Source organism: Lissotriton vulgaris, chromosome 3_1 (assembly GCF_964263255.1).
Source record: "Lissotriton vulgaris chromosome 3_1, aLisVul1.2, whole genome shotgun sequence".
Classification (NCBI taxonomy): domain Eukaryota; kingdom Metazoa; phylum Chordata; class Amphibia; order Caudata; family Salamandridae; genus Lissotriton; species Lissotriton vulgaris.
In genome coordinates, this window is record NC_141689.1 from 1,469,792,847 (window position 1) to 1,469,864,935 (window position 72,089).

Sequence of the window (72,089 nt, forward strand, 5' to 3'; positions counted from 1 at the left end):
GGTCTTGATTGGTCATGGTGTTGCTCAAAAGGAATTTTTGGTGTGTGGATTAGCCTTCTGTCATAAGCCACATACCTGGATCCCAAATGATTCTAATGAGGCAGTGACACTAGTTCCCAATTCTTCTGAGATTTGCTCTCGGTTCACAGTAGGAGACACTGCTCCAGTAGTAAATTCCAGGGGAAAGAGGTTGGGATGGAGATAGGGTGTAGAGTCAAAGATGCTGTGACTCGTCTACTCAACAGCAACACTGCAGCACACAATAACACCTGTCTGATGAATAGTACTGGCAGTTATGGTATGTATAAACAAACAAATACTAAGGCTTTAGTCTAGTATTAACTCTATCTCTTAAAGCATCACCTCAAAAACTTTTTTCAAATCTCAACCAACCTTTACTTTTGGGTTTGTTTTGTTTCCATTTAGATTGTCCGTCCAGGCTCCTTTATAAAAAATGTTGAAACTGTAGTGAGAATGATTTCAGCATCAAAACCCACAAGCAAATTTAGATGGGGTTAGCTTCGCCCAAGTCTTCTCTGGCTAAGCCCTGTGAAGAGTATTTACAAGTTAAACAAAATGCTGGTTACCTTTGTTTACAGAACGGTGTTGCGACTGAGCTCTGCATGTAGTAAAATCAAGTCTGCTAATGCATCTCTCCTTTTCTTCTTCTTCTTCTTTTTTCCATCCAGGTGCAAGTCTGATGTGCGACATTCTTTGCGGTGAGGTCGAAGTGGGAGGATCACAGGAGCTGGCAAGACAGAGTCCTGAAGCCAGGGAACAGGAAAGTTAGCAGGCGAAGAGGCTAAGTGAAGGGTATGAGTGTGGGTGGTCTTTAAATAATACTGCTTTAGAATGTTCATAAAGGTTAAATTCTAATTCTTTGTAACAAGAAATAGGTGCAAATATTTAACTTGATAAAGCTGCTTTTTAGAAGGTACTTTGGAATATTCACAAAGGTCGGGATCTAATTGCTTATAGCAAGGAACACATGCAAATGACTAATGTAATGAGGCTGTCTTCTGGAAGGTGTTTTATATTGTAACCAAAGGTTGCATTCTATTTGCTTGTGGGGTTTAATTTAATGAGGGCTGTCTTCTAAAAGGTTGATGTTAAGGTAATCTTTGCTATTTGTTTGATGCTTATTCTGGTGGATTTTCTGAATGTTTCTATAGCACCTTAAACCTGGCAGTGCACATGCATGGTAAAACATTTGTAAAAGCTATTAAGCCTTTTCTAATAAACCAGGGAACACCAGATGCAATTAGCTATTACCAACAGCAGGTACTATGGTCAATAGTCAGGGTACAAGACATTTGTCTGTATGGGAAGAGCGTTGACGTTTCGACTCAACTTATGGCAAAGAGGGGTGATTGTGGCCTCCGCTGCGAGTCTTCATCAGGACAATATGTGGCAACCTAAACCAGGTGCCTGGCCTTGCTACACTGGTGATGAATCAGTGAATGGGAATGGCCCAAAATCACCAAGATTTCCAATCTCTGTAGTTGTGCCGCTAGTTCACAACTTCCAACCTCCTATTCTGCCACTGGTGAAGAAGGGAGGGGGGCCCACTTCCTTCAAAGAGGAACATGGTTCAGTCCATCCTGCTCGGTGTGCGGGTTAGCTTGCAGAATAGGAGGTTGGAAGTTGTGAACTAACTACACAACTAAGGAGATCAGAAATCTTGGCGCTTTTGGGCCATTTTATTCACAGATTCATCACCAGTGTAGCCAAGTCAGGCACCTGCTTTAGGTTGCCACATATTGTCCTGATGAAGACTCGCTGCGGAGGCCACAATCTCCCCTCTTTGCCATAAGTCGAGTCAAAACGTTGACGCTCTTCCCATACAAACCTGTACCAATTGTTAAAAAAGCATTATGTGCCCATAATAATTTACAGATTACATGTAAATTTGAGTTCACAAGTGGACAGGTCAATTGTGTCTGGCCTGGAGTTGCCAGTGTACCTAAAATATTCATTTGTTTTCCCTTTTACTCTATGATTTACACTTTTCACTACTCACTACCACTACTTTACTATCCCCCCTTTTTTTCCCCTTCTGTGCGCAACCTTTGTTCATTGAAAATAATTGGCTGTATATTCAAAATAAATGTGGATATATCATTTGAATGGAATTGGACTGAAATCATTTTTGTAGTCTGTGTGTTCCGTTCTGGTCACTATGTTTGATGAAACATACATGCATAAAGAGAGATTTAAGATGCTCAAAATGGTACCGCGGTTTGCGTTCCCTGCTGTTGCACTGCTGCGAATAGGAATTGCTCCATTATAGATCAAGTTATCCAAAGTTAACCAGGTTATCTGAAATGCTCCAATTTGTTAATGACACTTTTACTCGTATTCTTCGTTTATTTGTTTGTTTGTAGAAGCTTTTATTCAACAATTTGTCATAAAGCCAACACATAAAATACATACATAATCATAATTTTAAAAAGTAAATTACATTTGACAAAACATTCATAGTACAATAAAGTGCAATATTTGCAGGTCCCAGACCATTATCACAAATTATTTGCTGTTTTAGGGTGATGCATTACTAGTTCACTATTTATAAACATACAATCGAGCTTTCTTCCATTTAATTACACGACCAGATATTAAAAAACAGCTAAATACAGTTTATAAATAATTAAAAATGCAAGCAGTTAAAACACACTTATATTCTATATTTTCAGTCCACATTTCTTTCTAATCAAGCAGACACTATGGAGATACCTGCTCACTCCAAATGTTATCAACCTGGTGGTTGAAGATCTAAGTAACCTTTCTGCCTCTTTATACGAACGTGTGCCCAGATTTTTACAAAGGGGTCTAATCCATTTCGTACGTTGTAATTTGTATAACAGGCAAAAAAAGAGCATATGGGCCTCGTCTTCTTTTTGTTTCAAATCACACAATTTGCAAAAAGGGTCATTTCCTTTGGAGTTTCCCCACCGACAAGTGTTTGCGTTTATCTGTAAAACCCCATATCTATATTGTAGATATACGGTTTTAGCCAAGGGTGGTTCAACTTCATCCATAAATTGTTCAAATATGGGGGTGTCCTTAAATTGCAAAAACTTGTGTGTTAAAGAACCAGTGGCACGTTCATATGCGTTGATATTCACGTAATTCCAGTAAGCAGATTTTACTTGTTCTTTGCAGATAGTTAGCGAGGTGATTGACGTGATTGGGGTTTCCAGAAGTGTGAAAGACCTATTTTTATAAGCCAAATGGATATATGTCTCAGCCACTTGATTGAATTAAAAGTGTCCAGTTCCCTAATTTCCAACAACCCCGCTCTATAGTCAGCGAGTTCCGGGGTAGACCATAATCTTACCCAATAAAGCAATGGCCTCAACCAACACAAATAATCCTTACGTTTTAGACTAATATCTAAATAAACAGGCACTATAGGCGTTCTTACTGGTAATTTTAGTAGGCGTCTAAGGAACGCATTCTCGTCAGTATCAAATGTTTTATTTTAATAAGGCCCCCAAATCTCGGCCCCATACAAGGCGGCAGATTGCGCTTTGGCTTTAAACACTTCAATCGCGGGAGTTATAGCTTTTGTGGTACTCCCTCCATGGATTTTTAAGATGGGGAGAGAGTTGTGTTTAAGTGCTAGCCTACTTTTTCTAATTGATTTATCCAAGACATTTTGCTGTCAAGCCTGATACCCAGATAGTCAAAAAATTCCACGTACTCTAATTTAGTGTTATTTAGGGCCAGGTTCTTCTTAAAAGTTTTAGGGGGATTAATGGCCATGTACTTGGTTTTAGATGAATTAATTTCTAACCCCTTTAGCTCGCAGTAACTATGGAATTGGTTTATTAAATATTGCAAACCTTTAGGTGTTTGTGATATTAAAATGGTGTCATCCGCAAATAACAATGCTGTAATTGCCTCATACACAGTTTGGGGGAATCATGATTACATTGTGCCAGATAAAGGGGGATATCATTTACAAATAGGGAGAAAAGGGTTGGGGCCAACACGCACCCTTGCCGTACCCCCCTTTTTACTGGTATGGCTTGGGTGAGTTCGCCATTTCTTCCCCACCTTACTTTAGCAAAATTATCAGTATGAAGCTTTATAAGATTAACCAGCAATTCATCTGGGACACCCATCTTCCTTAAAGTATCCCATAATATCCCACTGCAAGGGAGGTGTATTGTGGGATTTTGAGGAGTTAGAATTCTCGAAGGGGTTGGGCTTTATTTATTATCACGTCACTTTATTGGGAACACGTGCGAGTGAAGCATTTAAGCACGGCTTGTGCAGGAGATCACATGGTGAAGACTTTCTAACATTTGTTTGAGGCATTAAGAGGTTTATAATGCCGGTTACAGCTTGCACAAGGTAAATGGGCATAACCAGATTCTGTAAAAATGAAAGGGGAGGTTTTATGTTTCAATCTTTACTGTTTAGCAGAAGCTATGTTAAAAATGGGTGTATTATTTTTAAGAGTTCTATTTCTCGAGTGGCTGGCTAAAGCTGTTGTTTTTTAATCTTTCGCAGTGACCCCTGACGAAGAACCTACTGGTTCGAAATGCATTGGGTTTTGAACAAGCGTTTGCTATGAAATGTGGATTACTGCACGTGCCAATGTAAAAGCCTGGATTGGTGACAAAAGGCACTTGAAAATGCGAAAATTGAATATTTTGGTCCTAACTGACATCTCCGGAGTGATTCTATAAATAAACGAAGAATACGAGTAAAAGTGTCATTAACAAATTGGAGCATTTCAGATAACCTGGTTAACTTTGGATAACTTGATCTATAATGGAACAATTCCTATTCGCAGCAGTGCAACAGCAGGGAACGCAAACCGCAGTACCATTTTGAGCATCTTATGATAGCTGTGCGTGGACGACGCAGCGCTGTTCTGCACGCATTCTTTTGGCAATTTCAGAAATAGGTTTAATAAGAGAAGGGAAGGTGTGCATCCGCTATACTCACTTTTGTTCAGCAAATCACTAAAGAGGGATTTAATGCATGCATTTGGCAAATATAAGAGTATTGGATACTTGTGTTTTTTAATTGGATACAACACACATTGTGAAATTGAATAAGTTTCTTGATCAAGCATTGCTCACGGACCATTTATGTATTCCCGCACTATACCCAGGTCCGGTTGACTTTTGGTTTGACCCATTATCTAAGAATGCGTGGACATAGCAGCAAAATCACTGGACCACTTTTGCATCATTGGGAAAACCTGCTATTTCCTGCAAGAACAACAGCTAGAGCCTCATTAAGGGCCATATGTATCAACATTCTGTTTTGCGATTCCTAAATAGCGATTTTTAAGGAATCGCTATTTAGAAATCGCAAAATGGTATGTATGTAGAATTTAGCTTCTTTTTAGCGATTTCTTAAAATTCCTTAATTGCGATTAGCAAAGTACTAATCGCAATTAAGGAATAATTTCCCATTCATTTCTATGGGCCAGGAGGCCCATAGGAATGAAGGAGAAATTTGCGAATCGCAATTTGCTAATCGCAAATTGTGAATATTTTCAAGGGTGCAGGGGTGTCCAAAGGACACCCTGTTGCACCCCTGAAATCGGCATGGGTGGACATGTGGCGCACATACATGCCATAAGGGCATGTATGTGCGTCACATGGCACTTAGAAAATAGAAAAAATATGCATTTTGAAAGGAATTCGCAACTTACCACCAACTAGAAGTTGGTGGTAAATTGTGGTTCCTTAAGGCCACTTTGCTATTTTTTTTGGCTTCTTACATTGCATTTAAGGAATCGCAACATTTGCGATTCCTTAAATGCAATTGCAAGATAAGGAATCGCATATTTTGCGATTCCTAATTTTAAAAGATTTCCTTGATGCATACCAGTCGTCCAAATTGCATTCGCAAACGCCGAAATTCTGCGAATTTCGGCGTTTGCGAATTCAATTTGGCTTGATACATATGGCCCTAAGAGTGGCCTGATAATTACAGATACGTGTGGTACGTCTTGTTGCCGTATATCTTGGAATTCTATTATTGCTATTATTATTGTACAGCAAATAGTGCATCCTGGGAGCAATAAACCTGCATCCGCAGTTACATTTTGGCAAATCAATTTTCCCAGAACTTAAAGGGAAAAGGCCTAGAAAGTACTGGACGTGTGGATTTGGTGGCATCATTAGCAGAATGTTTTGTTGCATTTTGTTGGCAAACTCATGATTGGTAATATGTATCACACCAAATAAAAAAAGTAACCATGGTATATAATATGGGACCGAGTGTTGCGCATTTGGTCCAATGTAATCCGAGAAAGTTGGGCAACAGATTTTGCTTAATTTTCCCGGTATTTCGGGTGTTTTTAACAAAGGAAGTTACTCACGTTACACCCAGGGTCAGAGCGGTGAGACTTTCGGTGGAAAAATGTGGGACAAAAAAGCACAGATACTAAATTCAAAGAGAAAAGAAAATAAAGTTTAGCTTAAAGCAATTAAAAATGCAAATTTGAGATTATATACGACACATATGTTGAGTATTGAAGAACGTTTGTGGTGTTGTATATTTGCTCCCAGCGGAAACAGGTCTGCTTCAAGACAATACGCAGCCTTTTGGCATATTGTACCGTATTTTGCCACAGTAAATTAATTAGAGACAAAAAAAATCACAGCTCCCTTCGCTCTGTACAAAGGATACGCACAGGGGACACATCCATTTCACACCTGGCAGAGCAATACCTTGACTCAGCAGCACCATCGGTCCACACGACTCAGTTAATTTTCACTGTAAGGAAAAATGTTAAACTCTGAAACCAGACTCCTTCCCCCATACTGTGCACTTGGCTCTTTCCCCTATACTATGCACAGTTTCCGTGTCTTTAACTAAACGCAGTTTAGCTCAGTGATGCCCTTAAGTGACCTCGCATAATCATAAATACTAATTGTATCTGTCATGGTGATACAATTCGACACACTGCTAAGAAGTTGACAGAATGTCACATCTGCAATGTGAACAGAGGAGAGCAAAATATAATACATTAACTGGAAACAAGCGTGTCTCATAAATGATTGCATACGGGCTGTACACAGGAGATATGCGCCCCAGTGCGAGCACTGAGAGAGCACAAAAAGCGATGGGTGTAATTTTTGCAATCACCTCATTAACTAGTAATCACTCTGGGCCACATTGTAGTCCATCGATTTTCATTTGTTCTAGCACAGATAGCGACCAGCATATGCAAATCAGGCTCACCTCTGCCCATTCAATAGGTGACCAAACTGCCTTAGGGACTTAGAGTAGCAGTTTGAGCACTAAGGAACAACGAGGGTAGGGCCAACATCTGACCATACACCTCCTACTTCGGGCGACCCACTTTAACAGCACAAAAAGGGAAGGGCAGAATGCTTGAATTAATCTCAGCCAATTGTAATCAATATGGACTGCATTCCATTCCATTGCACTTGTATGCTATTACAGAGAAAGCCTTCTGCAAATCTGCCTTTGCCCTGCCCTACCAATATTGGTCATGATAAACGTTGGGGCCAGGGCTCCTCTGAATAGGAAAACAAGCAATGCTCAAACCCCTAGAGTGACATAATGGGCAAAAGCTTAAGGCATGGAAGGTGGCAGTAGTAATTACCAGTGGCTAAGATTCATTCAATGATTTCACCTAATCCTGTTCTGTTTTTCCCAATGCAGGCAAACATGTGTGTTGTAGGACGCATACCTACATGGACTACACATGTAAGATTCATTTGTTGTCTTAATAAATGAAGCCCTGGGCCTAAATATCCTCAGAATGTCAATATATTGTGGTAGTTGCAGAGAGTGGGGCTATACAAGACAAATGGACTAACAACATACATCACTATGCTCATTTGTGAACACTTGACACACATGTCAGCATTGACACTAACACAGGCCCTTACAGTACTTACAAAGTTTCATAATTCCATTGCTCATAGGCGTTATGACATACTACTCCACTTGAGGAAGTAGAGAGTGTTGAGGTCAACTAGCAACAGGTTCACATTTTTACCACATGTGGACTGTGGTTTTGGAGGATTATGAATTCAAAAGATCTCCAGTTACACGAAGAGCTTCCCAGGGTGTTATCTTTCTCCTCAACAGTTTATGAGCCTCCCCTTCACGAACTGTTTTGTTAACAATTTGTGAAATGTAAAATATATGCCTAAAATAGGCAGGTCTTTTCTACACTTGCCAGCTCCTATAATATATAGTTTCAGTCAGTAAGAAAAGATCCCTGGGGTATCCTGGTCTGTAGGAAAAACAATTGTGTGAGCCACAACAATGTCAAAACAGAGGATCTGTCCTGTCCTACCTTTTGGGGAGGCTTGTTACTTTTGAATTTTCTAACCCCCAAAATTTGACATTCCTACTTTGGTCAAAGTGAATGTCTTTATTGGGTCATTTATAGATGGGTAGATGAGTGGCGTATACCAAAAGGCTGCAGCTTCTCCATTTTTTGTTCTAACCCCATTTATATGGCTGCAATGTAACATGTTTCTGACAGGTAGCCTCAACTGGATACACTGTTGAAAACCTCATCACAGCATATTATATCATTCAATCAAAGTTAATCGCAGCAGATTTGCCTACAGGGACTCTGACTGAGGATTAGTGAGGAGGTTTTATTACCTCAAATTGGCATGAGGTTAACCACAGTCAAGTGGTTCTAGTGTAGTGTAGTTCCTATATTCCCAAGATGCTCTGCGCATTGGAATAACATATCCTATGAATTTGACGTAGGAATTATGTCGACTAGGTCTCTATCGAATATATTAGACTTAATTGTGAGTGCCAGCTAGCTCAGAGGTCACTAGAAACTTTCTCGAATAAATAAGAAGGGATTAGTTTCTGACAATCTCATAAACATGACAATTTTGTTTCCCAAGATAAAACGTATCTTTAGAATCGTGGAAACAGCAGATAGATATTTTACTCAGTCAATCGTGCATGCTTCATTTCATCAGAGGTGCAGAGAAATATAGAGATGGGCGGTTTCTTGTTTTTTTTTTTATTTTTTTTTTTTAATTTTATTATTTTATTGCAAGGAAATACAGCGATACATAACAAATGCCATATACTAGCAAACAAGAGAAAAAAAAAGCGATCTTCATAGAATACATGGCATCTTATAGTAAAGAAATGAGAATAAATCAGACAGACAGATAACTTAAATCCATTCGGCAATTGGTGCCCAAATTTTCTCCCCCCGAAGTTCTTTTTTTTACACCCTTCAACTTATATATGGCGGATTCAATGTTATACATAAACAATAATTTTTCACACCACATAGAAAAAAACGGCGGAACTGAGTTAATCCATTCTTTAGTAATACAAGACCTGGCTGCAGCCATGCAAATAAATAAGAAATATGAGGGTTTCAATAAAAGGATTTATTGAACAGTCTTCTTTCTCATGCAAAATTTTCTGAGCTATCCAGAATGGAATTTGTTCCTTTTTTGCGGGCAATTTACCAATGACTGATTGTATAGTCTGTGGTGTAATTTTATTTGTGTTCCCCTGGTGAGGTGTTTGTTGTGGAATCCTTATAGGAGGTTGGACTGTTAGAGTCCGCATGACAAATTGAACCAATTGTCTATGTATTTTGATTAATTGTTTTAGATGAACTAATAGTTCTGCACCTGTCATTTCTTCAATGGCAGGGTGTGGTGTATAGCTGGCTAAAACAGGCCATGTTGCTCCTGGTCTACCTAGTGGACCGAGCCTTGTTGTGTGATTTTGATGTTGTGGGGCACCTTTAAACCAGAGTGCATGCTCTTGGTATGTTAATGGAATTTCAGCATCCTCGAAAGGAGTGTATTCCGCTGGAGGTTCCTCTACTTTGTAGAAGTGGAACACATGCATTACTGGATTTGCTTCAGGGAAGACAATCCATGAATAGAACACCTCTGTCTGCCGATATTTATGTGCCTCTATGACAAAAATTACCCTACCACCTCTAGGTGATAAGCCATTTGTTATAAGCTTTATAGGGATGGTTTTCCTTAAGTTTTCCAGGATGATTGTAGCATCCGGGTCGGTTTCTTGGAAACCTGTAACGTTTAATCCCGCTGCAGCTCCAACAGTTTCGTTATTGTCGCCGTTATTCGACATTGTTTAATGAAAGTTTGCAGAGCAAGTTTCAAGGAAAAAAAGATAAGGTGCACAATATTTTGAAACACTGTATCCTTCAACGTTGAACAAACCAAAAACTAATACATAGGATTTTCGTCCTACTCGGTTATGGCGGATATTTTATCCTTTTACCCACTCCAGACATCTATTGGAGTATTTTACGTAAAAAGGGGTCTCTGTGAAAAGCACGACTGAGTTACTCTAGTATCTAGCGTTAAATTAGTGCCTTACCAAATGTTGGGCGCCATGTAGTGTAGTTCCTATATTCCCAATAGGCTCTGTGCATTGGAATAACATATCCTATAGATTTGATGTAGGACTTACGTCGACTAGGTCTCTATCGAATATATTAGACTTAATTGTGAGTGCCAGCTAGCTCAGAGGTCACTAGAAACTTTCTCGAATAAACAAGAAGGGATTCATTTCTGACAACCACATAAACATGAGAACTTTGTTTCCTCAGATAAAATGTATCTTCAGAGTCGTGAAAACAATAGATAGATATTTTACTCAGTCAATCGTGCATGCTTAGTTTCATCAGAGTCGCAGAGAAATAGAGAGACAGGTGTTTTCAATAAAATGATTTATTGAACAGTCTTCTTTCTCATGCACTCATGCAAAAAAAATGAACTGCTACAATCATAATACTGGCTGTAAAGTATAATGCGTACAGCAAAAAGAGTATTATAAAATAATACTGTAAAAGCATGGCACGGTTTCTAAGACAAAAAATACATACATAACTAATAAAGCTAAAGGAACTCAACTGGTGCCTCTAAAATACGCCTACCCCAATGTACCTAACCTAATTCTAGTATGAGGGAAGAAGTAAGCATAGGTTTAGTTTCTTTCCCAAGAATCTATCCAAGGTTTCTCTTAGGGTCTAATCTGCTCTGTACCTTGGTTTAGAACGAAGATGGTCTGGTAGCTCTGTCTCGGACTCGATTTCCCAACACCGCACAAGGGAAGCTTGGAAACACTGGAGCTTGATTCTCAGCAAGAGAAAGGCTTCCTCTATGTCACTGCATCAGCTGGATGGTCGGCTTCCTTCGGCACTTGCTGTAGTGAGTTGCATCGGGCAAGTAGATAGTCGAGCTGCTCCGAACCACCATGTGTTTACTAGGCCAAGTGTAGGCATATTTATACCCTGAAGGTACCTAGTTTGACATAAAGGCGGATATAATAACATCACCAAAGAAGCCCAAGGGAATAGTCGTTCTTTGAAAACTCCATGATTTCTAGGACAAATCAATATTCAAGTAAAGGGATGTCTCTGACTGCTGAAGCCGAGTTTTCCAAGAAACTGCGGTGGCTTTTTGGAACTAGTGGAAGTAGCCATGCCTGTATTTGGACTGGAAGGGTTATGTCGAAATATGGTTATGGTTTCTATGCCTATATAAGGGCAAGGTGAATTATACCTATATAAGGGCATGAATCGGTAACTTACGCCTGGATCCTAAAACGCCACACATCACTATGATATGCCTAAACCTAACTAAAAAACAGTACATCATGTGGCACAACTTTAGGGCTTATTATGATTCTGTCATAAAAGGCTCAGACTGTTGGTCAGAGCCTTTATAACAGCATAGTAATGTGCCAGTCGGATTCCTTTCCACCCGCCTCACTACAATAAACGCGGGCGTACAGGAATCCAACCACACATTCCGACTGGCTTCTGACAGGCTTTTCCCATCGAAATGCTGTCAGTAATCCTAAGGGTGGCTCTTTCTGCCCAAGGGATTATGATGTTGGATTTTGACAGCCTTTCTGTGCTGGCCTTTCTGACACATAAAGGCTGTCAGAACTCAACTTTGGGGTCCCTAGCAGGTCCCCCATGGGTACACTGCCTCCAGTTGTCATCCAAGGGGACACCTATGGTTCCCCCTTGATGATCCCTACATCCTGTGGCCAGCACCTTGAGGTGCCTGCCATGGAGTGCAGGGATCAACTGTACCTCCTATTTTACAATGGGAGCATGAATTCTGGCTGAAGTATATGCTCCCATTGTAAAGTATAGGCATGCGACCGAAAAGTGTTCGGTCGAATCCTAATTGGTCTGTCGGGACTGCCAACCGGGTTTTGGGCGCTCTCATGACCGAGTCGATTCTGCCCTTAGTGTCCACCTCATAACCTTTCAAGATATGCAGCATGGGAAACCACAAAGTGAAAAACATATGCTTATAGTGTCCAACCATTGTGTGCATTACTTAGAAGATGAAGTTAATTTTATAGGCCCAACACATAAGATGCTTGACACCACATGCCCTGCAGGACTTCCAGAATTAACAACATAGTACCAAAACAACTAAGACTTTCTTCATGCTAGGGGTACTACTTAACTGCTAAACACCAATACCGATACCAATACCATCACTACCCCCTTTTGTACCGCTTTGTTCGCCATAAGTTGGCAGGGAATGCTCAGGCGTGAGTCCCTTGCTCACTTTGCCACTGGATTCAAGCAAGCCTGGCTGAAGACAGCTGTAATGCGGGAAACTAGTCTTAGGAAGCTTGAAACCGGTCCAGGGAAGGCATGGCTTGGCAGTTCGGGATGGACTGTTCCCATGAGGCACAGGGTCAGACTGATTTGCATATGACCATGTCTGAACTGGGGTGGCAGAGTGGGCCAAAGAACGGTGATGGATTAAACCCAGATCTGTTGACTGGGTGTGAGTGTTTGATTGATTCAGATGCTCCGTCCATCACCACCCCCTTTTGTACCGCTTTGTTTGCCATCAGTTGGCAGGGTATCCTCAGGCGTGAGTCCCTTGCTCACTTTGCCACTGGATTCAAGAAAGCCTGGCTGAATACAGCAGTAATGCCAGAAACTGGTCCTAGGAAGCTTGAATCCGGTCCAGGGAAGGCAAGGCTTGGCAGTTCGGGCTGGACTGTTCCCATGAGGCACAGGGTCAGACTGATTTGCATATGACCATGTCTGAACTGGGATGGCAGAGTGAGCTAAAGAACGGTGATGGATTAAACCCAGATATGTTGACTGGGTGTGAGTATTTGATTGGTTCAGATGCTCCGTCCATCACCACCCCCTTTTGTACCGCTTTGTTTGCTATAAGTTGGTAGGGTATGCTCAGACGTGAGTCCCTTGCTCACTTTGCCACTGGATTCAAGAAAGCCTGGCTGAAGACGGTTCTAATTCCAGAACCCGGTCCTAGGAAGCTTGAATCCGGTCCAAGAAAGGCATGACTTGGCAGTTCGGGCTGGACTGTTACCATGAGGCACAGGGTCAGACTGATCTGCATATGGTCATGTCTGAACTGGGGTGGCAGAGTGGGCTAAAGAACGGCGATGGATTAAACCCAGATCTGTTGACTGGGTGTGAGTGTTTGATTGGTTCAGATGCTCCGTCCATCACCACCCTCTTTTCTAAACACTAATATATAAACATGAGCTGCTACACCTAAGATGGAACCCAAGGTACTATCTAAGATTTTTAAGCCACCAAATGGGCCTGAACATGTGCTCAACCTCTCTTAATCTTGCGATAGCACCGCCCAGTGATGTAACCGGGTGTGTTAGTGCATCTTGATGTCTTGTTGATGTTTCTTAAATCATCTGGTCTGTTACAGCCCCTCTCACATAAGGGGATTTGGAGACCGATGTGGGTACCCCAGAGCTCGATGTAACAAGCTAGCTGAATACTTTCATCAAAAAGTTTAATTGATTGCCCAATCCTTTTCTCCCTCGCAGAACACCCTCACTGAGCCTGACTCAAGGTGTCTCCATACCAACTTCATCCCCCCCTAACAGAGTTCCCCCTGTTAGATGAGACTGCATTAAAAGTACTTATGAATAAAGTTACTTTGGGCTCCCCATTGGACCCCGCCACCCCACGATACCTCTCCCTAGTCTCAGACACCACATGCTCAGGCATTGTGGATATTGCCAATGCCTCCATCTCATCGGGTATAGTCCCCCTGTCTGGAAATGTGCCCAGGTAAGGGTCCTCTTCAAGAAACCCAACCTGGATCCCTCTAACATGGCCAACTATCGGCCCATATCCCTCCTCCCTTGGCTCAGCAAACTGACTGAGCGATATATAAACTCCAAGTTATTGCTGCACTTAGAGTCCAACAAGCTGCTTCATGATTCCCAAACAGGCTTTCGTCCGTGCATGGGGACGGAGACAGCACTGCTGGCAGTAACGGAAGGTGCTCAGCGGCTCTTAGACCAGGGCGATGCAGCAGTTATTGTCCTCCTTGATCTCAGTGCCACCTTTGACACTGTTGATCACAACATCCTGCTGACCAATCTCACAAACCTGGGGATTGCCTGTTCGGCTCTCACCTGGCTAAAGTAGTTCCTTAGAGACAGGTTTTTCCAGGTCTTCGAAGGGAAGGCCTCCTCCAACCCCTGGCCGCTTAGTTGTGGTGTTCCCCAGGGCTATTTCCCTTTGCTTCACACTTTTTAATGCCTATATTGTTCCATTAGCCGAGGTAGTCCTCCCGTTCGGTATTCAGATTCTAACATACGCTGATGACACGCAGCTAGTGGTGTCCTTGAACAACCCAGAGGGCTCTTCTAGCCCCCTTGCTAAATGTCTGACAGCAGTAGCAGACTGGATGAAATCGTCTCACCTTAAACTAAACGGTGACAAAACCGAATTGATGTTTTTAGGCAAACTACCATCTCCCCTGCCTGTCAACATATGGCCTACCTGCCTGAACCCTATGCCTGCTCCAAAACAGCAGTTAAAAAGCCTCGGCATATGGCTCGACAACTCTCTGAGCTTCAGCCACCAGGCTAAAAAACGAGCGGCCACTTGCTTTGGCCTGATGAGGATGCTAAGAAAGGTCCTTCCGCTGCTCCCCTTCAACGCTAGGAGAATCATGGTGCAGGCCCTGATACTCTCCCGCCTGGATTACGGAAATGCGCTATATCTGGGTGTGCCACAGGCAACCCTGCAAAGACTTCAAGTCATTCAGAATAGCGCAGCCCGCCTTCTCCTTCAAATCCCCCGAAGACAATCTGAAAAACCCGCCCTCAGGTTGCTCCACTGGCTCCCCATTAAGGCCAGAATTCAATTCAAGTCCATGTGCCTGACTGACAAAGCAATTTGGAAAACCGGTCAGGCCATTGTTCATTCGTTGATTACCCCCCACCAGCCTTCTAGAAATCTTCGCTATAGTTCAGCCTTCATTGCCACCACCAGGAAAGTCCGTCGGGTCAAATGGGGTGGACGTACATTCTCTCTGAATGCCTCCAACCTATGGAACAAACTCCCTCTCTTGCTTCGTGCTGAGCCAAATATGTTGTGCTTTCGCAAGCTCCTTAAAACCCACCTCTTCCACATTACGATCTAACTGTCTGTCTCCTTCACACGATCAGAAAGCGCTACGAGGCCTCAGGGTAGCAACGCGCTCTACAAAACTATTTCATTCATTCATTCATTCATTCATTCATTCATTCATTCATTCATTCATTCATTCATTCAGCTCTGCTTCAAGGTAAGCACTAGGCAGTCTTTACTCTGAATGTTTTGCTGATTCCTTTTAAAAGTCTCTCACTTAATACATGGATTAGTAACTAAACTATGTGAATGTGTGCATCATGTAGTTGGTCACTAACTACATGAGTGTGTATATTAGGTATTGATTAGTTGTGTGAGTATTTGTATGGGACACTGAGTTTGTGTGTGGTTCGACCGGGTGTGTGTAACTATGCATAGATGTGTGAATGGTTGATTGACTCGGTGTATAGGTTTAAGAGTGCATGCGGAAACAGTTGTTTGGGTGACTGAGTGTATTTGTTTGTGTGTTGGTGAGCGAATATATGTTTTAGTTGTACATCTTCAACAAAGTAAAAAAATAAAAGGCATTGTATGTGAGAGTTGGTGTATATGAATACGTATATGTAAGAGTCAGTGATTGTGAGTAACTATGAGTTACTATGTGTTTGAATAAATGAGGTGTTGTGTGTATAATTGTGAAAGTGAGTAAATGTAAGTGTGATTCATTTGTTTCATGAGTGAGTAGGATGACTGCATAACCGATTAAGATGACTGCTGATGTGTCAATGTCTATATATGTGTATAAATGCATTTGATAGTGTTCTATTAATTAGTGACTGCATTAATTATTGATTCTGTTGCTGAATGGGTAGTTGGGTGTGTAGACTTAGGAATCAGTGAGTGGGTATGTAGTAACTGGTATTGGTGTGTCAATGGTTTCAAATATGGTACTCTGTATTTTACAGTGAGTGATGAAAGGTTATACTAGTGTATGATGAGGTGTATCAGATTGTCACGTGGATGATGTCATCAGTGATGTAATTTGAGATGTCATCAGTGATGTCACTGACCATGTCATGAATGATGAAATATGTGACATCATCAGCAGTGCATTGCGGGTGCACGAGTTATAGTTAGCAGAACTAACTATAACGGAGGAATTTCTATGGTTTTGTACGAGTAAAATGTCCAGCTAACTATAACACCCCTGAAACTATGTTTTTTTCTGTGAATTTGTCAATCTTGCTCGGGAGGAAATGAGGTGAGCTGCTTCGAAACCGCACCTGCTGTGGCACGTACGTCTGGAGCGTCCTCAGGAACACCTGCAATGGACATTAGGCCAGAATTCGCCTTTCTCGAGCATCACTGAGTGAAGTGTAAGAAACTTATATGCTTCGGTGAGCAGTTGGTGGATACAGTTTGTGCTGTGCAACACAACCATCGTTGTTTTTGGAATGATCAGTAATTCCAAAAGTTTCCTGTTTTATTCATTCATTTTTTTGTTCATTTTTGGAAAAATCGCCCAAGTGGCACTTCTGAAGCACAGGGATGTGACATAAGTACATGAATATGTTGCAACTCTTGGCTTCCCTCTGCACTGCTGCACAAACTGCAGCCATGCAGTAACACAGGCACCCTTGCACCATGGTGCAAGGGTGTCTGTGTTGTGCAGATTTTGTTTTTGTGCAGGAAGGGAAACCTTCCTGCACAAAAACAATCAGTAAAGGCATTTTCCTCTTTCAATGTATGCTGTGGAATGCAGCATGCATTGAAAGAGGAAAAAATGAGGAGAAATGAGAACAATTGTCTTTGTTGCACCTTGCTACACCAACTCTAGGATGGCGCAGCATTCACACACATCTCGAGATTTACGATTTCTCATAAATCTGGAGATGTATCTTGTTCTATGGGTCGTGAGTATTTAACAAGGACCCCCTGAGGATTCGGATACAGAAAAGTTCCTAGGCCAGGGAAAAAGAACCAATTGACAAAAAACAACCTAGGCAACCTATACAATATATTCACAGACAAATGGCTACAAAGGGTTAAGAAAATATATGTTGTTTTATTCTCAAGTTATATTTAAAAAGAGCATAACATATAATACAATTGACAATAGACATGAATTAAAATTTAATATCACATAAGTGAAAATTAAACAAGTTTATACATTGGTAACAAAATACACAAAGGTTGGGTTAAAAGAGAGAACATAGAAAGTGGCCGATAGGATCTCTACGCGCGTTTCGGCGAACCAGCGCCTTCTTCTGGAGTAGCCACACAAAGCTCTAAAACAAAATATTTTTTAAAAAAACATTGCATTAATAATACATCCTTGAAGCAATATGTATAAAAACACATAACAATTCATGTCTTAACATTGTAGCCAATAAGTCTTATATGTAGATAATTCAATGTATATCTTTTCATTTCCTAGTGTATATCATGAGTCCAATCAGACACAGATCTTTATTCTGAGCAGTACCCAATTGAGCCGACTAATGATATGTTCCGAGATGGATTAGTATATGGGCATTGAGATATTTGCGGAAGATAATACTTTCACATTACTAACTGGTAAAAAAAGTTTCAAACTAGAAGGTCACCTAGATATTATTAGTATTTTAACAAAGTAACTTTATTATCAGAGGACACGATGTTATATACTAGGTATTCAATAGGTTGACAATAGGTTGACCATAGATAGTTGGTACTCACAGGTAATTTTCAGGTTTTACATCAATGGTCAGTGAGACGTACAACTGATGTTTTTAGATATTTTCTGACTTAGTAGATCTGTTCTTGATGCTTTTATTTGTAAAAGGAAAGACAAAGATAGCATTCTTTTTTAATTTATTTTGCCATTATCAATAAATTGAGTATGATAGGAAACTATTCATAAAATTACCTTGTATGAGATGACCAGAATCTTTTATTCCCGCCTGCCAGATAGGTATTAAGGATGTGTTTCTAAAATCTAGTATGTTCCAATTCTCGAGTTAATTAAAAGATCTCCCTGCCTGTTCAATGTTATGAAAAGAAGAGAGAAATTAGAACAATTAGCCCAACTACATTATTGATCTCAATCGTGTCGAATTAAATGTAAAAACAAGGTTTCACATCTTACCCGAGCTTTTTCGGCAGAGCTCTTTAAAATTGAGGATATGTTTGTAAAGAACGGAGGATCTTCCTGTCAATATAAATCATTACCCACTATAAATATTTAAATGGTTTAACGGATTACAAATAGCGCATTCTATTATTTTAATCCTACAGTGGCTTACCTTGTAGTGTAACAAGAATTATTCCTGAATGTTCAGAATTTTGTAAAACACCTTGGATATGGGTTGTTTTTTGATTAAAAGATCTCCCTGCCTAAAACGGGAAATGATTCAAGGAAGATATATCAGTTTCCTGTTCTGTTGACATTTTAATACATCAATGATGAACAATGATTGGGAAGTCTTACCCGAATGATTCGGCAAGGCTCTTTACGGTATACCAGGGATTATTCTCGCATGTGCAGAGGTTTGTAAAACACCTAAGATATGAGGTGGTTTTTGGTTAAAAGATCTCCCTGCCTGAAACGGGAAGTAATTCAAGGAAGATATATCAATTTTCTGTCTTTTTGACTTTTGAATACATCATTATTTAGCATATAATTGGGAAGTCTTACCCGAATGAATCGGCAAGGCTCTTTGAAGATAGTGGAGGGAAGCGCCCTTTCTATAAAGCAAAGTAACGTATAGGTACAAGTTAGTTATGCTTAAATTGGGAATTTGTTTTAAACTAGGGGTTGCGTGAAGGAATACATCCTAAAAAGTATTCCCGATGGCGGCATTCTTTACCTGTGATTATCAGCAGGGCAGCAACGGGTCTGGCGGCGGGATTGCCGAGTATTCGGCCGTGACGGATAGCGTCCTAGTTTCGCGGAATAGATTGGTGAAAATGATTGGTTTCCGCTCGATATATAAGGGCAGATTTGATTGGTTTAAAGTCGGCTCACCTGTGAGAGCCATCTTTTTGTGGGAAAATAGACATAGGACTATTCGTTGAATGGACATAGAAGACCTATTCAACATGGGGCAATCATTTTTCGGATTTCTGCCAATACCTATATATTTGAAGGTTGCGTTTTGCCTGAAGACAATTATGTTATATTTTAGATGTGTATTCCAAGTGTTAAGAGATGGAATGGTTTATTAAATATCAGTTTACTTAGAATTATAGGGAACTCAGTTTATACTAAAGATAGGACTATTTACGCATAAATGGACATAAACAATAAACAATACGATTTATGGAGGCCGATTTTTTTATGTCTGGTATTTTTTAATCATTAATAAAAATGCGTCAAGATTAACCTGTTCTGACAGTATTTTTATTTCTTATCTGTACGGCAGTTAGGGTTATTATTGAAAATCATCTCGGATCTATGTGATCTTATCCTTATATTATTTGCTTGTTACTGGGTATAGGGGAAAAAATTGTCATAAAATAAGATGTCTCCTATATTCAATTTGTTCTTTGTTACCGGGTTTTAAGTAGAAATCTTTATATCGGGTTAAACAGAGATTCTATAAAATTGCATGCTCCCAAGGGATTTCACTGTTGAGTCCTTGGTTAAATGTATTAAAGACAAAAATCCAAAAGACTTCTCTTTTTTTACGAATTGCTGTTCCTCCTTTAGAATCGGGGGTATGGATTTTCTCAAGGATTCTCCAAGTGAAATCGTTTTCGCTGTGGTTTTTCTCTATGAAGTGCTTCACCATTGGGGAAGCTAACTTCTTTGTCCTGATTGCCGAGCGATGTTCACTGAGACGTGTCTGTATCATGCGAGATGTTTCTCCCACGTACCCTAACGGACATGGGCATTGTATGTAGTAGATCACATTAGATGATCTACAATTACACATCTCTTGGGCTCTAGTTTTGTGATCATTGTGAGAAAATTCTTCTCCTCCTATAATATTATTGCAAGAAGAGCAAGAGGAACAGGGAAAAGTGCCTTTAAGAGGCTTGTTTGTCAGTATAGACCTCTGTGATAAACGTTCTGAATTAAGGTTGTTGAATCTGGAATGAACTATATACTCCTTAATGTTTTTATTTCGTTTATGGGCGAACAGGGGTTTGATTAGTTTCTGTTCAGTGGTACAGTTACTGTTCAAGATATGCCAATTGGAGTTGATAATTTGTTTAACCTTATTGTTTAATGTCGAATGTTTTGTAATGCATACTAATTGATTGTTAGACTTGGGGGGTTTTGTTCTTAGTAGGCTGTCACGGTCATAATATCTAGCTCGTTTGTAGGAGCTCCTGATTAGTCTATGAGGGTAGCCTCTTTCTAAGAATTTACCTCTCATTATTAGGGCCTGTTTATCGAAGTCTGCTAAATCTGTGCAGTTTCTTCTTACTCTCAAGAATTGTGAGAAAGGAATACTATCTTTTTGTGTTGTTGGGTGGAAGCTATGATAATGTAAAAGGGTATTCCTTGCGGTGGGTTTTACGTGAAGGTCTACTTTCAGGACGCCTGTATCATTCCTTATATCGATATCAAGGAATTCCACGTGTTCACTGCTAATGTTAGAAGTGAAGCGTAGATTCGTATTGGCTTCATTGATCCATTTGATAAATTCATCTAGGGATTCCCTCCCATCGGTCCAGATAAAGAAGATGTCATCAATATATCTGGACCAATGGGAGACAGATTCGAAAAAGGGAGCGATCTCATTATGGATAAATTCATCTTCAAAGGCAGCCATTAAGATATTGGCTATAGATGGCGCCACAGAAGCACCCATGCTCACGCCTTTAATCTGACGGTATGGAACACCCACAGTAACACCTATGGAACGCCCCTTCATCGCAAAGTTCTGTGTATGAAGGGTTCGTATTTACGAAGAGAGGAAAAACCATGCAGGGTAGCTTTTCCTTTCCTTGTAAATATGAAGGAGTGCCTGGCGCCATCACTATGTTACAAAAAGTGACGTACTGGTGGCGCAGGGTGCTTGTAAATCTTCTCCATAAGTGCTTAGGTATTGGCAGACTGATACAATAAGAACATAGTGCTGGATGGGTGATTGAAGAATTGCAGGAGACTGACAGGAGGTATCCTACGCTGCAAGGGTACTACTTCATTATTTAATGGGGTGGACCAATAGTATGTATCTGCTTGGAGATTTGTAGGGATTATGCACAGAATATTTTATGTGTACTTGTGTTGGTGCCTAGGTCATTTTATAAGAATACCACTAGTAACTGGAATGATGACAGTGCTGCAAACAGAGGGAACACTTAATTTATAAGTGCTTACGTAATGGTTGAATGGTAGGATAAGTAGATAGTGGTAGATAAGTGATTACAAGCTTGCATGGGACATATTAGATGATTCCTACACTGCATGAGTACTAACTGGGTATTTAGAAGAGTGAATCAATAGTATGTAGCTAGTTGGAGATCTGCCTGGATAGTGCACAATATATTATAGCTGTACTTGTGTTAGTAGCTAGGCCATTCCATAGGTTCATGGCTAGTAACTAGAATAATTACAGTATTACAAACTGAGTGTATAGTGAGTTTATTAGTGCTTAGGTATTGGTGGAGTGATATTATAAGTGGATAGTGCTGGATGGGTGATTGGAGAAATGCATAGGACAGAAAGGAGAATTCCTACACTGCATAGGTAGTAACTGGTTATTTAGAAGAGCATATCAATAGTTTGTAGCTGGTTAGAGTTGTGCATGCAAAGTGTACAAAATATTATACCTGCGCTTGTGTTAGTGACTACGCCATTCCTTAAGTATACAACTGATAACTGGAGTAATTTCAGTGTAGCTAAGAAAGTGCGTGCTGAATTTATAAGTGCTTAGGTATTGGTGGAGTGAAAGGATACATAGATAGTGCTGGATGGGTGAATGGAGAAGTGCATGGGACAGACAGAAGGATTCCTAGACTGCATAGGTACTAACTGGGTATTTAGAAGAGCGTATCAATAGTATGTAGCTGGTTAGAGGTGTGCATGCATAGTGCACAGAATATTGTAGCTGTACTAGTATTGGTGTGTCTATGGTTTCGAGAATGGTAGTCTTTATTTTAGGTTGTGAGGAGGTGCATCAGATGATCACGTGGATGATGCCATGAGGGATGTCATTTGAGATGTCATCAGTGATGTCACTGACCATGTCATGAGTGATGTAATATGTGACGTCACCAGCAATGCATTGCAGGCGCGCAAGTTATAGTTAGCTCAACTAACTATAACGGCTGAATTTCTCTTGTTTTGTAAGAGTGAAATGTCAAACTAACTATGACGTCCATGAAACCTGTAATTTTTTCAGTGAATTGCTTGTGTTTTTAAAATGCTAATTCCTAACTATAATGTCCCTGAAACTTGTGTTTTTTTCAGTGAATTTTATATATATGTATTTAATCTCCTCTCACTCTTACAAGGAAGGAATCAGCACTCAGGTTGTAGTTTCAAAGTATTTAATCTGCAAAGGACATAATCCACGAGTTTCAGCTCGTCCAAACCTTGATAACGATACAAGACGTCATTGTAGCATCCTTATTCAAATGTACAAATGCCTAAAGTTGCCAACATTAACAAAGGACTACATATTACTTTATTTCAAAAAGCTGGCGGCCATATTGGCCTGGTCACGATGTGAAAATTCAGGACTTGGTACAACAAAAAAAAGAAAACAAGTGTAAATATGTACGCAATGTCATTTCAGCATATCTCGCCCCGTGACCGCGATACCTGTATGTTCGTCAACGTGACTTATTCATAATAAACATACTTAGAATTGCAAACATAAACATAAACAATGGCCTACACATTACTTTAAAGTGAACGGCTATCTGCCAAATTAATCTCGGCACGTTGTGTATTATAATGGGTCTTACACGTAAGAAAAGAAATAAAGGGGTGTTAATATACATACACTATCCCTAAATAAAGTTCTAACGATTATAGTTCCATTCCATTCACAGCTCATTTAAGATGTCATGAGTGATGTCATGAGTGATCTAACTGACCTTGTCATGAATGATGTGATGTCTGAAGTCATTAGCAGTACATTGGGGGGGCATAAGTTAAAGTTAGCTCAGATAACTATAACGGCTGACTTTCACTGGTATTGTATGAGTGAAATCTGAGTCTAACTATACCGTCCTGTAATCTTTGTTTTTTACAGCAAATTTCTAGGTTTTTTAAAAACTTTAAGTAAGATGCATATCACAATGGATGGTGGGGGTTGGAAGCAGGGCCTGCATTGTGCTGCCCCAACACAAGCTTGCTGCTCCTGCCGTCCCTCATCCTAGCCATCCATTGTCCAAGTCCATGTCCCTGCTTCCTTATTACAGCCCTGTGTGGCCGTTGTTCTGGCACTGGCCTTCCCGCCTTTGTTGAACAGTTAGCTTGCTGCCCCATCCACCTCCTCCCTATCCTCTGTTGTCTGAATCCATGGACTAGCCTCCTCCCTCCTGCTATGCATGGTCTGATGTGCTGCCACCGCCCTCCATTTAGCGTGATGTACAAGTCCACTCCTCCTGCCCTCCATTGCCCAATTCTACGCCCCATCATTGACCTCCTGCTTAGCCTCTGTGCTTAGCTTGCTGCCCCTATTCTCTTTCCCCCTGCTCTCCGATGTCTGTGGGCATGCCCCTGCTCCATCCTTTTTGCCAGCCATGTTCCATGTACCTGCCACTCCTATCTACTGTGATTGTTCTGTTGAGCTGCCACTCCCCTCCCACCTGCCTAACATTGTCAGATGACTGTAACCTGTCCCTGCCATCTTATTTTTATTTTTTATTTTAGGTTTTTATAGAGCGCGTAGTCACCCTCGAGTATCCCAGCGCTGAAACCTCGGACTCCTAAGGGGGGGGGCACAGGGAAGCTTCGAATGAATCAGGGAAAAAGGAGGGTTTTGAGGGACTTCCTAAATCGTAGGAGGTTTGGTTCAGCTCTGAGGTTAGAATGTGGACCCTGCTTGTCCACATTCTATCCCCCTATCCCCTTTCTCCTACCCTTCATGGTCCATTTTACTGCCACACCCTTCTCCCCTCCCTGGTCTGTTGTATTGCAACTGCTCCTCCTGCCTGCCTGGTGTGGTCTAATGTGAGGCCCCTTTCCATGAACTCTCTTGTCTGTGCCCAGGTCCTGACCCTCCCTTTTATCCTCCATGGCCCTTTGTGCATGCCCCTGCACCCTCCTTCTTGCCCATCATAGCCATTGTGCTGCCACTAACACTCCTGCTTCCCATGCAAGGTCTTCTGTGCTGCCACAGTGTTGTAATTTGGCAGCAATTGGGTTAGCATTAGCTGAAGCCTTCCTTTATTTAAAGGCTATCTTGTCCGTTTTGTGGAATCCTTTTTGTATTTCTAGCAGCCGTTTTGTTTGCCATGTGCTACCACATGTCTGCCATGTGCTCTGTCCTACCTTGCTGTTGTGTGCACTTGAAATCTACCTAGAGACAGGTTATATTTAGCCTCTTCCACTTTGCACATGCTCATTTGAGCTTGCAGCTGTCCATACAGCTGCTGTTTGTCTGTAAATGTCAGGATGTGTTCACCAGAAATAGTAACGGTTAGCTCCTCCCACTTGTTGACTGTGCATTTTCTGTATTTAATTTTAATTTAAAATTTAATTTAATTTAATTTAAAAAACATTTGTAAAGCGCAGCGTTCACCCTACGGTTTCTTGGCGCTATAGTGGTAGGTCCAGCAACTGAGGGCGGAGTGAACCTGGTGCAGGGAAAGGAGGGACAAATTACAAGGAAAAGGCCTGTTTGAACAAAAACGTTTTTAGGTCTTTGCGGAAGGAGGAATATTGCGTAGCAAATCTTAGGTGGTCGGGTAGGGAGTTCCAAAAGGTGGGAGCCAAAGTTGAAAAATTGGCTCCTCCCCACTTTGTATGATCTCATATGTGCCTAAAACCTACTTCTTGTACTTGTACAACCTTCTTTTGAGCCACTATGTGGGTATAAAAGGACCAGGCTCTTTCCATTCAGTCTGCTACTTAATACATTGCCGAAGGGTGTTGTGTGAATGTAGTTCCACCTCATGAGGTTAATAAACTTTGTATTTTCGATTCCAGTTTTTGGGCCAACTTCTATCCTATTGGTCTGAGGACTTGTGCAGAGAAGTGCGAACCCCTTGCACTGGTAGGCCTTGCTGAGGCTCACCGCCACAAATTGGCGCCCGACACGTGGGGCTCATCGGCGACTTGGATGCCCGAAGGGGTGGTCGAAACGGAGGATTGGAATCTCGCTTTGGATGATCACTGCCCGAGGAGACCCGTGTCTTGGCAACCACAGCGTTTTTCCTCTCTTTCTGATCTGACCCTCCAGGTGGTGCCGGTCCTCGACTGAGATCTCTTCTGTTGATTCGCCGTGCTGTGACCATTTGGTAGTTTTGAGAACTTGGCAGGTGTAACCTGTACACCAATGAATATGCTCGGTAGGCCAGGATTCCTGGCCTAACGAGCATATTCAGCGATGGGGAATCCCGTAGATGGCAGCTGAAAGGCGTAACAGTTTTGGGTGATTTGTACAACTCTCAAGGCATGCTAGTCTTTCCCACTCTAAAACACCTATATGGTCTGTCTGAAATACATAGGTTTAAATATTTACAAATCTATGATTTTTTAGTGCGCAAAAATAAAATCAATAGCGTGTCGAGCGGTGGTATCTGGGATTGCTTAAATTCTAGGAAAGAGAAATCAACCATCAGCTCGACTTACAAATTTCTCATAGGCCTCAGACCTGACTACAGTGATATACTTGCTAAAAAATGGAACTCCAAACTTGGAACAAATTTTACAGGAAAACATATAATTCAATCTTATACTAATATTCATAACTCTGTACGGTCATCTAGTTTAAGACTCCAACAATACAGAACCACCTACATGCTTTACTATACGCCAGAAATTTTTTCGAAATGGCCCACAAGCAATGCCTTGGGAGATAAAACCAAATGCCCGAAATGCGCTGCACATGCTGTTTTCCTGTCTAATGCTCGGGAAACATTGGGAAGAAGTTGGAAAAATTTTGGTTGCTAAAAACATTCTTAGCTCCCCTATAACGGCGCCTCTGGCATTATTTGGCCTACATCTGACTAATCAACCACGCCCTGCATTGGCATCAATACTAATTTCATGTGCTAAATTAATCCTAGCAAGGGCCTGGATTAGCCCTAATATACCTAACGCCATGGAATGGTGGTATTTAGTCATTGAAATCAAAACAATGGAGTGTACTCTAGCAGAATTAAGAGGCACTCGGTCGCTAAAGAAATTTGAGAAAATTTGGAGGGACTTAGATTGAACTGAATGACTTAAAGACTAACTTTGACTGACAAGTGGATTCTGCTGGTATATCTTAGTCTCTCTATTATGATATTTGATTTATAGATTCCTGTGTATGTATGTGATATATTTGACCTTATTAATAGCATTTTTTACTTTACCTTTCTCTTCTGTATTTAATCAAACTTTTTGTAAAAATTAAGTTCATCCAAATCAAATCACAGTATGATGTGAAATAATTTTGAATGTATTGTTGTCTCTTACCAGGTGAAAATAAAATAAAAATATTTAAAAAAAAAAGGAACCTGTACGCCAAGTGATTGGTAAGAGTCGTTATGCGGCACTTGCTGTTTGTTTTTGATGCCTGGGATTGGTAAGGTAGTTTAGTAATGCTTACTGTGGCTTTGGAATTTTGGAATTTGTGTTGGCCAACTTTGGATTTGTTTGGGATTGATATATGAATTGCAATTTATATAGGCAGGTAATGAGGAGAATTTTCTCTGTTGATTTGAACGGCACAATATACTAAGAGTATCTTAAGTGCTACTTTGGTTATAATACTGCATATTCTGCACTATTTTTGGCGGATCACTGAAATAATATCGAGGGACAAAATATCGACTTGCCAAAATATCGTGGACAAAATATCGACAGTCAAAATATCGAGTTTATATCTACAAACAGGTAAGTACAAAAATATCGAGTACAAAATATCGTTAACAAAAATATAGATGTAAAAAATATCGACTTTATTAAAAACAGTGTTAAATTAAATTAATATTAAATTTTAATTACTAAAATATACTTAAAATGACTTAAATTAAATTATAATAATTAAATAATAAATGAAAATAATAAAAATAATTTTTTACAATCTTATTTGTTGACCAAGAACCCTAAAAATACCCCTTTACCCAAAAACCCAAAACTGACCCTGAACCCTAAAAATACCCCTTTACCCAAAAACCCAAAACTGACCCTGAACCCTAAAAATACCCCTTTACCCAAAAACTGAAAACTGACCCTGAACCCTAAAAATGCCCCTTTACCCAAAAACTGAAAACTGACCCTGAACCCTAAAAATACCCCTTTACCCAAAAACTGAAAACTGACCCTGAACCCTAAAAATACCCCTTTACCCATGAACTGAAAACTGACCCTGAACCCTAAAAATACCCCTTTACCCATGAACTGAAAACTGACCCTGAACCCTAAAAATACCCCTTTACCCATGAACTGAAAACTGACCCTGAACCCTAAAAATACCCCTTTACCCATGAACTGAAAACTGACCCTGAACCCTAAAAATACCCCTTTACCCATGAACTGAAAACTGACCCTGAACCCTAAAAATGCTCCTTTACCCAAAATTTATCAATATTATTTAATTACCAATTAATTATTAATTAACAATAACAATAAAGTAAATATATTAGAACATTAGCTGTAATTATTGTAATAATTAATATTATTTTTTCCAAATTAATTACATAAAAATAACACAAAATTATATATATTAAAAATGTACTCTAATTCATGTAATTAACTAATTACAATTAATTAATTAACAATTATTTACTAATACAAAATATGTTCAAAATTATATTAATTAATTAACTAATTAATAATAATTAATTATCAATTAATTATGAATTAAACATATTAACAAACATATATTAATTAATTAATTATTATTAAATTACTTCCCACCCTATTCCCCTATAAACCCACAACCCGCTACAGAATTACATTACGCAATTATTATAAAAACAAAATTCATGTAATAAAATATTTTATAACATTAATACACACTATTCACACATATTATTACATAAAAATACACTATAAAATATTACATATTATTAAAAAATCGATATTTTTGCTATCTATATTTTATACAGTCGATATTACTTCACTTACCTGAAAAACGATATTTTTGTAGTCGATATTATGTCCAGTCGATATTTTGTCCAGTCTATATTTAAAACTCGATATTATGTCCAGTCGATATTTTGGAGTCGATATTTTGTCTCTATACCATTTTTGGCATGCCTGTTTCTAGCACACTTCGTAGGATGTGTTGCTTTTGTAGTGGTACCAATTTGAGACTCGATGAAGTACAACCGGCCACCCCGGAGGGGACGCCTAATAGGGACATGTACATTAAATATGGTATTTCTTCTATAATGTACAGCACGTTATGGAATAACTATACTTGTAAAGATCCTGAGTTGTGTTGGCCTATGCATGGGTCATTTGATTTGTGAAAGATTCAATATGTGGAACAATAAATATTTAAGCGAAAGGCTAGACAAGACATGTTTGACTGTGTATGAATGTGGGAGAAAGAAGTGCGTGAGCGAATGAAGCATGAAAAAGCCTTGATTGAAAAAGAACAGCGAAAGAATATTCATGCGAACATTGGAAATGATTAATAAAGAAATGAAAGAACTTAAAGAGAGAGAAGATAGGGAGCGTCATATACAAGTAAATGGCCAATACGTTGTTTGTAGACCTCTTCATCCTATTCTTAATAAACCCCAAGATGATTCTCTCTTGTTAGATCGTTCTCCACCTCCATATACTCTTCCTTCTGCTCCTTATGACTCAGATGAGGACTCGCCTACAGACCAGGACAAAGCACAAGAAACTCGTTCTATGTTGTTCACTGAGCTTGCGTCTGAGATTAGAGCTGCTGCTCGTAAAACCGTTTGTAGTGTTGCTCCTGCTTCTGACCAATTATATAGCATAAAGGATTAGCTTGAAAGGGAGCAAATATATTTTAATGAGGTTTTTGCTGCAGAAGTCCTTGAGCGGTTTAGAAAATATTCGGAAGAATTGGAGCCGGTTGATATAGCAAATGATTATAAGCAACTGGGTGATGGTCTTTTTGTTTTCTCTCAGGTGGCTGGTACAATCAGATGTTTGATTAAACTGCGTGCTGATGCAGCCCGTTTGCGAGAGGAGAAAGAGGCAGCAGAAGCAGCTGCACAAACATCCCCGATTAACATGGAACAAGCTTCTACTCCCGAAACAGATACGAATGTTGTAGTGCATGTGAGACCTATGCGGGCGGCCGCACTTTTATATGTTCCTCCTAAAGGAGCGGGTACAAGTGATGATAAAGCTTCTACTGATGCAAAGGGTTATTTTATTTATAATTGGAATTTACACTCCTTGGAATAGAGCGGATGTTATGGCTCTTAAAACTGCATTACCTGATCCCCAAAAAAATCCAGCAGCCTTTTATGAGGAAGTTGAGGGTGCTATTAGCTCTTGTACTATAACTTTACCCGATATTGACCTGTTTTTTGGTTTGATATTACCCCCTGATATGTGGAGAACTGTGCGTAAAGTTGATAATCGAGCAACTTTTGGGGCATTATGGAAAGATTTAGAACAATTAGATGAAGAAAGAGAACATGTGCAGAAACCGTGTCAGATAATTCTAGATCTTTCAGAAGCTGTTATAGTAAAGTTTAAAACAATTATTCCTCCTCAAAAGATAGTTTGAACTCTATTAGCGTCTTGTAAGCAAAAGACAGATGAATTGGTTTCTGACTTCTTCACGCCCTTTGAAGAGGCATTCCATGATTTTAGTGGCCAGTCATTGACCGATGACACGGGCAGGCATCTGTTCGTCAATAAATATGTCGCAAACCTGTTGCCAGGAATAGCCTCAAAGGCCAGCGAGAGTTCATGGACTACCTCTTCTCCGGTTTCTCTTTTATCTATGGCTCAGTATTTCGAACAACAGGAATTAGAAGCGAAAGGCAATGAGGATAAAAAGACTAAAGAATTAAAAACGAAGGTTATGTTGGCTCAGGCTTATGGTCCACCTTCTAGAGGCAAAGATAGAGGTGGACGTGGATCTTATGGTTCATCCTTTTCCTCTTATACTCATTCGAATTTGTCTGTTGATCAGTGTGCGTATTGCAAGAAATTGGGTCATTGGGTTTCTGATTGTCCAGCATTGCGTGCTCAGCAGTATCCACATGGTCGGGGACAAATAAGAAATTGTGCAGGATATTCAGGGCCTAGAGGAAGCACCGATGATCGTGCTAAGTTTGATGCTAATACACGTGGACAGGATGGGTTTAACACTTTTGAAAGACAAAATCAATATCAAATGTTTGATTATGTGCTGTCTGATTTGAAAAATTCTGTTTATGCATAGGATTGCCTAGGATGGGGTAAGGAATCAGTTGAAGTCCCAGTAGATCAGAAGGATCCCTATGTTACAGCACATGTTTTGGGTTCTACTGATCAGTTTCTGGTTGATACCGGAGCTACTTGTAGCGCTAAACACTTGGTTCCAAGGGCTCCCCTGTCTGGTTTAACCATTACATCGATAGGTTTCGATGGAACACCTTCCCCTAGCCCGTTATCACAACCACTTGCATTCCATGTTGATAAGTTTACTGCTTCATGTCCATTCTTGCTTTCTCCGAATACACCAGACAATATTGTGGGACTTGGTATGCTCAAGCATTTAAAGAGGACATTGCATTAGCTTCACTCCCTAGTACTTTGTGGGCTACTTCAGACACTAATGTAGGGCAGATGGTTATCCCACCAGTGAATATTAGTGTCAAGGAGGGTGCTTCGTTGCCACGATTGCCTAAATATAACATTTCTTAAGAAGGAGAAGAAGCACTTATACATATTGTTCATGATTTGATTCAAGTGGGGGTTGTAGAAGAAGTTCCCTATCATGTCTGTAACAGTCCTATCCTTCCCATTTTGAAAAAAGATACTGACACTAGGATTTACAGATTCATCATTGATTTACGAGAAGTCAACAAGATTGTAGTACCGCAGTACCCTGTGGTTTCGGACATAACAACACTGCTTACCTTAGTTCCTCCAACATCAAATACATTTTCTGTGATTGACTTGAAGAATGCTTTATTCTCGATTCCTATTCATCCTGATAGCCGATATTTGTTCAGTTTCACTTTGAATAATAGATCATACAGATTTTGTAGAATTCCTCAGGGGTACACTGAGAGTCCAAGCATTTATAGTCAAGCATTGAAACGACAACTTGATTCTTTTGTTTTGACTAAAGGAATGGCTCTCATACAATATTTCGATGACATCTTGTTGGCAGCAGATACGCCTGAGCAGTGTGAAAAATGTACTTTGTCTCTACGTTTTTTCTTCCTACACACAACCATAAAGTGTCACGGAAGAAATTGCAATATTGTAGACCGAAGGTAACCTGTTTAGGTCACGTTCTGTCTAAGCAGGGCCGTGCACTTACACCAGATCGCATTCAAGCAATTTTAGACACACCAGTACCTTCTACTCAGAAAGATGTCCGTGCATTCATTGGTTTGACTTCGTTCTGCAGGCAATGGATATTAGGATTTTCACACATTGTTAAACCCCTGCTAGCACTTTTGACTAAAGACACTCCAATCCCCCTTCCATGGACAGATGAATGCCAGGATGCTTTTCATCAGTTACGACAAGCTCTTTGTTCGGCACCAGTGTTAGGCACTCCAGATTACACAAAGGCTTTTACACTCTATGTACACGAGAAAGATGGGTGTGCATTATCAGTTTTAATACAGGCACACAGTGACAAGCAGCATCCCTGTGCATATTTTTCAGCAGTTCTTAATCCTGTTGCTCGAGCATTGCCTGGGTGCTTCCGTTCAGTTGCAGCAACAGCTGTGTCCATACATCAGAGTGAAGGGATAGTTTTGTCACATGAACTGTTGGTGCTAGTACCCCATGCAGTAGATTTGCTTTTGAACCAGACCAAGACGCAACACTTGACTAGAGCTCGATTGACAGGATAGGAACTGACACTGTTAGCCCCTCACATGTGCGACACTAAACCCAGCTGCTTTGTTACCATATCCGGCGACTCAGCCTCAGTCACAGGAGTCTCATGATTGCATCTTCCTTACAGAGGAACAGACAATGGGTCGGGCCGACTTGCACGATACGCCCCTTTCAGATATAGATGGGGAACTGTGTGTTGATGGGTCCTGTTTGAAGTTACCCGATGGCTCGACCTCAGCTGCATATGCAATTACAACACTTAATACAGTAGTGGAGACAGCACGCATACCACAGAAGTCGGCTCAAGCAGCTGAGCTAATAGCTTTAACACAAACGTGTGAACTTAGCACTGACTTGCGTGTGAACATCTATACAGACAGCTGCTATGTTTTTGGAGTAGCCCATGATTTTGGCCTACTCTGGAAGGAAAGAGGCTTTCGTACATCCCACGGGATGCAGTAATGCACGGAGAACTAGTGCATAATCTTTTGACTGCACTTACATATCCAAAGAAAATTGCTATTATTAAGTGTAGCGCGCACATGAAAGTCATTGATAAGATAGGACAAGGCAACGCCTTTGCAGATTGTGTAGCTCGTGAGACTACAATGCAACAAAGCACTACATCCATGTATGTAGTGAAATCACAAGCTGAACGTTGGCAGGATGCTAGAGAAGAAGTATTAGATATACAGAGATCTGCCTCCGTGAAAGAGCTGGAGCAATGGTCTAAAGAAGGAATGTTAGACGATGAGGGCTGTTGGCATAACAAAGAAATGGATAAGTGGTAATTGCTTGCTGCTTATTTACAGCCTATGGTTCAAATGGCACATGGGCCGGCACATGTTGGAGCTTTAGCAATAACGAAATTGCTCACACAAGTCTGGGAGCATCCAGAGATTGCCGGTACAGCTAAAAGTATAGTACAGTCCTGTTTAATCTGTTGGCAGTATAATCCTGGTAAAGGGACACAAACTCATACAGAAGGGTTTGCTACACTAACTGCACCTTTTGAAGTTTTGCAGACGTATTATACCTAACTTGAACACAGCAATAACTTAAAGTATGTTCTAGTGGTGGTATGTGCCTTCAGTAAATGGATAGAGGCATACCCTACAAAGGATAATACTGCTCTCACTACAGCAAAGGTGCTTCTAAAGGAGTTTTTCCCTAGATTTGGTGTTTGCAAACTTTTGTCGAGTGACAACGGACCTCATTTTATTGGGCACATTGTTGAACATGTCCTGAAAGGATTAGGGATCAAACAGACATTCCATGCTGTCTTCCACCCGCAATCAGCAGGAGTAGTGGAGAGGTACAATGCTACACTAAAGCTGAAATTAGCAAAATTACTGGCTTCCACGTCTTTGAAGTGGCCAGATACTCTACCTTTGGCATTGCTGTCCAAAAGATCAGTGCCACATTCACGATCTGGCCTTACACCATATGGAGTGGTATTTGGGAGAATGATGAACATTAGGGGAGTTCCTAAGCCACGCCCTGTACATGATGCACCATGTAGTCTGATGAATGATTATTTGACACAGTTAACCGACAATTTGATCTCGATTCATCAACAGATTTGAGAAGCTCTTCCAGACAGATCTACAGGTGAGGCCCACGAACTCCGTCCTGGAGTCCATGTGATGGTCAAGGTCTTCGATAGGTCGAACAGTTTGGAGCCGAGGTGGCGAGGAAAAGAGCAAGTGCTCCTTGCGACGAGGACAGCAGTTCGAGTGACGAACAGGAAGAACTGGGTCCATAGCACTCACTGTAAGCGAGTGTCACCTGCCTTGGTGGACCCTGCTCTGGTGACTGATCATCGAAGGATCTTGGAAACAGAGAAGGGCCCGCTATCTCACCTGACAAATCTGAGGGAGTCTTCCCGGACCACACGATTTCTGGAGCATCGCAATACCAACTGAGACCAAGGAAAGAGCCTGCATTGTCGAAAAGGACTGGTTGAGCTACCGCCCTGGGTTGGTAAAACGGAGTGCCGATGTGGCAAGGGGGGGATCAGTCCTGCGAAGTGACACCCATCTTGACCCTTGGTGAAGAAATCAACGGTTGCCCAGAGATAAGAGCTCCAACGAATATATTTTTTTTACGTCGACGACGAAATAATCAAGTCTGCTGAAAGATCAAAAGTTGCTAAGATCTGCAATAAGAAAATCATTTGTGCTATAGGGTTTGTTGTTGCTATGGCAGCTATGGCAGCAATAACTTGGTTTGTTGAGAAAGGGGCTCCTGCTCAACAATTACTGCTTGCCACTACTTCTGCACCAGTTGACATCACTATTTCACGCTTCCCTATCATGAGCAGAAGCATCGACAATCCTACCTAAACAATACATTTATCCAGATGTTGCATCATACACATGCCACGAATACTACCAACTGTTGGGTGTGTGGGATGATACCTGCACACCAAAAGAAAGGAGGAACACCTTTTATTTCTCTTCCGTTCTCTCATAACGGTTCTTGTCAAGCCTGGGTTGTGCTTTTGTTTGCCTCTGAAAGGGCCAACATTACAGAAATGACAGTGAAACAAATAAATTATCACCTTAATAAAGAATGTTATACTGATGAGAATGGTTGCACTCAAGCTAGAGGAACAAAAGGGGAATGGGAGGAGTACCAACCTGACAATATTTCTATGCCACATGTCTTCACAAATACAACGACTATGAAGAACAATGGACCTTTTGTAATTTCTGTGACAAGAGCTAAAGCAGACTTATGTATTAGTAGTGTTGGGAGAATTCCAGTGGGGAGAAGTGAATGTACTGTAATTCTGACAATTGAAGGTACCAATAACAGCAGTTTTACATCTTTGCATATTACATACTTCGTTTGTGGTAATAAGGGATTCTACCAAATACCTGTGGGGTGGTCTGGGGTCTGCTATGTGTCCTTTTGGTTGCACCCTGTGTTTCTGGCACCTGCATCATATCATCTCAACTTCAAGCTATACTATGACATTTCCAAGAACAGAAATAAGAGGACAATAAGTATGGATGAAGTTGACCAAACTGACACTGCTTTGCAACAATATGTCGACTTTAACTTGGGTTTATTCTTTTTTGTGGGTGCTGCATTGAACAGCAGAAAGATAAGGTGATTGACTTGCGTTGTGGAAGCTGTTACCAATCAGACAGCAATGGCACTTGGGAACGTTACAGAAGAGCTACAAGTTGCGAGGATTGTAGCACTCTAGAATCGTATGGTACTTGATGTGAGTTTGGCTGATCGAGGTGGTGCATGTCGAATCATCGGCAGCAGCTGCTGTGTTTTCATTCCGGATCACTCGCCTTCAGTATATGATGCAATCTCTAAACTACATAAGAATGCTGCAGAGATTCACCCAGAGATTGGTACATGGACCTTTTCGAATTAGATATGGACACTCTTTATTACTTGGGGCTGGAAGCTACTAACTATGCTATGTATACTATTGGTGATACTATTTACATGTTGTATATGTATACAATGTGGTCACATGCTTTGCTCTATTTGAATCACTGCTTGTACACCTGCTAAAAGAAATGTTGCAGAAATGAAAGCCCAACAAATGCTAAATAAAGAGGTCACTGAACTGATGAGCATCGATGTACAGGATGCATATCTAGATTACCCCAGATGAACATATTTCTTCAGCTAATGCTAAAAGGGTCGTCTTTTGAAATTTGACAGTGATTGGGTTAGCATTTGCAGAAGTCATCCTGTATTTAGAGGCTATCTTGTCTGTTTTGTGGAATCCATTTCGTATTTCTGGCAGCCATTTTGTTTGCCATGTGCTACCACGTGTATGCCATGGGCTCTGTCCTACCTTGCTGTTGTCTGCACTTGAAATCTGCCTAGAGACAGGTTATATTTAGCCTCTTTCCACATGCTCAGTTGAGCTTGCAGCGGTCCATGCAGCTGCTGTTAGTCTGTAAATGTCAGGATGTGTTCACCAGAATTAGCAACTATTAGCTCCTCTCACTTGTTGACTGTGCATTTTCTGTATGACTTTATATGTGCCTAAAACCTACTTCTTATACTTGTACCGCCTTCTTTTGAGCCCCTGTTTGTGCATAAAAGGATCAAGCTCCTTCCATTCAGTGTGCTACTCCATACATTGCTGAAGGGTGTTTTATGAATGTAGTTCCATCTCATGAGGTTAATAAACTTTGTATATTCTATTCCAGTTTTTCTGCCAACTTCTATCCTATTGGTCTGAGGACTTGTGTAGAGAAGGGCAAACCCCTTGCACTGGTAGGCCTTACTGAGGCTCACCACCACAACGGCCCCTCCCACCTTCCCTGTGTGGTCAGCTAGCTTCCCCTGACCACTTCCCATCTTCCCTCCATGGTCTGTGGGTAGGCCATTATAATCTCACTGTTGCTCTCCATGGTGTGTCTTGCTTCTAGTGCCCTTCCTGCCTGACATCCATGGTTATCTTGCTGCTCCTGCCCTGCCCCCTTGCCCCCAGCCCTCTGTTTCCATGTCCAGACCCGTATTCCCACCCTCCTGGCTTGTGTGTCCCATTGTATCACCCCTGATTCGTCCCTCTTGCCCTTTATGGTTCGTTATGCTGCATCTTTCTCTCCTGTCTGTCCATTAAGGTCAGCTAGCTACCATTGCCTCTTTCCCCTCTGTTCTCTGTTGTCCATGTGCATGGTCCTGTCCCCTCCCCATTGCTTTCTATGGATTGTTGTGCTGCACTCCTGTCCCACATTCCCTGTGTGGTGTACTGTGCTGCTGCAAACCCTGATGCCTGCCCTGTAGGGTCAGTTTGGTGCACCTCTTCATGTCCCTCCTGTCCTCTTTAATCCGAGTCCATGTCCCTACCCCAATTCCTCCTGCCTTCCATGGACCAATGTACCATACTTGCTAACATTTTGAACTTGGTAAGAGGGATATTTTGAAAAAAAAGTGGGGTATTGATTTTCCCCTTTGACTTGCATTGAAAAAGAGGAGATTGTAGACAGAAGACAGACCAAATAAAGCCCATTTGGGCTTAAAAACATTGGATGTTTCCTAGCTGAATCGGGTCTGTTGGCATGTATGGTTGTACTACCACTGCCTCTTCCTTCTGCCCACAATGGTCTATTATATTGCCACAGCCTCTCTTACCAGTCCTGTATTGTCGGTTTGTTGCCCCTGCCCCTCTTTCCACTTCCCTCCATAGTCTGTTGTGCTGCCACTGCCCTTCCTGCCTGCCGAGTGTGGTCAAATTGTTGGCTCTGCACCCTCCTAACTGCCTTCAATTTTCAGAGTCTGTGCCCCTGGTCTCTGCCTCGCAACAGTATCCTAATGAACAACTAGATTGCTAACATTCTATATTTATTACAAAAGTGTGGAACGCCTGACATCATCTTTATGTAATCAAAACTATAATACCTAGAGCATTTCCTTTAGAAATTACATATATGAGAGGGTCTTATTTGCATCAAAATTATAGTAAGTGCTCTAAAAAACAAAAATGAGGACATATGTTCTGAGTTTTCAAATAGCGACAAAGCACTTTTACATTATTTGTTATCTTTACTTTATTTTTATCCAGTTGACCACTTGATTAAATGTTGCACTTAGGGGAGAGTATTTGGTGTTACTTCCAGAGCTGCAGACTTTGTAACTGGGGAACCAGGTTGGAGTTTCTGCTTCAGCTCGACATTCTGTGATTCTGGTCAAATCTGCCCATGTCTAAAACCAAAATGAATTTGTTCTTGTGTGATGTAACCAATGCTAATGTCAATCACTCCAATATCTGACAAGTCTGCACTATATAAAACTGCAAAAACACACAAAAATAAAAAGTGTTTTGCACACTTCTGTCATTGGGCTACACGTGGGCTACATCTGGGTGATATTTGTGCTACATTTGGGCTCTTATGTCTCTGGTGGCCATCTTGGGAGATATATTTAATATGAAGTTTCCTAATTTCCTAATTTACTGCAGACTCCTCAGTAGGAAATGCTTTCAGTTTTGTTCTTTGATTCCATCAAGAAGATATTCAGATATGTCCCACATTTGCCATAAATTCTGAATGTTAGCACTCTAGTTGCTCATTAGATCACTATAGTAAAGCTACTGCTCACCATGGAAGTCTGCTTCTGGTATTAAAAGTGCATGTTTCAGTCTGTGAGAAGTTGGACTGGTATATGACCTCCACTATTCTAGTGGGCTCCTTGCATCAGTCCAAACGACCCTTATTGATGGTAGGTTTTAAGTCAAACTTTAAAGAAGATATCCTAGTGGTAGCTGTGGAGAGCAGTCTTCCGGATAAGACTTTGAGGCGAGTTAAGCTAGTTGTTTTAACAATTATAATCTCTTGAATGATCAAATGAAAGCACACCACACAAGGTATTTATCAAAGATATATGTATTTATTCTAAACACAACCTCTCTTGACTCTTTATGAGGTCAGAGGTAAAAGTACAATACAAGGAACTTAATTTGCATAAGATAAGTTGCAGAGTATACGTTATGCCCTAGGGGCCTCACAAACCATATACTAAAATAGTGGTATAAAAACCACGTGAGGGTTAGAAAGCAGGCCTAGGGCCTGTAGAACCGCTGGGGCTACCAGGAACTACCCAAGGTAGGGACACAGGAGGCCCACGGGGGACGGGTGCATTGTCTAAACACAGCTGCGGATCACCATTGACTTTCTAAGGAGAACGAACAAGTTACAATTTTAAAGATTAAGGGCACTTAGAGGTGAACTAAGATGGAACCCTTATAGACTAGGACACTTCAAGAGTCAAGACCGATGGGATCACCAGAGTACTCATGTTACCTCACCCTGGGAAGCCGGGTACATAGGTGCCTTTTGGTGTCGGGTTTCGTTGTCGATTCCAATGGAGAGCTGCGAAGAAGGGCTGCAGGCGACCAGAGGAAAAGTGTCAAGGTGGGTCCAAGGGTGGATCGGAGACGTGAAGAACCTGAAAGCAGAGGGGACAGAGTCTGGGTCACTAGCCAGTTAACAGGATGGCGAGGAGAAGATGCCAGCCGATGTTGGGTGTTTTCAGATGAAAGAGGTGAAGCTTGACTCTACATCCACGAGGACCAGGAGATGTCGACGATGACCAGGAGCTGGATTCGAGCTGTCCCATAGAGGATTTAGCTAGCTGCTGCGTCAGAATCCAGATTGGACCCAACAAGCCTTGGCAACAGCAATCCACTCAAGATGACAAGATTGGCTTTGGTGCAGACCAGCAAGGTCTGAGGAACTCCTCCTTTGGAGAGGAGTGAGAGCATATCTGGAGCAACCAGGAAAGCTTATGAAACAAAGGATTGGCCTTCGTAGGGGCTCACTACCCAACGGACTAGGAACCTTGAAGGCACCTCAAGCTACGGTGAAGAAAGGGGACTCACGGGTCACTCGTGGAGGGCTGGCCTCTGTACTTTGGTGCAAATGGAGCTTAGAGCAAGGGGTTAAAAGTATCCAAAGCACAACTTCGAGATACATTGGGAAGTAGGTGCAGTTGCAAAATTGCAGGATGTCCAGGAGTTCTGGTCCCACGTCTCTTGTGTCAGCTACAGGACTCAGCTTTGCTAGGAGCTTGGGTCAGCTTCAGAGATGTCTGGAAGTCCATGTCTTGTGTTGCAGATTCTTCGGGATCTGTCTGGAGCCTCAAAAATGCAGACCAGCTAAGATGCGGTTGGTGCCTGTTTGAACAGGGTGGTCACTCCTTGACCACAAGGAAGATTTCTTACATCTTCCAGTCGATATGGAATGCCGAAGATCCAAGATATATGTTGCAGAGTTTCGTCCAGGGTAATCTAAAGTCCTAGGGACTGGGGTTCTATACTTACAGTAAGTTTTGGGTTGGACTAACTCTAAGGTCCCTCCTATGGGTGAACCTAGGGAGGGGGTGGTTACACCCCTTCCCCTTTGCCCAGTTTCACCCCAGAGCTGGGGCTGAGTGCCCCAGCAACTGGTTTGAACTGGGAAATGCATGGAGCACCTTGTGTGCCCCAGGCAGTGTCTGAAAAGCATTCACTGAATGCATGCAACCAACCCTGCCCCAATACACTAGAGTCTGTCTGGGGAGGTGCTAGCACCTCCCTGGACAGGAAACCCATTGTCCAGGCCTCCACTGCCAGAGTTTCATCCAGCAGCAGGAGGGCAGACACGTGTCTGTGGCAGCAGCATCCATTTTGTGATGCTGGGGCTCTGTTTAACTTTAACTGGGTTTACCAGAAAGTACATGCCTTCTCCGTCTAGAAGGGTGGAATGCTACCCCCGCCACCATAACTGGCGGGTGGTAGTATTCCAAAGTGTTTGACACCTTACACGACATGTTTTGATAAAGCCAAACCAAAGTTAGCATTAACCCCAAGGATTATAATGCACTTAAGAGTATATGGTATGGCTATATCATAGAACAGCTATAAGAAGATGGTTATGAAAGCTGCAGAGGGACTCAGCTCATGCCAGGGCACTCTCTCACACAAAACCAAGCTCTCTGCCTCCAGGATTGTCAGGGTCTGCCACAGGAGTGACTTATAGGTTACTATGTGTCACTATTCCAAAATTTCAATCGATCAGAGCTGAATTGAGAAAACTCCACTGGCTGCCAGTTTGCCAGCCGATAAAACTGAAGACTCTCTGCATTGCTCACAAGGCACTACACAGAGAAGGGCCGAAGTTTTTAGAAGACCTGCTCAGATGGTACTCCCCAAACTGAGTGTTGCATTCTGCAAATGATTCAGAAAAGGGGGTGGTGATGAACAGAGTGTCTGAATTAAGCAGACCACTCTTACCCAGTTCAAAGATCAGGGCTTGATCCATCACCGTTTTTTAGCTCACTGCACCATCCAAGCTCAGAACCTGGCTACTTGCAAATTAGTCTGTTCCTGTCCCAGTGCATGATGGGAACAGGACAAACCAAACTACCAAGCCAATTCTTATACTGGGAAGGAAACAAGCTTCCGGGGACTGGTTTCTGGCATTTCAGCCGTCGTCGGCCCGGCTTGCTTGAATCCTGATGGTGCAATGAGCAAGTGACTCACATCTGAGTATACCCTTCCACGCTTATGGTGGACAAAATGATTCAGAAAAGGGGGTGGTGATGAACAGAGTGTCTGAATTAAGCAGACCACTCTTACCCAGTCCAAAGATCAGGGCTTGATCCATCACCGTTTTTTAGCTCACTGCACCATCCCAGCTCAGAACCTGGCTACATGCAAATTAGTCTGTTCCTGTCCCAGTGCATGATGGGAACAGGGCAAACCAAACTACCAGGCCAATTCTTATACTGGGAAGGAAACATGCTTCCGGGGACCGGTTTCTGGCATTTCAGCCGTCGTCGGCCCGGCTTGCTTGAATCCTGATGGTGCAATGAGCAAGGGACTCACATCTGAGTATACCCTTCCACGCTTATGGTGGACAAAATGATTCAGAAAAGGGGGTGGTGATGAACAGAGTGTCTGAATTAAGCAGACCACTCTTACCCAGTCCAAAGATCAGGGCTTGATCCATCACCGTTTATTAGCTCACTGCACCATCCCAGCTCAGAACCTGCCTACATGCAAATTAGTCTGTTCCTGTCCCTTTGCATGATGGGAACAGGGCAAACCAAACTACCAAGCCAATTGTTATACTGGGAAGGAAACAAGCTTCCGGGGACCGGTTTCTGGCATTTCAGCCGTTGTCGGCCCGGCTTGCTTGAATCCTGATGGTGCAATGAGCAAGGGACTCACATCTGAGTATACCCTTCCACGCTTATGGTGGACAAAATGATTCAGAAAAGGGGGTTCATCACCACCCCCTTTTCTGAATCGTTTTTGGCCACTATAGGTGTGGCAGGGTATACTCAGACATGAGTCCCTTTCTCACTGCACCATCGGGATTCAAGCAAGCCGGGCCGAAGAAGGCTGAAATGCCAGAAACCGGTCCCCGGTAGCTTGTCTCCTTTCTGGTGAAGAATTGGCTTGGTAGTTTATTCTGCCCTGTTCCCATGATGCACTAGGCCAGGGACAGACTGATTTGCATATAGCCAGGTTCTGAGCTGGGATGGTGCAGTGAGATAAATAACGGTGATGGATCAAGCCCTGATCTTTAGACTGGGTAAGAGTGGTCTGCTTAATTCAGACACTCTGTTCATCACCACCCCCTTTTCTGAATCGTTTTTGGCCACTATAGGTGTGGCAGGGTATACTCAGACATGAGTCCCTTTCTCACTGCACCATCAGGATTCAAGCAAGCCGGGCCGAAGAAGGCTGAAATGCCAGAAACCGGTCCCCAGTAGCTTGTATCCTTTCTGGTGAAGAATTGGCTTGGTAGTTTAGTCTGCCATGTTCCCATGATGCACTGGGCCAGGGACAGACTGATTTGCATATAGCCAGGTTCTGAGCTGGGATGGTGCAGTGAGATAAATAATGGTGTTGGATCAAGCTCTGATCTTTAGACTGGGTAAGAGTGGTCTGCTTAATTCAGACACTCTGTTCATCACCACCCCCTTTTCTGAATCGTTTTTGGCCACTATAGGTGTGGCAGGGTATACTCAGACATGAGTCCCTTTCTCACTGCATCATCAGAATTCAAGCAAGCCGGTCCGAAGAAGGCTGAAATGCCAGAAACCGGTCCCCGGTAGCTTGTCTCCTTTCTGGTGAAGAATTGGCTTGGTAGTTTAGTCTGCCCTGTTCCCATGATGCACTGGGCCAGGGACAGACTGATTTGCATTTAGCCAGGTTCTGAGCTGGGATGGTGCAGTGAGATAAATAACGGTGATGGATCAAGCCCTGATCTTTAGACTGGGTAAGAGTGGTCTGCTTAATTCAGACACTCTGTTCATCACCACCCCCTTTTGTGAATCTCATTCTGCAAATGCTTACCTTATGCAGCCAGTCAGGATAAATAAGATGAATTGGGGTGGGAGGAGTTTCGCTTTCAAAACCATCAAAGAGTGGAACTCTCTCCGGCTATATCTTAGAAAAATTACTCATCATCTGGAATTCAGGAAACAGCTGAAGACCTGTTTATTTCAGCAGTAGTATAATTGAGCACAGCACTTTGAGTTCGCTAGCGCCAAGACACCAGAGGGTATTTGTGCGCTCTATAAATTCTATTAACATTAACATATGTAAAGGTATATATAGGTATACTATAACTAAGTAAGGGGCGCTTACACCACCTTACCCAGGCTGCAAGTGCAGACCTGTGGTTTCAATTTGGAAGGCTAACCAGGGGTGGCATAATACATGCTTCAGCCCCTGGTAGGCCTCTGGCATCCCTATGCCCTGAGTACCTAAGGTACCATATACAGGGGCTCATAAGGGCGACCCAGTGACCAATCTGGTATGTACCTAGAGTACATGGTATCCATTTAGAGAGAGAACAGCTAGGCTGTGGGTCTGATTAGCAGGTCCACAGTCACACTAAAGACGAAAAACCAGAGAATCACAGCAAAAAGCGGGGGTAACCATAGGAAGCAGACCCTACTCTCCTACACAACACCCCCCCCCTCAAACGCAGGGACATTAAACTAACCTTGACCAGTTTAGTCTTCATGTTCTAAGTGGAAATATCTGGAGTGTCCATCTGCATTGGCAGGGTTACTTTGAGGTCTATGTTCTACTGTAAAGTCCATCCCCTGTAGGGAAATGGACCACCTGAGTAGTTTGGGATTTTCACACTTCATCTGTTTCAACCATAAGAGGGGCTTATTTCCTGTCTGAACTTTAAATTGAGTACCAAACAAGTATGGCCTCAGCTTTTTCAGAGCCCAAACCACAGCAAAGGCCTCCCTCTCAATAGCTGACCAACGTTTCTGTCTAGGGGCCATTCAATTGTGATGACACAGCCCCTACCCCCAACTCAGAAGCATCTGTTTGAACAATGAATTCTTTGGAGCTGTTAGGACTTTGCAGAATTAGTGCAGTGCACATGGCCTGCTTCAGGTCATCAAATGCCGCTTGACAGCTGACTGTCCACTGAACTTTCTTAGGCATTCTTTTAGAAGTTAAGTCATTCAGGGGTGTCACTATGGAACCATACCCCTTGACAAATCTCCTATAGTACCCAGTCAGGCCCAAGAAACCTCTGACCTGAGTCTGGGTGGTTGGAGCAACCCAGTCTATTATGGTCTTGATTTTGCTCTGAAATGGTTGAACCTGGCCTCCACCTACAAGGTGGCCCAGGTACACAACCTGACTCTTCCCAATCTGGCACTTAGTAGCCTTGATACCTAGGCCTGCTTTTTGCAGGGCCTCCAAAACATTTTTCAGGTGGATCAGGTGATCTTCCCAGGTGGAGCTAAAGACAGAAATATCATCAAGATAAGCTGCACAGTAGTCTTCCAGGCCTGTGAGGAATGTATTCACCAACCTTTTAAATGTGGCAGGTGCATTTTCCAGACGAAAGGGCATCACCACAAATTGATAATGCCCACTAGGCGTGGAAAATGCTGTATTTGGCTTTGCATCATAAGCTAGTCTGATCTGCCAGTAGCCAGCTGTTAGATCAAATGTGCTCAGAAATTTGGCAGATGCCAACTTATCTATGAGCTCATCTGCTCTGGGGATTGGATGGTCATCAGTCTTAGTGACTGTATTGAGACCTCTGTAGTCTACACAAAACCTCATCTCTCTCTTACCACCGTGGGTGTGAAGTTTTGGCACTAGGACTACTGGACTAGACCAAGGGCTATCTGGAGGTTCAATCACTCCATATTCCAACATTTTCTGGACTTCAGTCCTGATACAGTCCCTGATATGATCAGGTTGCCTGTAAATCTTATTCTTTAACAGGCAGACTGTCCCAAGTGTTCACTCTATGAGTGCACGAGGTAGTCTGACTAGGAGTCAGTGAAAACATATGTCTGTATTGTTGCAGAACTTGTCTGCGGTCAGTTTGCTGCTGATCAGTGAGGCTGCCTGCCAAGGCTACACCATCTACTGATCCATCATAAGGGTTCAGAGAGAGTAGGTCTGGGAGAGGGTCACTCTCTTCTTCCTGTCCTTGATCAGTAGCCATGAGCAAGCCCATGTCTGCCTTGTCAACATATGGTTTCAGTCTGTTGACATGAAGCACCCTATAGGGCTCCTGGGTGTTCCAAGATCTACCAAATAGGTAACCTCTCCCTTCTGTTCAATAATAGTGTGGGGTCCACTCCACTTTTCTTAGAGAACTGTTGGGGCCACAGGCTCCAACACCCACACTTTCTATCCTGGCTGGTAGACAGTCAGTACAGCCTTTTGATCATGCCAGGCTTTTTGTAATTACTGGCTACCCTCAAGGTTTTTGGTTGCCTTTTTCATGTACTCTGCCACCCGGGAGCGGAGACAAAGTACGTAGTCCACAATATCCTGTTTAGGGGGTTTAGATGTAACTCCCATCCTTCCTTCACTAGACAAAGTGGCCCTTTAACAGGATGTCCAAAGAAAAGTTCAAATGGGCTGTAGCCAACCCCCTTCTGTGGAACCTCCCTGTATGCAAACAAAAGGCAGGGTAGCAGGATATCCCATCTCTGCCTGAGCTTTTCTGGGAGACCCTTGATCATACCCTTTAAGGTCTTGTTAAATCTTTCAACTAAACCATTGCACTGTGGATGATAGAGTATGGTGAACTTGTAGTTCACTCCAGATTCCTTCCACATTGCAGTTAAGTAACTTGACATAAAGTTTGCACCTCTGTCAGAAATTACCTCCTTAGGGAAACGCACTCTTGAGAAAACTCCAAAGAGGGCTCTTGCTACAACAGTAGTGGTTTTAAGGGGAATTGCCTCTGGGTACCTGGTGGCATGATCCACTATCGCCTGGATAAACCTGTACCCAGATGCAGTTTGGGGATCCATTGGTCCAACAATGTCAATCCCGACACGCTCAAGGGGAACCCCCACCACAGGTAGTGGTATAAGGGGGTCTTTGTAGTGCCACCTGATTTGCCACTGGCTTGGTTGGTGACACAGGAGTGACAATACTCCTTTGTGCCTTCAGACATGTGGGGCCATTGAAAGTGAGGGACAATTCTGTCCCAAGTCTTGTTCTGGCCCCGGTGTCCTGCTAGCTGAATATCATGGGTTAGTGACAAAAGGAAGCCCCTGAATGCCAAAGGTATGACCAACCTCCTGGAAGCACCAGGCTTGGGGTCTCTACTCTCTGAATATAGGAGCCCTTCATTCCAATAGATTCTATGGGTGCCACTAGCATTCCCAGCAGCCTCAGCAGCAGCTTGCTCTCTGAGGGGTTCAAGAGAAGGGCAGTCCAACTGCGCCTGACTCAGATCTGCCCTGGAAGGGCCACCTGTCCCTAAGAACTCAACCTGATCACGTTCAAGCTCCTCTGGGACAGTTCCTTCTTCAGGCTCACAATCAGCTTCCTCAGAAGGCTGATCCTCATTCTGAGTCAGGGGGGAAGGCACTGCCTTAACCCTACTTCTCCTTTTCCTGGTAGGCAACTGGTCAATTATTTCAGAATCTAGTGCCTGTTCAGTGTTACTTTTTTTGACCTGTGACCTAGTCACTGCAAGGACATGTGCTGAGATTCCTAACATTTCTGCATGAGTCCTAAACTCCACTTTAGACCAGGCTGAAGTCTCTAGGTCATTGCCAAGCAAACATTCTACAGGAAGGTCTGAACTCATCACAACCTTCTTAATGGCCAGTTACCCCTCCACTATGTGCGGTAGTGACATTGCTAGCATTGGTCACTTGGTAAGTCTCACCATGTATCACTTGTCCAGGGTCCAGAAAGTCAGGTATCACCATTGTGACACAGCCACCTGTGTCCCTATAGGCCTGAGCCCTTTTTCTCATTGATTAAAGGAGTTTGTCTGTATTTGCCCAGGTTACTGGGACTCACAGAGGGGGTCACATCCATGCCCCCATCACAGAACAAAACAGCTTGAGTTGGCACACTGACTAGGCCAGAGTCCATCTCAGTTCCCAGGGTTAACCCTACTACACCCTTCTGTTGAGAACCACCACTTGAAGCTGAACTAGGGGGAACAGTTCCCTTAGGGGCAATGGTGGCTGGAGCTGCCTCCTTATTGGTGCACTCACTAGTCCAGTGAGTATTATTTTTACAAACTTTGCACCATGATTGGGGACCCCCACCATTAGAAGGTTTTTGGGGACCTTGTGAAGACTTCTGGCCTTTGGTTTTCTCCCTACCCTTTTGGCGTTGCTTCTTCTGGTCACCACCTTGGTTCTGTACCTTCTGCTTCACCCTGGTTTTGACCAATTTGTCTGCCTTCTTTCCCAATTCTTGGGGAGAGGTCGGATCAGAGTCAACCAAGTGTTGATGCAACAACTCGTTATGACAGTTATTAAGAATCTGTTCTCTCATGATTAGATTATACAATCCTGTAAAGTCACACACTTTCTGCCCAGTAACCATCCCTCCAGAGCCTTAGTAGCACAATCTACAAAGTCAGTCCAGTCCTGAGTATGTGTCTTCTGGGTATCTCTGAACTGCAACCTATACTGTTCAGTGGTTAGGTCAAACCCATCTATTAGAGCACTCTTCAGGACTTTGCAATCATCAGCATCCTCTTCTCTGACAGTGAGGAGCTTATCTCTACCTCTGTTTGCAAAGGAGAGCCACATGATTGCTGCCCACTGCTCCTGGGGTACCTTCTGTACTTTACAGGCCCTTTCTAGTGCAGTGATCCATTTGTGGATGTCATCCCCAGTCTGATAGGAAGTTTAGGTTTCTATGGTCATAAGACCTATCCCTACCACTAGGGATATTGATACCACCTGGGGAGTCTATCCCCATCCTTTTTCTCTCTCTCTTAAGAGCTAGGGTCTCTTTTTCTAAGGCAATTTCTTGCCTTCTTATCATAAGCATGACTTCTTTCAGTCTAGCTTCATGTTCTCTCTTCTCAGGAGAAGTTCTCCTCCTAAGAGCAGAGGCAGAGGACCCTACGGATGAACTAAAATGGTCAGATTCCACTGAAGGTGATCTTGGCCTTCTAGGTCCACCACCAGGTCTACCTGGGAGGATGGAGGGAGGCCCATTTTGGCCCACTTTATCTCCAGGTAGCCCTGAGTCTACCATGTTGGGTCCATTGACACCAACCTGGTTTGCATCCTCATCATCTTCAGAGTCCTGGTGGGGCACCCACTGGGATCCTCTTCAACTCATGGTTGTACCCCATCCCCATTACCTAGTCTATCTGGATCTGATGCTTTTTCCAAGTCATCTGCCACTAAGATATCTATCAGGTGTTGGGTGGTGGGACTTTGTCCTTGCTTTAATTTCCTTATCACACACAAACCCCTTAACTCTTGAAAAGAGAATGTGTCATATTTAGATGGTGGCACTGGGCTGTCATCTGGCCTTTAAAGCCATGACTAGTGAGGTGTGGTGTGCGCACCTACCTACACTACTTGATTTCCTACTAAACCTCTCTAGTAGTTGTAGTCAGGGTATGCTAGGCCCTTAACACCTACAACTGCTAAGTTCAGTAGAACTTATGTATTATATGCTTGATTTATATGTACCTACTGGTACCTTAATGTGATTTTTCAAATGATATTCTCAAGATTATTTGGTAAAACAATGCAAGCTCTAATCCCACACGCTGCACACAAATGTGAGAAGTTGGCCTGGCATGCGATGTCCACTATTCTAGTGGGCACCTTGCACCAGTCCAAACGACCCTTATTGATGGTAGGTTTAAAGTCAACCTTTATAGAAGCTATCCTAGTGGTAGCTGTGGAGAGCAGACTTCAGGCTAAGACTTAGAGGCGAGTTAAGCTAGTTGTTTTACCAATTATAATCTCTTGAATGATCAATTTAAAGCACACCACACAAGGTATATATCAAATATATATGTATTTATTCTGAACACAACCCCTCTGGACTCTTTATGAGGTCAGAGGTAAAAGTACAATACAAGGAACTTAATTAGCATGCGATAAGTTGCACAGTATACGTTGCGCCCTAGGGGCCTCATAAACCATATACTAAAATAGTGTATAAGAACCATGTGAGGGTTGGAACGCAGGCCTAGGGCCTTTAAAACCAAAGGGGCTACCAGGAACCACACAAGGTAGGGGCACAAGAGGCCCACGGGGGACGCGTGTAGTGTCTAAACACAGCCACGGATCACAATTGACTTTCTATGGAGAACGAACAAGTTACAATTTTAAAGATTGAGGGCACTTAGAGGTGAATTACGAAGGAACCCTTCTAGACTAGGACACTTCGAGAGTCAAGACCCATGGAAGTAACAGAGTATTCATGTTACCTCACCCAGGGAGGCCGGTTGCATAGGTGTCTTTTGGTGTCAGGTTTCGTCTTCGATTCCTATGGAGAGCTGCAAAGAAATGCTGCAGGCGACCAGAGGAAAAGTGTCCGGGTGGATCCAAAGGTGGATCAGAGATGTGAAGAACTGGAAAGCAGAGGGGACAGAGATGGGTCACTAGCCAGTGAACAGGATGGCGAGGAGAAGATGCCAGCCGATGTTGGGTGTTTTCAGGTGAAAGAGGTGAAGCTTGACTCTTCAGCCACGAGGACCAGGAGGCGTCGACAACAAACAGGAGTGGGATTCGAGCTGTCCCTCAAAGTATCTAGCTTGATTTGGTGTCAGAAAATTCCGGATTTGACCCAACAAGCCTTGGCAACAGCAATCGATGCAAGATGACAAGATTGGCTTCGGTGCAAATCAGAAAAGTCTGAGGAACACCTCCTTTGGATAGAAGTGAGAGCACATATGGAGCAACCAAAAAAGCTCATGAAACAAAGGATTGGCATTCGTGGGGGCTGACTAGCCAACAGACTCCGAACCGCAAAGGTGCCTTGAGCTGCGGTGAAGAAAGGGGACTCACGGGTCACTCGTGGATTGCTGGCCTCTGTACTTCGGTGTAAAAGGAGCTCGGACAGGGGCTTCAAATACCCCAATGCACAACTCCGGGATACCTGAGGAAATAGTTGCAGTTGCAAAAATGCAGAATGTCCAGGAGTTCCGGTCCCACGTCTCTCGTGTCAGCTACGGGTCTCAGCTTTGCTGGGAGCTCGGGTCAGCTTCAGAGATGTCTAGAAGTCTGTGTCCTGTGTGGCAGATTCTTCGGGATCAAAAAAGCAGACTTCTCAAAAATGCAGTTGGTGGCTGTTTGAACAGGGTGGTCACTCCTTGACCACAAGGGAGATCCCTTTCATCTTCCAGTCGATATGGAATAATGAAGGTCAAGATATATGTTGCAGAGTTTTGTCCAGGGTAATCTAAATTCCTAGGGACTAAAGTTCTATACTTATAGTAAGTTTAGGGGTTGGACTAACTCTAAGGTCCCTCCTATGGGTAGACCTGGGGGGGGGATTACACCCCTTCCCCTTTGTCCAGTTTTGCGACAGAGCTGGGGATGGGTGCCCCAGCAACCGGTTTGACCTGGGAAATGCATGGACCACCTTGTGTGCCCCAGGCAGTGTCTGAAAAGCATTCACTGAATGCAACCTACCCTGCCCCAATACACTAAAGCCTGTCTGGGGAGGTGCTAGCGCCTCCCTGGACAGGAAACCTATTGTCCAGGCCTCCCCTGCCGGAGTTTCATCCAGCAGCAGGAGGGCAGACTCATGTCTGTGGCAGCAGCATCCATTTTGTGATGCTGGGGCTCTGTTGAACTTTAACCGAGTTTACCAGTAAGTACATGTCTTCTCCCTCTAGAAGGGTGGAATGCTACCCCACTGCCAGGACCCTCGGGGGGTAGTATTCCAAAGTGTTTGACACCTTACACGACATGTTTTTATAAAGCCAAAGCAAAGTTAGCATTAACCGTGAGGATTATAATGCACTTACGAGTGTATGGTATGGCTATATCATAGAACAGTTAAAAGGAGATGGGTCCGAAAGCTGCAGAGGGGCTCAGCTCATGCTAGGGCACCCTCTCACACAAAACCAAGCACTCTGCCTCTAGGATTGTCAAGGCCTGCCATAGGAGTGACTTATAGGTTACTATGTGTCTATATGTACATTTTTATACAGGTATACTATATCTAAGTAAGGGGGGCTTACACCACCTTACCCAGGCTGCAAGTGCAGACCTGTGGTGTCAGTTTGGAAGGCTAAACCAGGGGAGGCATACTATTTGCTTCAGCCCCTGGTATCCCTCTGGGGTCCCTATGCCCTGGATACCTAAGGTACCATATACAGGGGCTCATAAGGGTGACCCAGTAACCAATCTGGTATGTACCTAAAGTACATGGTATCAATCTAGAGAGAGAACATCTAGGCTGTGGGCCTGATTAGCAGGCCTGATTAGCCATACTAAAGTTAAAAAAAACTGTGAAACACAGCATAAAGTGGAGGTAACCAAAGGAAGCAGACCCTACTCTCCTAAACAGTCTGCATGTCAAAAGTTGTTTAATGAGATAGAAGAGAATTTGAGAAGTCACACAAAATGTGCCCTAATTTTTCTTCCTTCAGCACTGATCATAATTTCTATGTTAACATTAACCCCCTCATTGTGTTCCTTTTTAAATTAAATGTGTTAAGTGTTACCAGTTCATTCCAATCAAGATGGCTTCAGGTGTGCCATACTTTTGTCATAAGTAAGGCATTAAGCGCTCTAGTTTTCTTAAGAACACTCTGGGACATTCTGTCATTGAGCTGTATGTGGGCTGCATCTGGATGATATTGTTGCTACATTTGGGCTTTTTTGTCTCTGGTGGCCATCTTGGGAGACTTATTTGTTATGAAGTTTCCTAATTTCCTCATTTACTGCAGTCTCCTCAGTAGGAAATACTTTCATTTTTTTACTTTGGTTCCATCAAGAAGGCATTCACACATTTGCCATAAATTATTAATTTTAGAGCTCTAGTTGCTCATTAGATCAATGTAGTAAAGCTACTGCTCACCCAGGAAGACTGCTGCTGGTATTCAAAGTGCATGTTTCAGTCTGCATGGCAGAATTCTTTAATGAAATAGAAGAGGATTTGAGAAGTCAAAATGTGCCCTAATTTGTCTTTCTGCAGCACTAATAATAATTTCTATGGCAACATGAACCCCCTCATTTTGTTCCTTTTTAAATTAAATGTTTTAAGAGTTACCAATTTATTACAATCAAGATGGCTTCAGGTGTGCAATACGTTTGTCATGAGTAGGACTGTCAGCGCTCTAGTTGTTCTTTAGAACACTCTGGGAAGCTGCAGTAGAACACAAAGGAATTAACTGACAATCTCTGCCCCTGTTGTATATACATGTTTTACTGAGAATGTTAGACTTCATTCTCACATGACTGAGAAAGATGTGAATTTACATAAAACATGCTCTCAGTTTAGCTTATAGATCATCTTCCAAACCTCCTTGGGAAAAGCAGGAGAAAATAGTTTTCTCTCAAACATGATTCATGATAGCCCAGCAGAAGGCTTTTTCACATGGGTAAAATCACCTTAGAACACACCATAATTCCTAAAATGAGTATGGTACCATCAAAGTCTGCACAGGAGATGCGGCGAAATGGGCCTTCAAGCATTCCAGAAGCCTACTAAAGGAGAACGATATGCTTTTAATGAAGGATGTTCCACAACCTACTGAGGTACATACTAAATGCTCTGCTAAAGGACTCAATGTCCCAGCATGCCTGAAAGAACTTCCGTACTACACGTGATCCCAATGAGGGTAGCATGGTTATAAAAAGTGAAAGGGGAGCTTTCTGTGCACATCCTAAGCTGCCTATGACAAAGAGGCTTGATGCCTCGAAACGCCTCGGCGAAGATTAATTAAAATGCCTACACTGGAATGAATGCTGGCCGCCTGATGTACTTACTTCTCCTGTCGTGTGCGCCTTCAAAATAGCTTTGGGCATTTGGTGAAAAAATGGTAACATGGCCGTCCTGACCGTGGGAGTCTGCACCATCGTGTAAAGTGGAAGCGAGGCTGCATGGCAGGAACTGTATCCAAGCCCGTTCAGCAACACAGGAGATGCAGCGAAATGGGCCATCAAGCATTCCAGAGGCCTACTAAAGGAGAACAATATGCTTTTTAATGAAGGATGTTCCACAACCTACTAAGGTACATACTAAATGCTCCGCTAATGGACTCAATGTCCCAGCATGCCTGAAAGATCTTCTGTACTACACGTGATCCCAATGAGGGTAGCATGGTTATAAAAAGTGAAAGGGGAGCTTTCTGTGCACATCCTAAGCTGCATATGACAAAGAGACTTGATGCCTCGAAACGCGTTGGCGAAGATTAATTAAAATACCTATACTGGAATGAATGCTGGCTGCCTGATGTACTTACTTCTCCTGTCTTGTGCACCTTCAAAATAGCTTTGGGTTTGGTGAGAAAAAAAAATATATATATATATATTACCTACTGGCAGTCACCCGAAGACTTTCAGGATAGGAGCGGACCGGAGCGCCCCATCAGTTTTGAAAATTTCGCAAAGATTCGTCAACCTCCTATCCTGAAAGTCTTGGGGTGATTCATGAAGCGGGGGCTGAGAAAAAAGGGGGTCCCCAAACGTGTTTTCCACATGCATTTTTCCATAGGTACCGTTCATTGCAGATGAATGGAATTACACCAAATTTGGCAAAGTGGTAGTCCTTAGTTCAGACTCGTGCCTCTTGCTTATATGGTGTAAATCTGTTCAGTAGTTCCTAGGAAAATTACTATTAAAAGTACATATATATCTATGGCCTCGGTGGATCCGTGCATCTTGTGCGCACTCTAAGCGCAACGTCCCGACCACTTGACTGTCCAGTGGTTGTCAACATTTGAAACCAGGAAGTGTTGGCAGCCATTTTGTGCCTCGGTAGAACCGAGACTCCAGAAAATAGTGGGGCAAGCGTTCAAAATGTATAAAGGGGGCAGGTAAGAAATATTTTGATCATCTAGACCTGCTTAGGGGATCCTCAATTTTTATTTTTTTTAAACTGAGAAATGTGCGTTGAGTGCATGGATCCGCTGTAATAAAAATAAAACCAAAAACGAAGCGGGGCTCCTGTGCTTGTTTAAAAATTAGCTACCTGGGAGGGCCAAATCCCGGGGTCTAAAATATTACTTTTGATGGAGTCCAGAGGGGCCCTGTAGCCCAGGGACTGCCATTTCTCGGTGCTACAAAATAAATGGGTGCGGGAGCTCAAAGGTCCGTCTAAGCCCCGGGGATTACCACTCTCCAGGGTTTTTAATATTTTGGGAGGGGGGCCGCGTGGTCTCCATTCTGGAGCAGTCAAAAGCCTTGGGGAACACCACCTTCCAGGAGCGGCTCCTGCTGTGTCTCGGGTTGTCTACCCCCTTGTAGTGACCAGATATTTTGTCCTATTTCTGAGTGATGGTGACTTTAGTCTACTACCATCTTATGGGGATCCCACTGGACAAGCGCCTCAATTTCTCTACACATCTCAATGCCATGGAAAAGAAGGGCACTGCCTTGTTGCACGCCTTTAGTACCCTAGCCACCAAACTTAAAGGCCCTCTATCTAACCCTCTATTAACCGCAATGAAAGCCAATCTACTTCCAACTATAGCGTACGGAAGCGTGTTACACCACGGAAAGAGCGCACACCTAATAGACAACATTCAAACAAAAGTCTACAAGCGCGTATTTGGTCTACCACACAACGCATCACCTGCGCAAGTGCGACTCGAATTCGGCCTTCAGTCTCAAGTACTGCTGAAAAAATATGAGACTGTTAAATTTTGGTATGGCATCTGGATGAACCTAGACAATGAGGTCTACCGTGCAATGTGGGAATCAATACATAACAGCCCGAATTCCCAGTATGCCAAATACCTACGACAATCCATTGAAACCACTGAACTAGCAGCACTTTGGGAAACCAAGCTTCCTGTACCAACGTTCAAACAGGCAGTAAAGAAGGCAGCCAACAGGCACTCATTGCTTAATGACAAGCTAGCCCTGAGCCATCGCTCACATGCCTGGATGACCATACAATCATATAAAAAGTCCATGCCAGCAGCCTACCTGGAACTCGCATTCTCATCACATATCAAACATAAATACCTTTGCCTAAGGATGGGGAACCTGCCGACCAATGCCGATCAACCCAATTGGAGAACCCCAGTGACCAAGGAGTGCGACCTATGTGGCGCAGCAAAACAAGATTTCATTCACTTGATCTGCATTTGTCCCGCACTGGACCAGGAACGCAGGAACAGGCTAAAAGTGAAGTTTGTACAATATGGTATTCGCACTTGTCGTTCCGCGATCATACAAGTCCTGTGTTCCAGAGACCCACAGTTGATCTGCAGAGCAGTTAAATTCATCACCATCTTTGAGGAAAAGAGAGGAACTTTGGTAAAGATCCAATCCATACCCTGAACATATAATACTTGTGTAACCATTCCCTCTGTAACTGTCTCCTGAACTTTAAACGTCATTTTTTTTACTTGATTTTAACTTCTAATTCTGTATGTACCTCCAGTTTAGTTTTATTACTCCTTGTTCTTAATATTACGGCATTTTATTTTTTGTAATGGTTTTTACTAACTATATAAATAAAGAAATTCGCTTACTGCCATCTTATTATATTGGATAGATCCCTATTTTCGGCCTATTCTTAGGGTTAGCCTACTGACTTTGGCATAATAATATGCCCTTTCATAATTTTCGGGCCTGAAGGCCTATATTAGAGGGTAGATCCTTTATTTCTGCCATCATATTACCTATTGGTAGGGCTTGCTTATGTATTTTGATAGAGCTATGCGTCTCTTTCACCTTTTTCGGGACTACAGGGCCCAAACGAGAGAGACTCCATTTTCCTTTTTGCCTCGGATGCTCGAGGCGCTTGTAGGTCAAGAGTGATGTTTTAGTTTTGAGCTGCTGTTCACTGGAGAGGAACCGGTCAGAGCTGGCCCTTATCGGAGGAATGTAAGCAGAGCTCGGGTTTTAGACGAAACAGCAGCTGGCCACTGTGGGAGAGTCGGAGGCCCGGAGCCTAGTACAGGAATCTGGTGGGCAGCAGGTTACTGTCTGAAAATTTCCATGAACGAAGAGCTCTTTATATTATCGAGGTGTAGATAGGAGAGGTTGGCAGTTGACAGTTGGCAGTTGCAGATGACATTCAGAGTTTGGAACTATCAAAGGCTGATGATCTTTTGGAGAGACTGAAGTTATATCGTGAGTCAGTCTGTTAGAGCAGTTGGAGATAGTTAAACGTCGGAGTTAGAACAATCAGAGTGAAGAAATTAGTTCAAAAGATGGTTTCCAGAGCGGCTGAAACTATATCATTAGATTAAAGTCTGGAGGTGAAGACAGTTTGTGGGAGAGAGGAAGCCAGTACAAAGTGATCGGTGCAGAGCTGAGAAACAGAGAAGAAGAAGAGAGAAGGGTTCCAGTGCTTTGAAGGAGCATAGCGGTGCAGATGTATATCCGCAGGTGCAGAGTAGAATCTGAGATGAGCCAATGCACAGACAAGAGAGGGACCCAGATGTCAGCTAGAACCGGACTCCGTAATTATAAGGTGAAGTCTGTCCTGCTATTATAGTGTGCAAATATACTAACTCTTTCCTTTACTTTTCAGGCTATGCTTAAACTGTTAGGTAGTATTGTGACTTTGTAATACAATGTTTTCTTTGTCTGTTATTGTGTTATAAAGGGACCCCAGTTTGCAATGAACATATATATATTTGAGTATTGTTTCTATGATAAAGCTAACCTTTCTTTACAGCCAGGTGCCAGCATATGGAAGGATGGGCAATTCCCTTCCTACAGGTAACTGATGCGGGAGATTGATGTGAGTTTTATGTCAGGGAATAATTCTTAAATGTAACAATTTGGCAGTTCTTGTGTGAGAGGATCGGATCTCTTCTATCTATCACATGAGGGATAAAAATGTATATAAGATAGAAGATACTCCCAGTAAATGTCAGGTACTTAGAAATTTCCTAATAGAGAGAGAGAGCAAAAGGTATTAATAGGAGAGTGAGATCACTCAAGATAGGGCGTTAATGAGAACACCTATTGTGATTTGTGTGTGTTGAGATTGCTCAAGATAGGGCATTAGTGAGAACACCAATTGTGGATGGTGTGTAGTGAGATCGCTCAAGATAGGGCGTTAATGAGAACACCAATTGTGGTTGGTGTTGTAGAGTGAGCTGCTCTCCAATATGAGAAGGAGGGTAGAATAGTCTGGGCCAGATTGTCGCGGGGCTATAAGGTGAGATCATAGGATGAGACATGGAATTCAGTAGTTATTAGTGACTATTCTTAGTAATCCCTTAGATCTAGCAGTGTTTTTGATGGTATAAGCTTGTATATTGCGAATTCCCCATTCCTGGGTAAGTTCTCAGGAACGGTTGTAAATAGGGTCCGGGAGGGGATGGTGTTACGTTTTGGCCGGGTTGGTTGTATCTAGGTGAGTGGGTAATTCTTGGTCTGAGAATCCGGTCATTACATTTGGCATCGCAAACCATTTACGAAAGCCTTGTAGCGCGTTTTGTTTTTATGTAGTTGGTTTGCGCTCGGCGTGTGCGGAGATTCTTTTTGTATATTTTCGTTTATTTCTGTATATATTTCTACTTTTGTACAATGTTTTTGAGAAAGTCAAAATCTACTTTTAAATTGCCTATTGAAATTCCCGGATGGGAATCAACGCCTTATGAGGCGCTAGCTCATGAATGGGCTGATTGTACTGGTTTGAGTGAGAGCTGGAATTCTTGTCTGGAAACAGCGGATCCGGCTCAGGTGATTGCTTGCTTACAGAAAGCGCCGATTGTGAAGGGCGAGGAGCTTCCTATATTAGGACGGTGAGGTTGGATTTTGTTGTATGCGTACGGGCTTGTATATGAGAAGTTTGTGAAGTTGCAGCGTCAATGCAAAGAATTTGAAGATCAGTTTGTTGAAGTGCAGAATGCTTGTACTCTTTAGAGATGCCAGAATAAATTGCTTGCCGACAAACTGGATACATACCAGGCTATTGCAGAAAGAGCTGCAGTTCGTATTGCTAAATATAAATACAGACATCGACGTGGTCGAGTCAGTAAAAGGAAAGGCGTTTGGTTGTGGCGAAAGCAGGGCTAGATTGGAACCCTGATGAGTGGGATGGGAATATCTGGGACTCGAATGAGTCTGGCTCCTCGGCTGAGGAGAATGAGAGGCGTGAGCCTTCTCGTACTGAACGTGTCTGTAACTCGTGTGCTTCTTGTAAATCTGACGATCAGTGTAAATGTGATGACCGAGCGGAGGTTTCTGCACAACCTGTCTTTCGGAGGAAATTACAACAGGCTCCTGGCAATCCCAATGGGATTCCTTTGGATAGTTTGGAAGATTTTACGCAACAGGAAGTTAGTGACATTTTGGAACGATTTCGACAATGGCCTGGTGAGGCCTTACTTATATGGATGGTGCATCTTCTTGAATTGGGTGTTGCTGGCATCATGTTGGATATGGGAGATGCGCTGAAGTTCTGTTCTTTGAGTTCCGATTCTACTGTGCAAGACCATTTTCGGAATTATAACACTGCTGGTCAGATTAGTTTGCTTCAGTTAGCGACAGAAGGTTGTAATCATAAATATCCTACTGAATCTGATTGGCCTTTGAATGACAAGTCGTGGTATACCCTAAGAGATGCCTCGCAGAGACTGAAAGAGGAGGTGATGAAAACTGTGATTTTTCTGAGCACGTCTGACAGATTGATGGATGGCTTGTTGACTTCTTCTGTGCGGAATAGATTTATTTGTTCCGCCCCTATTGCCCATAAACAAGTTATGATGACATTGTTGATTAATCAAACTGGCAGTCCTTTGTCTCTTGTGCTTGAAGCTGTGCGTCAGCTTGGTGAATTGGGTGAGTGGCTTAAACCGGACAGACAATCCAGACCCGAGGGTCGTACTGGTGGTTATTATCGATTTACTAGATGTGACATGTTTCTCGCCTTGTTGGATGATGATGTGAACAGAGAAGATATTGATGGTGAGACGAATAATCGATTGTGGGCCATGTTTCGCAAACGTGGTTTGGACAGAAAGGAAGGTGCTAGGCAAGTGCGTAAACAGGATTATGGTCATAATCATTCTGATGACAGTGAAGATGATACAAACCGTGGTAAATCTGACAGGAATGGCAGAAGATGGACTGAGAGGGATGTGTCTCCCTATTGTGAACGAGAGAGAGAGGAAAAGGAGGAGAGAGAGAGGGGGAGAGATGAGCGTTTTGAAAGCAGACTTAGAGAGGAGAGGGATGAATCTCCTGAATTGAGAATGAGAGATAGACGACACAGATTTTCTGAGAGAAATTCACAATATTATGCGGATGAAAAAAATCCATTGCATGAGGGAAATAAGTATGAACGAGAGGTGACACTACCTAAAAGATTTGAAAGTCTCTATCCTGATTTGACCTGGGCGTTGGAACGCAATAAAAACGACTAGGAAATAGGTCAAGCACCGGTACGCAATTGGGCTCACAGCGATAACAGACCCTATGTAGGTATTAAACATTTTTGGAGACATCGTAACATACAGACGGCCCCAGCAACTGGTAGATACAGGAGCGGAGGCCACTTTAATTTATGGGAACCCAAATAATTTAAAGGGCAATTTTTCACAATTACTGGCCTAGGTGGTAAAGAAACTCCCGCAGTGCAAGCTAATGTTGAAATGAAAATAGGTAGAATTCCCCGAAAAAAACGATCTGTAGTAGTAGTACCCCTTCTTGAATATATAATTGGATTGACATTTTAAAAGGTATGACATTATATTTAGATGAAGGATGTTATCGATTTGGAGATAGGAAATACATATCATCAAAGTCCGTGAGAGTTGGTCGTTTGAGAACTCCTCCTGTAAAAATACCTCAAGCTACAAAAGTAATTTCCCAGAAACAGTACCGCATTCCAGGTGGGAATGAAGAGATCAATGCTACAATTCAGGATTTAGTGGATGCAGAAGTTATAACTCCCGTTACTTCTGCTTGGAATAATCCCGTATGGCTGGTGCGTAAAAGTGATAATTCTTGGCGCATGACAGTTGATTATCGTGAATTGAACTAACATACACCCCCTTTGACTGTCGCAGTACCTGACATTATTACTTTAATTGAGAGAATTCAAAAACATTCAGGAACTTGGTATGCTTCTATTGATATTGCTAACGCTTTCTTTTCCATCCCGATTGCCCCTGAGTGCCAGGAACAGTTCAGTTTTACATGGAATGGATGTCAAATGATGTTCAGAAGTCTTCCCCAGGGCTATGTGCATAGTCCTACGATCTGTCACCGGCTGATGGCAGAACATTTAACTGAAGTACCGATAAGCTCACAAATACAGGTGTGTCATTACATTGACGACATTTTGATTCAATGTGAAACACAGGAACAAGTTCAGAACCAATTAGATTTAATCGTAGCTCATTTGCAAAGTAGAGGTTGGGAAATTAATCCAGACAAACAGCAAGGCCCAGCACAAAGTGTAAAATTTTTAGGCATTATTTGGCATGAAGGGAATCGAGAAGTAATTCCACAGGTAAAACAGAAAATCGCAGAATTTGCAGTTCCGCGAAACAGAAAGAAAGTGCAGAGATTTATTGGTTTATTTGGCTTTTGGCGTCAACATATCCCACATTTGAGTCAGATATTAGCCCCTTTGTACAAAGTTACCTGTAAAAAGAATGTGATTGAATGGAATAAACCGCCGCAAGATGCGTTTGATTTGGCGAAAGAAGCGATTCAGCATGCTTTGGATTTGTGGCCTGTACGTAATGGTGATGTGGATATGAATGTGTCCGTGCAAGGCCCTTAAGCGAATTGGAGTCTGTGGCAAAAACAAGGTAGAACAAAAGTACCGTTAGGTTTCTGGACTAAAAAGTTACCCGATTGGTGAGCGTTATACACCATTTGAGAAACAGTTACTTGCATGTTATTGGGCTCTGGTGGATACCGATCAACTGACTTTGGGACATGACGTAATTTTGAGACCTGAATTTCCTATTATGCAATGGGTTTTAAGTTCACCAAAAACTCATAGGATTAGACACGCTCAAGAAGCAAGTGTGATTAAATGGAAATGATATATACAAGACAGAGCACGTGTAGGACCGAAGGGTGTTGCGACGCTACATGAGCAAGTGGCGCTGGCGCCGTTAGGAGAGGCAGAAAGTGATTGCTCCGTACCTATAGTACAGGAATCCCCTGTTAAGTTGGGTAAGCCATTTGAACATTTATCTGTGGAGGACAGAAAATATGTGTGGTTTACGGATGGTTCAGCGAGGTACATTGGAGAGAAGAGACATTGGAAGGCAGTATCCTACAATCCGATCACACAGAAATTGCTAAGTACCACAGGTGAAGGAAAAAGTAGTCAATTTGCTGAACTATATGCTGTTTATCAAGTTTTGAAACAAGAACTGCCTGGTACATGTCATATTTTTACTGATTCTCGGTCCACTGCCAATGGTCTAGTGGTTTGGTTACCCACATGGTATTCCCATGACTGGAAACTGCATTCTAAAAAGCTTTGGGGTAAACATTTATGGCACGAGATTTGGGAACTACTTTCTCAGAGTAGCATGACAGTTTTTCATGTTGATGCACACACACACGTAGACTCCCTTGACAAACTTTTTCAGCAAATTGCAGATGAGAAATCTAAAATTTCTGAGGCAATAGTGGACAAACAAGATTTTGATTTGGCGGGATTGGCGAAATGGGCCCACCAGAAGTCAGGACATTTTGGAGAAAGAATCACTAGCAGGTGGGCTGCTGACCGAGGAATTCATATTCCTTTCAATTTTATTAAAGACGTTATACTTCATTGCCCCATATGTCAGCACTCTAGACAGCGAGAAGTGCCCCAAATTGTAATAGGTCAATTACATAGAGGAAAATCCCCAGCACAGATTTGGCAAATAGATTATATAGGTCCTCTTCCCATGAGTAAAAATTGTCAATATGTTTGTACAGTCGTAGATACTTTCAGTGGTCTTTTAGTGGCCTTTTCCTGTAAGAGAGCTACTCAGATAAATACCATTAAAACGTTAGAGTAAATCATGTTGTACTATGGTGTTCGACTTCAAATACAATCTGACAATGCATCTCATTTTAAAGGCAGACTAGTATCGGAATTCTGTATAGAGAACAACATCGAATGGGTGTTTCATATACCTTATTATCCACAGGCAGCAGTCCTTATGGAGAGAATGACTGGCTTGCTGAAAGATCAATTACGTAGGTTCTCAAATGACAACTATAAGAACTGGAGAGATCATTGGTTTGATGCATTGTTAATTTTGAATAATCGTCCTTATTTGAATTCTGATTCCCCATTAATATGTTTATTTCCTCCAGCTATTGATGCTAAACCTAACACAGTGAAGAGTACAGTGATGTATTGGGAAATTTCCCCTGGAGCCTTGGCTCCATTCAGAGCAACCCCAGGTTCTGCAGGCCTGGACCTGCATTCCATAAACACTATTACTTTAAAGAAAGAAGACATTATTATTGTGGAGACCGGCATTGGTGTCCAAATACCCGTTGGAAGTTTTGGATTAATTGCCCCGAGATCTGGCTTGGCTTTAAAAGGTCTCCAGGTGCTCGGAGGTGTGATTGACAGTGATTATCAAGGAGAGATTAAAGTGATCCTATTAAACAGTGGTGATTCTGATTTACTGATGCACAAAGAAGACCGAGTTGCTCAATTGCTAATTATGCCTGTTTTCAGTGTTGAGATTCAAAAAGGTACTGCCCCAACTCTGTTATCTGTTCGAGGAAAAAAGGGTTTTGGCTCTACAGATAATCCTGGAGCGAGAGTGTGAGTTCAGTCACCTAAAAATCTGCCTGAACAGGCCGAAATAATTGCAACCGGTCAGGACAATACTGTCCTAGTGATGAGGCCAGGGCAAGATAGCTGGGAAGCAGTCCCAGCTGATAAATGTTATTTGCGAGAATTAATAATACCTGTATTTGATCCCGTTCTCCTAGACCATCGTTTGGACTGCTGCTGTCGGAAGTGTCGTCGATTGCTGAGCCGAGAGACAGGAGAGCCCTCATGACTGGAATAATTCCTTGGACCAAAGACGTCGTTCTTCTGCGTCGTGGGATGCGTCATCCAATTTTTGGACGTCTCTAGCCAGGAGACTAACTAACTCTAATCACTTTTGTCTGACCCCTATGCACTCAGTGACTGATATTTTAGGGACCTGCTTGGTTGCTGTCCCAGCTTCCATGGAGACACTTGCCCATATTTTTAATTTATTGAATGCTCATCCCAATGTCCTTTTTAGTGATTTTGCAGCCTATGATTACTGTGCCCTATGCACAGTTTTGCCTGATTTACAGCCCCCTTTGAATTCCCAAATAACAACCTACAATATTACTGAGGGTGATCTTTGCTTTTTCATGACCTGTGATCCTAAAATCATAGGCAAGTGTGTTCAACTAAGACTGAAAAATGCCACTTCATTTACTGCCCATGAAAGAACTCTATGTTTTGAAAGACTATCTAAATCATGTACTTTTGTTAGAAATAATATGACGTGTAGGCGTCTTGTAGTTACCCCTAGTCACTATCGGATGGTGCTATTACCTTCTGGATGGCTATTTTCATGTGGCAATTCGTCTTGGCCCTATATTCCTGCAAATATTACTGGAGGTCCTTGTGCTATTACCAGATTGCGTTTATTAATGTTATCTTCACATCCTAATGTAATTTCCCGAACTACACGTGATGCCCCATCCTTGAAAGCCAATTGTGATTCCTAATTACATTTATTCTTTGCATCTGAGTATCTTAGTGTAGCTTTTTCTATTTTAGGTGTTCCTGCATTATCTGTTTACAATGCTAAATCAATTGAAAAAATGGCTTGCTGGATGGTCAAGTCTATTAACCATACTTCTGTGGTTTTATCTGACCTATTATTAGATGCTCAAGGTGAGCGTAGAGCCATTTTACAAAATAGAGCTGCAATAGATTACCTTTTACTTAAACATGGTCATGAAACACCAAACAAGGGACTGGAACCCCTTAAACCAATCGGTATCTCCTTTTGAAGAAAATAAGTAGATCGGAAGGTGAGGGGCGTTCATGGAGGCTACTTGAGGGTGTGAAGACCCCCTAGAAGTGCCCTAAATATGAATTCTGCGCCTTAAACACGGCCGGAGCAGCGTAAGGGCGGAGACTCGGCGGCTCCGACGGCGGCAGCTTCGGCGGCTTTTGGCGGCTCTGGCGGCTCCGACGGAGAAACAGACTGAACAGCAGACCAATTTGCCAGCACGAAGAGACACCAGACAGCGCCTCACAAACTGACCCCAGTACAGTGAGTACAGCCTGTCCCTGTTGCACATCGGCAGCCCGAAATCGGGACGAGGAGCAAAAACAAAACAAAAGGGCGGGCGCTACTCCTCCGTATCTGTAACCAGCGCACGAGATACATCGTGCAAATAATGAGCAGTCAGTCTCTTAGAAGCAGGGCAGTGGCAATGAGTTTAAGCGGTGCACAGTCGACCATGTTTCAATCAAGCTGACTTATGCGGGGAGCTCACAATCGAACCACTTCTCAGGGGACAGGCACACTCACCTAAAATGGCGGGCACACCCTCCACATAGCGCAGGACTGACCTTGGAGTGCAGGGAAAACCGTTTATGCAATGGTCCCATTATGCATTTTGGCACTAAGGAGCAGTAAGAAGCACAGCGAGAAACACAGCTAATACAGCTAATACATACAAGCTGCATGTCTCAAACTGATCATAAACACGTCAATACATTATGCATTTTGGCACTGAGGAGCAGTAGGAAGCAAAGCGAGAAACACAGCTAATACAGCTAATACATACAAGCTGCATGTCTCAAACCGATCATAAACATGTCAATACAGCCAGTGCAGCCAGCAGTGTGTAGATAAAAGAGGGACTGAGCACACAGTGAAGCCTGATTTGAAGAAGGGTATCGGGTCTGAGCCAGCAGCGATTGCAACGGCCTAGTGCAGTCTAAAAGGGTGACGAAGTGAATACACAGTCCTGCTATTGTACTGCAGTTCAAGCCCACACTAACTATGGGAAGCATACTAACTGCAACCGACGGTGCTATCTTCTAATCAGACGACCCCGTCTCCAGCTGCACCATGGGGGACAAGGAGCATTCGAAGAGTCTCAAGAGACTCAAGGCTGAACAATCAAGTCCTCTTAAAGGTAGACAGGAAAGAGGGGATGCCATTGATATGATACTGAGCAGATTAGACAAAGTAAGAGACCTAGCTAAATCAACCAGAGACGAGGTCGCAGCCATCAGACAGGACATAAGGGATACGAATATACGGCTTACAGAAGCTGAGTCAAGGATAAGCCAAATAGAGGATGCACAAACTACAACACGCGGAGCTCTCAATCGATTGTCTATAGCCTCAGATCAAACCACGAGAAGACTTTCTGAGTTGGAAGACAGGAACCGGAGGGGGAACCTTTGAATTTTTGGAATTCCGGAGGGATCTGAGTAATCTCACAGCTCCTGCGTACAGTTTTTAGAAACGTGGTTCACACAGGCCACCAATATTACCTTTCATCAGCCGCTTGAGTTTGATAGAGCCCATCGTGTCCCAGGCAGGATAATGAAAAATCAGAGAGGCCCCAGGCCTATCGTCTGTAAACCGCTGAGATACCAGCACTTGGAACAGATCCTGGCATTCATTCGGAAGTGCAACCACATCCTATGGAGGAATACAAAAGTCTATATCTCACAGGATTATAGCAAGGAAACAGTCGAGTTACGGAAGGCGTTCCTGGCCCTCCGTCCACAACTTCAAGCAAGAGGTTACCAACACAGATTTGTTGGCCCTTCCAAATATAAAGTGACATTGCATGGAACCAGTAACACAAAGAGGGTACAAAGTTCCCCGGGAAGAGTGACGGAGAAGAGGTGTGTGTGCTAGAAAGAGGGAACCACATAGGTATTCACGGACCCACTAAAACTTAAGAGGCTTCTGGGCAACCAAGATATCCAGGACATGGACACTAACGGACCAACCAATGGGGATGCTCCGACTCCCTCCTCAGTCTCTGCTTCAGCTACGGCTTCAACGACTACTCCTGTGTCGGCCTCTGCCTCGGCCTCAGCCTCTGCTTCAGTTCCTGTCTCTCACTGAGTATCCTTTGCGTTACTATGCACCATGTACACTCATTTTTGACTATATCTTTGCCTAAAGTCCTGCACGCCGGGTTGTATGGTTGTATGGATGTCAGTCAATAGAATGATTGATTGAGCCCTATGCTCCACAAACCTTTGCATTAATGTAACGGTTTCTATGCGATGGGGAGGATACATATTGCTGTTGTTGTTTCCACGTTCTCAAGTCAGTCTCAATAGTGCTGCGTCAATCACAACGAATCGCATTCAGAAATGGTATGATGGCATCCATAGCCTACTATTAAACACAGTCTATTGCAAGATTCTGCTGCAGTATGTTATACCATGTACTCTGCTGTACTATGTTAACCTGTTACTAGATTGGCCTTCCGTGGTCGCTGTCCAGAATACTAGTATTAGTATTAGTTTGCTCAAGTTATGGTCACTCATGTTGTGATAATCCGTTGATAATCTGCTATGATAATCTGTTATGTTTGGTACAGAAATCCAGTTCCAACATTTGTAAAGTGCATTATTACCCATGGGAGGATAATGCTGTTGTTATTTTTCTCAAGTCACCATGCCTTCTAGATACTTTTGGGGAGGGGTGGGTGGGGGGTTCAGGGGTCGGGGTTGGGGTATATGTGGGCTGGTTTATCTTTTTCTTTTAATTAATGTTCTAATTTTGTGTAGTGGTTGCATTTCGTTGTCAGTTTATGCGCATTTTCCACACACTGTCAAAAGGAAGGGCTGTCTAATTGCACATGCTTCGCCGAAGATCATGCTTTCAACCAACATAGTCATTATCTTAGTGCCCACACAAACAGGGGAAGTCCACTCAATTATGAGATACTTCAGCGAAACAGCAACATGCACCGAAAAGGGAAAAGCAAAACACAGGGTTTTGACCTACATTAATGGTCTACTGACCGTCATACACTCTAAATATGTCTACACCATTGCCCATGGTTAGCACACCTATGGGGACTACTCAGATGGGGAAGCTAAAGGTGCTTTCCCTCAATGTCAAAGGCCTTACCAATCCAGTAAAACGCAAAATAATCTTAGGTTATCTACGCAGGCAGAAAGCAGACATCGCACTGCTTCAAGAAACTAAACTGGAGGCTAAGAAATAAATTCTTCAGGGATATCACGGGCTCAGATCCGGTAGGGAAAAAGAATGGGGTAGTCACTCTGATCTCCAAAAAATCTAACATTGACCTCCTCTCATCTACGACTGACACCAAGGGGAGATGGGTCACAACCAAACTACTAAAGGATGGGACGGAATTCTATGTTACAAACATATATGCCCCTAACACATGCGACTTGAAGTTCTGGTCGGACCTTGCGAAACAGATTGGAAAGATCCCGGATTTGGCAGTCCACATTCTAGCAGGGGATTTTAATCTCCCAATTGACCCGACCTTAGACAGAGACTCTCGTTGTCCCTTTCATAGTAATAGGTCTCATAGAGCCTTCAAAAACCTTTGTGACCAATTCCACCTGGTAGACTCTTGGCCCGTGTAAAACCCGGCTGGCAGGGACTACTCATTCTACTCCTCGCCCCACGATTCATTCTCACGGATTGAATATTTATTTATCACACAGAACGCCATACCCAGAATTGTAGAAACCTCAATTGAACCAAGGCTTGTGTCCGACCACTCATGCATCACATTCACCATCTCTGACATAAAACCATCCACCCGTCAGTCAGTATGGCGGCTCAACGATGAGGTTCTTGAACAAGAACAACACCGAGCAACCATTGAAACCGCAATCAAAGAATATCTGACCCACAATTCCAGGGGTGATACCTCCGACTTAACTAGGTGGGAAGCACTAAAAAGTACAATTAGAGGTGTAATTATCAAGAATAAATTTGCCATGAACAAGAACCATAATAGGAAATTAGAGGATCTAGAGAAAGAAATAGCAATCCTGGAGGCTAAACACTTGCAGTACAGGAAAACCGAGACACTTAATAAGTTAGCTAATAAGAAATACGAATATAATAAAATTGTAAGTGAAAGGGCAGGGGTATGGCTGGACAGGAGGAAAAGGTTCAAACTGTGTGAATCAAACAAACAGGTAAAAGCCTAGCAGCGTACCTCAAATTTAGATTGCAAAAGAACACGATAAATTCCATAGTTGACCACTTGGGAGTTGCCCATTCCGACCCAACCAAAATAACAGACCTCTTTAAAGAATTCTACGAGAAACTCTACTCCAAGAATGTAGACGTGGAAAACCAAAAGATAAATGAGTATTTGAGTAGTTGCAATCTCCCTTCCTTGTCTGAGGAAGAGCAAACGGAAATAAATGGCCCGATCTCGTTACTGGAAGTCCAAACTGCCATTAAATCTTTGAAATGTGGTAAAGCCCGGATGGCTTCTCTGCGAAATTTTACAAATGTTTTTCCATGTCAATCACACATCCTCTGCTTAACATGTTCAAGGAAATAAGTGAAACAGGGGAAGCTAAGGGCACACTAGCAGAGGCCACTATCGCGGTTATTCCGAAAGAAGGAGAAGACCCCACCTTAACTAAGAACTATACGCCCATTTCCCTTATAAACCTTGATTGTAAGCTCTTTGCCTCCATTTTAGCGGCACGTCTCCAGAAAATACTTCCAAAACTCATACATTCTTCCCAAGCGGGATTCATGAAAAATAGGTTGTCTAGTGACAACACCACGACTCTGGCGCATGTGTTAGAAAAAGCTAAACTCCTACCCACCCCTACAGCAGCAATAACATTAGATGCTGAAAAAGCATTTGATAAAGTAGATTGGAGGTATTTGGAGGCCGTGCTCCGTAAATTTAACCTAGGCCCCTTAATCATAAAGATGATCATGTCCCTTTATTCCTGTCCTATAGCGAGGGTCAGGGCGGGTGGGTCACTCTCGTCACCTTTTCGACTACACCAAGGCACGAGACAAGGATACCCCCTCTCCCCGTCACTATTTGTGTTGGCTATCGAACCTTTCCTTTATCAAATAAGACACAACAAAAAAATAGCAGGTATCCCCTTCAACGACTGTATCATAAAATTAACAGCGTATGCTGATGATGTATTAGTAATTTCAGAGAAAGCAGATGAAGCAATACCAGCCCTACTCACGACGATTGACAAATTTTCTAAGGTATCTGGCTATAAATTAAACAAAGACAAGACAGAAGTCAAGTCGCTCAATAATTTTGGGACGAAAGATATGATAGGAGACTCGGGGTTAACATGGCAGCCGGGCTGCTTTAGATACCTAGGATTTAACTTTGATAGCGATCTAATCTCTACAATTCGCACTAATGAGGGCATCGTTCTGAACAAAATAAACAAGCTCCTAGATGGTTGGTAGCCTAAATACCTATCCTGGTGGGGCAAGGCTGAAACCCTGAAGATGATGGTAACACCTTCAGTTAATTACATAGCATGTATGCTCCCAATGACTTTCTCCGATGACTTTATTCACAGGATAGAGAAGCTGTTTGGTACGTTTCTGTGGCAAGGGAGGAAACCAAGGATCAATGAAAAAGCTCCAACTAGCTAAAGAGAAAGGCGACCTGGGCCTTCCGAACTTCAGACACTACCAAACAGCGTTCTTATGTAAACAAGGAGCTTTATGGCTAATCAAAGATCCAGACTATACCCCACTATGGATAGACATCAAAAAAGCGATATTGGGAGATATCCCACTCGTGGCCTTATTCACTATGGAGCTTACACATATACCCCACTCTAAATATATTTTTCAAAACACAAGAAGGGCTCTTCTGAAACTTGATCAAGTAAACCACAAAGGCCTAAAGATCAAAGAATCCACTTCAATTTCTCTTTGGTATAACCCATTACTGAAACTCAACGGAACATCGCTCCGGTGGGCTCACTGGGCCAAGAAAGGTATTAGTTTAGCAAGTGATCTTTTTAGAGGGACTGACCCCCTACCATTCTCATCCCTACAAGCCACACATGCCCTCACGCAACTAGACTTCTATGACTTCCTGAAGTTAAAAACACTCCTTTCTACACGCTCCTTGTCCCCATCTGAACCATGGCTATGGAGCACTGTTACACCCATCTACAAATCTGGGCATTTCGTTTCAAAGATCTATAAAATGCTCCTTCCCCTCCCTCAGAAAGCGAGCAGGAAAAATGAGACGAGATGGGAAACTGAATCTAACATGACAGGTATGATCTTTGACTGGGATATAATACATACCACTGCATTTAGAAATAAGGTTTCCCCTATTCTGTCACAGACTAAATTCATGTTAATCAACAGGACGTATTGGACACCTGAAAGACTTTATAAAACTAAGCTAAGGGACACCCCAACTTGCTGGAATTGTGAAGCAGAAGTGGGCGACTTGGCACATATGTTATTTAATTGCCCTTTACTGAAGGGTTACTGGAACAGAATATTTGACTGTATCAAGCACATCTTTGGTTTTAACCCACCTAGAGAGTTTGTGTATGTTCTACTGGGGATACAAGAGCCAAATCTGACAAATCTGGTGGATCGACAACTTCTTGATCTCCTTCTAACCTTAGCATGCAAAGTTATTTTGTGTAAGTGGAAGAATCCTTCTGAGGTATCATTCAAAATGTGGCAAGACTGGCTGTCCTTTCTAAGGGGTGCTGACAATCCATCACTACACACTTCACCAGAACGCATCTCCCACAAAAAACTTTGGAAGGCCCTGGACGCTTCCTCCTTCTCGTTCGATCCCCCTTAGGCCAATGACCTACTCTCAAATCAACCTGCTCTAATCAGCAACCCTTCAAGTCAGGACTTGACCATAAGCGCATCACGTGATGGCTTCACAATTACTCATACATATGTAACTGCGTGACCACTACTGATGTCTTTTTTGTCTTATTGTTTACTTAGGTTTGTCCGCTACACTAATGAGTCAATGATTCACTCACCATTTTCTCCTCCTGATTGCCTGACCAGGCCTGTGCATATGATGAATCATTGTAATATCTCTTATGCTTATTTGATCCTTATTGTATTGTCTTGTACTTTTTATTTCTGATTTGAAAATAAAAATGATTTGAAATAAAAAAAAAACTTGGTCATGGCTGCTCAGATTTTGAGGCCCTTTGTTGTTTTCATTTATCGGACCATTCCAAATCCATCCAGTCCCGTATTGATAAACTTCATGAATTAACTGAAGAAGTTAGGCAACATATAGATCAAGGGTGGTTTGATTGGCTTTTCAATTGGTTCCCCGATTTGCACTCCCTGCGTCAAGTGTTGTGGGGTGTCTTGATTGCTATTTGTATTTTAGTTGCTATTTGTTGCATTCAATGTGTCCCTTCCTTCATTCAAATTTTTAGACCGCGCACTTTGTCTAGGTCTGTTAGTTTTGTTTCTTATTATTCTTCATCAGTTGTTCGCTCAGTTTGACAGATGTTAGTCGACAAAAGTCAAGGGTGGAATGTAGTGACCGGATATTTTGTCCTATTTCTGAGTGATGGTGACTTTAGTCTACTACCATCTTAGTATAGTGGATAGATCCCTATTTTCAGCCTATTCTTAGGGTTAGCCTATTGACTTTGGCATAATAATATGCCCTATCATCATTTTCAGGCCTGAAGGCCTATATTAGAGGGTAGATCCTTTATTTCTGACATCATATTACCTATTG